A 63,077-nucleotide genomic window follows, 5' to 3' on the forward strand; every position below is an offset into this window, starting at 1 on the left:
TTTCCAAATTGGCCGCACCAATTTGCAGTCCCACCAGCAATGCACAAGTGTACCCTTTTCTCCACATCCTTGCCAGCACTTGTTGTTGTTTGACTCCATAATGGCTGCCAATCTTACTGGAGTGAGATGGTATCTTAGGGTGGTTTTAATTTGCATTTCTCTGACTGCTAGAGATGGTGAGCATTTTTTCATGTACTTGTTGATTGATTGTATATCCTCTTCTGAGAAGTGTCTGTTCAGGTCCTTGGCCCATTTGTTGATTGGGTTATTTGTTATCTTATTGTCTAATTTTTTGAGTTCTTTGTATACTCTGGAAATTAGGGCTCTATCTGAAGTGTGAGGAGTAAAGATTTGTTCCCATGATGTAGACTCCCTGTTTACCTCTCTTATTGTTTCTCTTGCTGAGAAAAAACTTTTTAGTTTGAGTAAGTCCCATTTGTTGATTCTTGTTTTTAACTCTTGTGCTATGGGTGTCCTATTAAGGAGTTTGGAGCCCGACCCCACAATATGTAGATTAGAGCCAACTTTTTCTTCTATCAGACGCAGAGTCTCTGATTTGATATCAAGCTCCTTGGTCCATTTTGAGTTAACTTTTGTGCATGATGAGAGAAAGGATTCAGATTCATTTTGTTGCATATGGATTTCCAGTTTTCCCAGCACCATTTGTTGAAGATGCTATCCTTCCTCCATTGCATGCTTTTAGCACCTTTGTCAAATATAAAATAGTTGTAATTTTGTGGATTGGTCTCTGTGTCCTCTATTCTGTACCATTGGTCCACCCACCTGTTTTGGTACCAGTACCACGCTGTTTTTGTTACTATTGCTCTGTAATATAGTTTGAAATCTGGTATCGTATACCACCTGTTTCACTCTTCCTGCTTAGAATTGCTTTTGCTATTCTGGGTCTTTTATTTTTCCAGAAAACAACATACACTATTATGGCATTATGTAAAAACGTGGATGTGTAACCGATGTGATTCTGCAATCTGTATACGGGGTAAAAATGGGAGTTCATAATCCACTTGAATCAAATGTATGAAATATGATATGTCAAGAGCTTTGTAATGTTTTGAACAACTAATAATAATAATAATAAAAAGAAGGAAATGGGATCCCAGAGTGCTGGGAACCCAGACCTCCCCTCCAGGACCTGGCTAGATGTCAGGGGTTTCATATTTCACACAACATCAGAACCACATGGAAGGGGTGTTAAGATACAGATCACTGCACCTCTCCATGGATTTGGAGTAGGTCAAGAACTTGCCTCTTTAACAAACACCCAGGTGATGCCAGTGTTCCTGGTCCGTGGGCCACACTTGGGGAGCCATGGCTCCCAATGGAACCTCCGTGGGGAAAGGGAGCACCTGACCATCCCCACCTGCCAGTCCTCCTCTGGCGTTTCCCATTGGCAGAACCCAACCTGAGGCCAGCAGGTAGGGGAGTCAGGGAGGTGGAGTCTGTGGAGGTCTGGTGGGGAGAGAAAGGGTCCCAACTCCTCCTTGCTTCTCAGGCCACCAGCTCAGGGAGCAGAGAATCCCACTGTCATTCAAACATCTTCTGCCCAGTGGTTTCTCTGAAAAGACCACCCCACCCCCACCTCCACCCCGCCACCACCCCACCCTCCGCCACCTTGGTGGCACTGAGGATTGAACCCCGAGTGCTCTATCACTGAGCTACTTTTTAGTACTTTTTATTATTTTTTTTCTTCATTCTGAGACAGGACCTTACTGGGTTAATCAGGCCTCACAGCCTCACTTTCCAAGTAGCTGGAATTACAGGCGTGTGCCACCATGCTGGGCTTCTGATTTCCTCCTGAGTGCTGGGACACAGAACACGACTCAGAAGCTTAAAGGAAATTATGCTTCTCTCCGTTTAATGAATAAACTATCCTGTCTCATGCCCTGCAGTGATTTGAAGCGTTTCTGGGATTAAGAAGTACTGAGATTTCCATCAGGAGGAAAGCTATTCCTTCCGGCCACTTCAGTTCCAGCCTTCCCCAGCTGTCTCCTGATTCATGCATGGCATTTTGTTCTCCGAATCTCAGTTTTCTGTTTGGTGTTTACCTAAGCCAAGGATGAAATAGTATTTCTTGAACTAATCATTTCTTTTCTTATATCCCCTGCTCCCAGCTTTGAGGGAGAGTAAATATATCTGTCTGTGGGTGAGCCTGAAGCTCTGAAGATTTGGAATGAGGTAGGACATACGCTTCATTAAATCCCATTTTTTGCTCGTAAATGAAAACATTAACCATTGTTAGTCGTTCTTCAAAAATTCTTTCCACGTCCACAGAAGCTGCCCCTGACAGAGAGGTAATTTGCAGCAGCTTCCAGACCTCAGATGGATTAAAAAGAAAAATCGGGTAGGTATATGCCCAGGTCAGGAGCTGGGGAGGGAGAAACGCATCCCAGCATGACTTAAAGGAAGTCCGTCCTTGGTGGCTTCGTCCTCCCTGCACTGCTGAGCCCCTCTGCCCCTTCCCTGGGTCTCTGAAGATGGGCTCTGAACCCGGTGCCCCTGTTCCCTCAGCCCCTCAGGGCACCTCTGCTTCCCCCCTGAGAAGCCACCTCTCAATTTGAGAGGCCAGTGGGTTTATCCTTGGGTAACTCCTTCACCGATGGTGGCCAGCTGCGGTGCCATGCTGAGAAAGACCTTGGGAACCTTATGGGGATCAGCAGAAAAACAGTCCCATGAGCCATTGTGGCATTTACCACAGACACAGAGGACAGAGCCAAGGACCCCTAGTGCCTAGTAGATGCCCCCTGACCCTGGCTTCCGGAAGTCATGCCTCTGTAGGGTCCTGCACATTGCACCCTCGGAGTCCCTACCAGACATGGGCCCACAGTGCCTGCCCTCCACAGGTTTGGAACACAGAAAGCTCTGAAATGACACACACAAAAAAAAAATTAGTTTTTTACTTTTTTTTTTTTACCCCCAAGGAAAACTCAATCTGAACTGAGTAGTTAAGGTACTTGTTCAAGGTCACCTAATCAGATATGGTAGTAGAACGAAGAAGCCGATATAAGCAGTGTGAACCCAATGCTGACCCTGGGACACACTGTAAATGACCTTTATGCCCTTAGAACCTTACATGTCTCAGGCCCAAATGCATATTCCCAGGAAAGACAATCTGCTTGGCCCAGAAGAGGTCAGAAATTCAAATCCATCTAATCACTAGAGACTAAGGGGACCGCTGGGTCAGCACTGTGGAGGTCCCACAGGGGAATGGCTGGGTAGGTGCCCTCATAAGTGTCTATAACTTGTGGTTTCAAAAATAAACAACCAGGTCAATGAAAGGCAGACCCTTTTTAAGACTGTATGAGTGCTAGTGATGAATGAGGGGTCCTCTCCGAAGATGTTGTCCCTTGTGAAACAGAAGAGCAAAGCAGAGGACCTCCATTATGGTGACCCTGGAAAGAGCAGCTCCAAGAGGAGTATGGAGGTCTCGTATTTTTCTTGGAAGTCTCTCCCTTTCAGAATGGCAGCCTTTATCATCACCACGGTGGCCCAGGTGCAGGCCACCTCCTGGCCTTGACTGCCCTGGGAACACAGATGCAGCCTGCAATACCAACCACACTGAGAACCCAAGTGGAAATGGGCAAAGGACCCAGAAGGAGCATGAGAAAAGTCAGCCTCGCTTAACTGGTGTAGCCGTCTCATTTCCAGAGCTCAGGAGTCTGTCTGCTTTACCTCGGTGTCTCGGTTAGCTCCTGGTTTCCCCCAGGCTGGGCCGTGGAGAGAGCCTTTCACGCACTCAACAAGGGAAGCGGTGTGCTGTTGGAGCCCTCGAGATGAACTTGGCACTGTGCGAAGTGCTGGGGATAAAATAGTAACCAGCAAAATAAGTTCATCTTGCTTTTAGATGTGTCTGGAATTCTTTTCCTTGATGAAGTCAAGAACCCATTCGGACTGAGAGAAGTCTCCTCTTTGGAGGGAACTTGTCAGATCCCTATCCAGTGACACTCTGTCTGAGAGGTGTTGAGGTATGCATATGAAGTATGCCCCCCACAAAGCTCCTGTCAATGCAGGAATCTTCTGAGGTGAAATCATTAAGTCATTAGATTATGAGAGCTGTAACCTAGTGAGTCTATACTAGTTTGAATGGATTGACCGGGTGCTAACTGTGGGGAGGTGGGTCACCCGGTAGCATGCCCTGAAAAAACCTCAATATCTCTTAATCTCTCTCTCTCTCTTCTCTCTCTCTCTTCTCTCTCTCTCTCTCTCTCTCTCTCTCTCTCTCTCTCTCTCTCTCTCTCTCCTTCCTAGCCATGATGAGCTGAGTAGTCTTCCTCTACCAGGCCCTCCCGCCATGATGGGCCTCATATGGGGCTCAGAGCAATGGAGTTGGCCAACCATGAACTGAACCTCTGAATCATCAAACTCAAAGTAAACTTTTCCCTCTCTAAGTTATTCTTGTCAGGTATTTTGGTCACAGCAATGAAAACCTAACAGGAGGAATGGCTAAGTCATGTTGCAAAGGGGCAGACAAAACAGGAAAGGAAGGAATTTGTGGGTAATTTTTGCAATGCACTCTACCCAGGTAAGAAGTTCACATTTCAACCAGAGAGCAGTGGGAAGCCACGGACGGGGTTTTCAAATATAGAAATCAGGTAAATTTGGCTTAGGTTTTTAAAAAAGGTCACTCTGGTGAGTGGGTGAAGTCAGGAAGAGAGCAAGACAAGAATGTAAGCAGAGACTGGTTGGGTGACTTTGGCAGTGGCCCGGGTTGAAGACGAAGAAGCCTGGGCTAGGGTGGAGACAGAGGAGAGGGCAAGAAGTGGTCATCTGAAATCTGTGTAGGAACTGGGGAAGATAGCATTTGCCTAGAGAGGAGTTGGTGACAGAACCGAGCATGACTCTGAAGTTATTTTATTTGAGCCACGGATGGGGAAGGCAGAAGAGCAGGTGGGAGTAGGAACAGATGGGCATCAGAAGTTGGGTTCAGGGACTCATTGGAAGCACGAAATGATCCTATCGGGTAGGCAGTTGGCTATTCAGATCTGAGGCCCAGCAGAGAGACTGGGGTTGGAAATATCAATTTAGGAGTTTACTGGCCCATCTTGTGGGTCATATTCTCTAGGCTGGAGTCCCAGCTATTCAGACAGCCCTAATCCAGGTGACACTCTGAAAATAGTTTACAGATGTGACTAAAGGGAAGATTTCAGGCAAGACACCAGGCTTAGTGAAAGTACAGCAAGGTTCACTAGAAGAAAAAGAAGGAGCAGAGAAGCACCCTCAGGGGAGGAAGTGGGCTCTCTCCGAGAAGCTTCCTTCTCTGTGTCCAGCATGTATTGGGGTAGGAGGGAGAGTGTTAGAAGGTCCTGCCCAAGTATCACTACAGGACACTGGACGGACAGACTACATTAGCCAACAACCTACAGGCAGCTCTGGGTCGCCGTGGCCTGACTGACGAGTCCTAGTTGAAACTGACTTTACAGAATTTATAGTCAGTGGGCTTCAGTCATAACTGTCCTACTGTCCCAGGTCTGGGAGTCTCTGGTCTGTGTTGTTTGCATAGGGTCTAGCTTAAGCTGTATTAGCAATCAGGCCCCTCTGAGCTAAAATATCTTTGTCCTCCCCCAGCTATCTTTGTCCTATTGTAAGAAAAATTGTCTGTAGGCCTGAGATGGGGCCAGGGTCCTGAAAGAGCTCTCTTGTCAGACAGACACCACTGAGGCAGGACTGCTGATTAACTGATTTGTTCTGTTCTAAGCATTTTCTTAAACCCCAGACCCACAGCTCGTGTCTAACTGCTACCTAACAATAAGTCTGTGTGAGATCTCTCCCAGGGAAAGTAAGGCCCAGGACAGTGACTTCAAACATAGGGACGCGAAAAATGGGAATAGCAACGTGAAAGAAAAGCAAACTTCAAAACCCCACAGGATGGGTTTTCTATCGTCCTCACCTCCAGACTTTGTTGACCTGCCCTTACTAATCCATGGGATGGTACTGGACTGTCCATCAGGGAGGATATGCCCCCCTACTCCGCAGGGTAGAGAAGAGACACAAACAGGTCTCCCTTCCTCCTAGGCAAAGATTGGCTCAGAGACAGGGACATAGCCCAAGAGGCCTACTCACAGCCATCTTGGGGAAATTCTGGGTAAAAAGAATCCCTCACTTTAAAATAGCATGGGCCACATGCTATCTTATCAGGATAAAGTGCCCCTGAGGAGCAGAAAGTCAACTACTAATTAGGGTCAGACCTAGGATACTTTTAAAAGCCCTAAAACAGACCAGAAGTGATGGTCCACACCAGTAATTCCAGCAGCTGGGGAGGCTGAGGCAAAAGGATTGCAAGTTCAAAGCCAGCCTCACCAACTTAGTAAGGCCCTGTCTCAAAATTAAAAAAAAAAAAAAAAAAAATGAAAAGGCCTGGGAATGTGGCTCAGTGGTTAAGCACTTCTAGGTTCAATCTCTGGCACCAAATAAATAAATAAAAACCCTAAACCTTCGTGTCCTTTCTTCTAAAATCTCCGTTTCAAAGCTTTCTCTGGTGCGACGCTGTTAGTCCAAGTCTCCCTTTAAGCTTATGCAGAGGGAATTTTTTTTTTTTTTTACTTTAAATGCAGTTTTGAGTCCTTTAGTTATTACCTGTGTAACACTCTAGAGTTTTACTCAAAAGCTACCTTGAGGTGCAGGTCCCTGTCCTGTGTCCCTGTCATTATGTGCTTTGGGAACTTCTGCAAATAGTTGCCCCTGGATGAGTCCAAGCAGCTTTCCACTGAGTCCTGTTGTGTACAGAAAGGTGTGTCTGTGACCATATGTTTGCTTAGTGATGATAGGGGTCACTAAAGTCAGGAAAAACCTAGAAACCGCGGCCTCTAACCTGGTCCCTAAGTGAAAATCAGAACACGGTGTGTATAACCACATGCTTCATGTGCCCACAGGCACAGATATCAAATTTATATAACTAGAAACTCTTTCCTTCTCAGGTAACACAAACCCAAATTGAACTTCTTTCAGCACAAAGGGATATTTGTTTTCTCCACAATGAACCATTGAGGGCAATGTTCAGGCATGATGGATCCAGGTGCTCGCTGACCTGAGCAGAAACCTCTTTCCATTTTAGAAGGTCCTTCCTTGTCTTCTTTTCTCCTGGGGTCACCCCGTTCTGATTCTTGATCAAGTATCTGAACACAGGCCTGGTACTGGGTCAGAGAACCTTGGCGAGGGTGTCCACTCAGGAAGGCACTTTTCAGGCAAGAGATGAACACATGTGAGCAGGGCAAGTGGTGTCTTGCCAACAGCGGGGGGTATCTGCCCCAGGAGAAAGGAGAAATTTACCGCTGACATGGTTTAGTCACCCACACTGATGATGCTAAAAGCTTTTTTTTTTTAAACCATCAATAAAGAGAGTTTTACAATTCTCTAAGCCATCTACAGATGATGCCCCCTGAGTTTCTGCTCCCAGACCAGTGATTCCCACCAACATGCTTTTGGTAAGCAGTGCACGAACGAAGGTCCCTCTCCCTCCAAACGACAGCTCCACCTACTCCTCCTGGATAGAGCTTCGGAGCCTTTCTCTCTCCTTTGTAGGATCCTCCAGCTGCCTTTGGAACACTTCTACCTAAGTGTCCCACTGTCTGAAGCTATTCTCCCTCTCGACCTGCTTAGCTGTCTGTGATCCTGACCTCAGAAAATGCATCTATACAACGAGCACCTACGAGAGCTATTGGGAATGCACAAGACACTACACGTCTCTTATCTTTAAGGCAATCAGGAAGGGCCTCCCTGGAACTGCCCCTCTTGGGGACCTCAAGAGCAAACTCACAGTGTCCAGTGGTGAATCCCTGAGTCTCAGGGAAGGTTGAGGCAGGAGAATCACAAGTTCAAGGCCAGTCTCAGCTACTTAGTGAGACCCTGTCTTGACATTTAAAAAAATAAAAATAGGTCCTGGGGTTGTAGCTCAGTGATAGAGTGCTTGCCTAGCACGTGTGAGGCACCAGGTTCAATCCTCAGCACCCCATAAAAATAAATAAATAAATAAATACAGGTAAATTATTAAAAAATAAAAATAAAAAGGGCTGGGGAATGTAATTCAGTGGTAAAACACTCTTGGGTTCAATCTCTAGTACCAAAAAAAAAAAAAAAGTGACAAGGTGTTGTTTATTAATCTTCACAAATCATCCTTGCAATTGTCTAAGACACATAGAATCTAAGCTTTCCCCAAATGCACCTCTAAAAAAGAGGGGGCAAAGCACGAGTCACATTCCTTGCTTCTAGCCCTTTGACCCCACCTGGATTACTGCTTTCATGACCATATGTGGTGCCCAGGCCTGCAGGGGCCAGTAAAGAGTGCCCATGGAGGTTCTAGATGTGGCCTTCTGTGTACAGCGGGCAGGCCCTGGCCCATCTGTGGTCTAGAGTCAGGGTGTGGGGCTCAGGGAGCCCCAAAGAGTTCAATCATACCTGAAATTTATCTCCAGCCTGACCACTAGATTTTCTTCCACATCTCAACCTCCAATCCCAAATTCTAATAAAGCTAGCCCACACACGCAAGTAATTAAAACATTTGCCAAATTCCCAAAAGCTTTACATTCCCAACGGTTGGGATCCTGGATTCCCAAACTTGGACCTGTGTGCTCCAAGATCCCATGCCATCCTCATGAGCAGGAACAAGTGTGACCACCTGTGCAGAACTCCTCCATTGACCTGTCTCCATAATCAAATTTCCACCCTTGAAAAGTAGTAGCAGAATGGAGTGGTCATGCATCGGCTGGTATGAATTCATTTATCAGACCAGCTCCAGACATTGGGAGCTTGCCGGGAAGAAATGCAAGGGTCAGGTGCAAGGCCCTGTGGGAAGGGGAGGCTTGCAGGGTGGGGGTGGGGGGGCTAATGGGGACTGAGAATCTCAGCACACGGGAATTCTGACAGGTGCACCAGACCAGCAGAAGGACAGTGAAATTGCTTTCTATCATTGTCTGGAATCTCTGTCTTCAAGAGTCAGGATTTAGGTGGTGGTTATGCCCCTCCTCTTTGCAGTTACCCAAAACCCTAAACTGCAATCCTAAACCTGCTATGCTCAGCAGAAGGACAAGCATGATTGAGGACAAAAGAGATTTCCTATGAGGCTGTCACTGACACAGTGTTGTTCCCTAAAGGTGCCGACCTGTCTTGAAAAGACATTCTCTCCAAACATGTACTTTGCCCTTCAACAACAATCCCAGCACACTGACTTCTCAAACACCAAACTTGACCCTAGTTTGAAATTTCTTTGCCTAGGATCTACCAATTCCCGGAAGCAATCAATGGAAGCTTTGGACATTTTCATTTATGAACTAGGAATTTTTCTGGAAACAGCCCCTTCCTTGGCCTCATCAGTTACCCACAAAATGACCCACCACTGAGGTCATCGCCAGAGAGGTACTGCGGTGTGCGTCTTCTCCAGAAGCTTCCAACAACCCATGGTGTGGTACAGGATGGAAATCCTTCAAGCCTCTGCTGACAGGTTCTATATAAGGAATGGGCATAGAGATGAATCCACCCTGCAATTCCACTTCGTAATAAGTTCATTTTTAACTGAGGACTCATTCTATTCACATTTGGTAATCTGACACGAGAGCCGTTGTCACAACATTCATACAAAGCCCTAAAATAGCGCTTGCAGCCAGGCCACCAGATTCCATAAAGCTGATGCCTTAATGGAACCATTCTTCCCTGGTTCCAAAACAGTCTCCACATTGTCAAACATGTTGTCAAGTGTGGCAAAGAAATGTGGGTTGAGGATTTTTTTTCTAAATAGTAACACTGATGCCTTGCGGGAAGTGCTGTTTACATTGTTTTTTCAGATTAATATTAGATTGGTATATTTTAAGCAAAAGTTTGAAGGGTGAGAACCTGTTTTCCTCTGCAGAAGTAAGATTACGCATGCTGTTTTAGAGAAATAAATCCAATCTGGTTTGATAGCTTCCCTGCTGTTTGCTAGCTGCACAGAGGATTTTCTCAGTTAATTTGGCATTCTCCCAAAAAATCACAGAAAGCAAAATACCATACAACATTTTATATTGCAGAAAATTCATGGGTTTTTTTTTTTAATGCTTAGTCATGTTATCCCTCTCTCTTTCCTTTTCTTCCTTCTCTGATGGTTTTCTGAGCTCGGAACAGAGATCTGCTTATGGCCAGCTTCCCAAGAATGCAAGGTATCTTGAAGAAAAAAAAAAGTAATTATTGAGTGACTACTGTATACCCTGGCTTCTTTTGGGCTCTACTAGAGGCACTTCAGGAAAAGACAGTATTTATCTCCAAGAAATCAAAATCTAATTATGAAGTCAGGATGATACACATGAAATAAATAGGAAGCCATGTAAGATGATGAGTAAGTAATTCAATGCTGAATTGTTAAGTGTTGACTGAAACTGCTACTCAAGTTTAGAAAACAAAGATGGCTTGATTGTTTGATAGATTTGAAGTAGAGATAAATGTTAAGTTAGAACTTCAAGGTACATGGTCCTGATAATACTAAAACCAACACAATTACTGGGATAAAAAATAAATGAAGCACCGATTTTTATAAACTACCCCAGGCCAGCAAGTGTTTTGCATGAATTACCTCATTTAATGTTCAGCACAACACATTTCACAGATAAGGAAACCAAAGTTCAGAGAAGTGAAGGACCTTGGCCAGTGATAGAACCAGGTTGGTCTGCAGCCTAAGCATATTCTTTCCACCATATCACGTAGTCCATCGCCCCAGGAGGTGAACAATAGCACGCTTTCTTCTTTTGATTAAAAAAAAAAAGTCTTTTAATATTTTGGAATTGTAAGACTGAAGCCAGAATTAGATGGGCAGATAGGGAAGGGTCAGATCCAGAAAATGGAGGGATTGAAATGTTAATTCCTTCAGAGAATTCTTCCTCCTCTCTTATCAAGAACCTGCCTCGGCTCCAACCTGTGGCTAAGGTAACCAGTGCCAGGAATTGCCCCTCCCTACAGGAGCTATAAGGTTGTTAATCAGTGTGTCCTGGGCTGCTCCATCCTGCCCTTCCCCTGTCCATCTGCTTCTCACCTTTTGGCCATCTCACCTAGTCACATAGGCAGGAAGGAGAAAGATAAGGGGAAGAGAGCAGGAGAACAAAGGAAACCTGGGACATGTAAAAGAGTGGAACACCTTGCTTCTTGGGATACCAGATACCAGTTATAGCCCCCTTCTCCCTCCTGGGAGAAGTCTATATTAACCCCTCCCCCCCCCCCTTTTTTTTAATTGTTTTTAGTTGTTGATGGACTTTTATTTTCACTTATTTGTATGCGGTACTGAGAATCAAACCCAGTGCCTCACACATGCTAGGCAAGTACTCTACCACTGAGCCACAACCCCAGCCCCTATGTTATTAGAAACTGATGTGATTCCATTTTTGAGAAACCAGCTTCTACCTCAAGGCCTGTCCTAAGGAAGGGGGCGTGACCCTTGTCCTTGGAAAGACGCACAGAGCACTCCTAGGCACATACCCACCCTACTGAATTGTTTGTCTGCAAATAACAGGAGAGATCTGCAGCACCAGGTGTCCCTGACTCAGTTAGGCTAGGTGAGAACCCATAGCAACCCCCTAGCAACCTCCAATCAGCATGAGACAGGGAAAATACCTGGGATGTCAGATGACTCCCCAGTAGTTTATGGTGGTTGATAACATGTTGGGAAACCATGTAGTTTAGCACGTACACCCCTCGTGGCCTAAAACAATCAGTTCAAAGGAATCCCCCTCTTGTACTAACCAATCACCCCTACCCAACTTGTTCTCGCCAGCGAATGTGCTAATCAATGTTAAGATTTTCCCGTGGTGTGAAATGATTTGCTGTGTGATGTTGTGACGCATAGAGTATCCCAAAAAAACCTATAATATCTCACTGAACAAAGGACCAGGACTCACTCCCTGGGACCGCTGCATTGGGAACGGTTGTGAGTCCAGGCTCGAGCTTGCAATAGACTCTTGTGTGACTGCATTGGATTCAGCTCCTGGAGGTCTACTGGGGTCCCACGAATCTGGCATTCCATTACCCTTTTTAAATAAACTCTGCTGAATATGCTTGCCTCGACGTGCTTCTCTAATGGTATATTCCAACGTGTGAGGAAGCAGAACTTGTTACCAGTAACAGGAAGTATCAAAACTAAAGTAATTAGATTCAAGAAGAGCCATCCTTTGGCTATACCTAGACTTCCAAAAAGTAGAAATTGTTCATTAGATGACTTGGGGAAGATTCGGCCATTTGTTGGTTCACAGCATGCCCTAAGTCACCCATGGAGTGGAGTAAGAAGGAGGAGTCTCCTACAAACTAGAAATAAAAGGCGGGAGGTCAAAAGGAAAACCCTCACTCCTGAAGCAGGAGGGGCTAGATTTCATGAGACCTGATCCTCTGCTCTGAAGAAGGGCCCCAAAGAAGCCACGTCGCTACATGGAAACCAAGTGTGCACGCTAGGCTTGGATCACCAGCGATGCGATTTGATTTAACTATAGGATCCGTGCTGCTCTTCTCCAAGATGGCCCCAGTGATATCCTGGACTCACATTTCTCTGTAGTCCCCTTCCTTACTGCACCAAAATTGGGCTCTGTGATGTGATGGAAATGATGAGATGTCACTTGAAATGTTAAATTATAAAAGATTTCTGTCTGGGTTTTTTGTTTTTTGTTTTTTTTTTTTTTGGTCTCTTCTCTCTCTTAGTCAGAAGCAAGTTACCAGATTATGAGCAACCTTCTGGAAAGGCCACCTGGTGAGAAACTAAAGCTTGCACCACCACACAAGTGAACTGAGAAGCAGATTCTCTGACCTGAGTCAAATTCTAGGATGATTAGCCTGGGGGCATCTCTCTTTTTTTTTAAGAGAGAGTGAGAGAGGAAAGAGAGAGAGAATTTTTTTTTTTTAAATATTTATCTTTTAGTTCTCGGCGGACACATCTTTGTTGGTATGTGGTGTTGAGGATGGAACCTGGGCCGCACGCATGCCAGGCGAGCACGCTACCGCTTGAGCCACATCCCCAGGCCCGCCTGGGGGCATCTTGACTGAAACCTCAAAGAGAAATCCTGAGCCAGAACCACGCAGCTAAGCTGCCCCTAGGCGCCTGACCTCAGATATTTAGAAGGTGATTGATGAGTGTTTCTTGTTTTAAGCTGCCAGATTTCGTATTAGATCTTTGAGGGGCTGGGGATGTGGCTCAAGTGGTAGCGCGCTCGCCTGGCATGCCTGGGTCCCAGGTTCGATCCTCAGCACCACATATAAAGATGTTGTATCCCCCAATAACTAAAAAGTAAATATTTAAAAATTCTCTCTCTCTCTCTCTCTCTCTCTCTCTCTCTCTCTCTCTCTCTCTCTCTCTTTAAAAAAAATGTAAAAAAAAAAAAGATCTTTGAGAACTATTATATTTAACAATGGAGGAAAATAAGCTGTGTGAGTCTCCTGCCTGTAGGTCCCAATGCTCTCTCCGGTTTCCTACTCCCCTTCTGCTTACCTCTCTGCCTCTCAGGCCTGGGTTTCAAACATAACATAACCTTCTGCAGAAACCTTCCCTGATCTTTTCCTCTGTATTCCAGGATCCCACTATCCTCCCAGCTTCCTTTATCATGCACAGCATTTCTAGAAACAGAGGTTCTTCCAGTGTTCAGGCAAAGTCACATTTCTTTTTTTGACATTTATTTCCTAGCTTTTTTTAGGTGGACACAATATCTTTATTTTACATTTATGTGGTGCTGAGGATCGAACCCAGTGCCCCACGCATGCTAGGTGAGCGCTCTACCACTGAGCCACAATCTCAGCCCCATGCACATCATTTATTAGGACCTATCGACTTCTCTGTCCACCCTAGTTTGCAGGCAGGGCTGATTCCAACATCTAGTTAAATTCTTGTCAAATAGTAGGTATGCAGAAAGGTGAAGAAGCACTTCCTGGAGCTTCAAACCATAGAAAGTTCCAGAGAAAAGAAGCACCTGCAAAGCTAACAGTGAGAGGCCTGGAGAGTAAAGAGAGAATCTTTGGGAGACACAGAAAAGGGATATTTTGGGGGGATACCAGGATACCAGACTTGGATAGATACTTGGCACCTCCACCAAGCCACCTCCCCCGGTATGGAAACTTAATTCCAATTATGCTGAGGAGGGTGACCTAAAGCCCAAAAGTGGGCCTGAGACCAGGAAGCCAGCTCTGGACAGGACCCAGCATCCAATCAGGGCTGGATGTTATCCCGACCCAGCTGACCTTGACCTAGAAGCCAGGCTCTTTATTTAGATCCAGAAAAAAAAAAAAAACTGACACGAGGGGAAGGCACCCGAGCCAGGTGTGTGATGGGCAGGGCCAGCAGGTCTAATCCAGCACTAGGCTTTGGCTAGGTTTCTAGAAGACGCTGGAGCATCAGGCCAGGGAGGAGGGCATCTGTGCACCGGGATTTCCTGTGTGTGTGTGTGTGGTGTGTGTGTGTGTGTGTGTGTGTGTGTGTGTGTGTGTGTGGTTGTAGATGGATGGCATGCCTTCATTTTATTTGTTTATTTTTATGTGGTGCTGAGGATCAAACCCAGGGCCTCTCACGTGCTAGGCAAGCGCTCTGACACTGAGGCCCAGCCCCAGCCCCATTTGTTTCCTTTTCCAGATGTGATTAGGGAGACCTCAATTCAAACTCAGAAGAAAGGAATTTTTCCTACATCTTGATCAAAACACCGGGAGAAGGAAGGAGGGGATAAAAACCATGGATTCCCAGAGTCTCCCTGTTGAATCTGGATCTGCACCATTAGCCTAAATCCAGCATGTGAGGTCAGTGTCACCAGTAGGAGCAGCATGCCAGGGGACACCAAGGTGTGATGAGGAGTTTATTATGGTTGCTCCTCTCAGTCCCAGGTGGGGGGCTGCCCAGAGGGACAGGCCCAGTCACTACCAACCACTGCCTCCAGCATCCAGCCCTCCAGAACAACCCAGCCCAACCGTGGTCACCACCTGCAATCCTCAGGACTCAGGCACCTTACCTCCCTCGTAGGGCTCAGCCTTCAAACAACACAGGTTTGTATTCATACCTAGTTTCAATTGCAGTACTTTAAGAACAAGAAAAACCAAGTTACAAATATTTTCCCAGTTTGTCACCTGTTTTCTTACTTTGCACATATTATTTCTTTCCCATTCGGGAACTTCTCATTTCGGTAATTGCAGGCATCAATCTTTAATGTTGTCCAGACTTTGTGCCATGTTTAGACAAGTCTTCTTCATCCCCAAATTATATATATTAAAGTCTCTCAAGTTTTCTTATAAATTTTTTTGTGGTCTTTCTCTTTCTTTTGGTACTGGGGGTTGAACTCAGGGGCACCTTACCACTGAGCCACATCCCCAGCCCTTTTCATTTTTTGAGACAGGGTCTCACTAAATTGCTTAGGGCCTCCCTAAGTTTCTAAGGTTGGCTTTGAATTTTCGATCCTCCTGCCTCAGCCTCCCAAGTTCCTGGGATTACCAGCATGGGCTATGGTCTCATTTTTTAATAAACTTTTGGAGGTATAATTTACATTATAATAAAATGCACCTATTTCAAGTATACACTTCAATGAGTTTAAAAAAAAAATTTACAGCCAAGTAATTAGCAAGTAATTTCTGTTCCCCTCAATAAGCATCCCTCAGTTTTGATCAATCCCCAGCCTCATCCTCACCTCCAGGTGACCGATATCTGTTTCCCTCCCTTTAGGTTAGTTTTGCCTATTCTAAAATGTGACACTGTACGGTATAACTTTTGTGTTTGGCTATTTCACTGAGCCAAATTTCATTGAGTTTTATCCATTTTGTATCTTCTTTCTTTTCTATTGTTAAGTAGAATTTCAACAGATGCAAAAACCATAATTTATTTATCCTTTCCTTGTTGAATATTTTCCAGCTTTTTTTTTTTTTGCCTATTATGAGTAAACTTGCTTGGTTTTACTTTGTTATGTTTGTTTTCTTATGTTTTAATTTTTGAACAGATTTTTTTTTTTTGGAGCAGTTTCAGATTCACAGTTCAACAGAGAGTACTGAGTTCCCAATGCACCCCCCACCACCACCATCAACATCCCACAGGCAGAGGTATCTTAGTTAAAAAAATTGATGAAGCTGTGTTGAAACATTATTGTCAATCAAAGTCCGGGATGGATGTTAGGGTTCACTCTTGGTGGCATACATTCCATGGTTTTGGACAAGTGTCCAATGACACTTGTTCACGGTTAGAGCTCGCAGAGCAGTTTCACTACCGTGAAAAATCCTACTCTCTTCTTTCTTATTTTTCCTTTCCTAATCACTAATCTTTTTACTGTCTTCATAGTTTTGCTTTTTCTGGAATGTTACAGAGTCGGAATCATAGTGAACTTTTCACATTGGCCTCTTTCTCTTAGTTATACGTATATAAGTTTCCTCATGCGTTTCTGCAAACTGATTATACATTGCTTTTTAGCACTGAGTAATATTTCATCATCAGGAAATACCACAGTGTATCCACTCATCTACTGAAAGGCAGGATGGTTGCTGCCAAGTGTGGGCAATTCCAAATAAAGCTGCTACAAACAGCTGTGTGCAGGTTTTTGTAGGAAACAAATTTGCATTTTATCTGAATAAATACCAAAGAGTGGGATAATACGATAAAATATGGTTAGCTTAGAAGAAACTGCCAATCTGCTTCCAAAGCGGCAACTCTGTGAATCAGAGTTCCCATTGTTCCACATCTTCACCTGCACTTAATGTTGTCTGCTTAGACTTCAGCCACTCTAACAGGCAAGCCAGTGCTATCCCCTTGTTGCTTCAGTTTGCAACTCCCTAATAAAATTTGATGTTGAACATCTTTTCGTATGCTTACCTGCCACATCTGTGTATGTTCTTTGGTGAGGTGTTAGGTCATTTGCTAGTTTTAAAATTGTGTTGTTTGTTGTTGAACTTTAAGAGTTCTTTATATATTTTGGACCACAGTCCTTTATCCGGTATGTGTTTTGTTAGTATCTTCTCCCAGACCATGACTTATCTTCTCATTCTCTAGACTTGGCTTCACCATATCCTGGAGGTCATTGTACACTGTTGTGTATTCATTGGGCTGGAACTTTCCGAAGGACACACTAGGGGGTCCCTGAGAACAGAGACCTTTACTCTGGGAGCTCCTTGAACTTCTCTACCATCTCAAACTGATTCAGTCCTCAAGGTCAGGAATCCAATCACATCCATCAGAAGGCCTTCTCACAAAAAGATGTTGTACCGGAAATCCTGGCACTCAGTGTGCAAGAGCCCCGGAGGCTGCCCATCACGCAGGACCACAGGACACAGGACCATTGTCTGCAGAGGTTGGCACAGAGCTGCGCAGACGCACAGGGGAGGAGAGCATCCAGAAAGCCCCAGGATTGCACCAACTGCCTGAGTATGGGCAGTGTCAGCAGGTCAGCCGGCTCAGGAATCATGGGAGGGAGGGAAGGAGAGGCAGCCAGGACTTCACCAGGAAAGGCTGAAGGCTGGAGTCACAAACTAAGAGACTTGAACTTTCTTCTCTCTCTCTCTCTGTCTTTCTTTCCATTTCCCCTTTGCCTCAAAGAATCAGACAATAAATAAATTCAACCTCAGAGGTTTGTTGGGAAAAGAGAACAAGATAACACGTGAAGGCACCTGCAGCTGATAAAAATTAGTTGAATAAAAATTTAGTTGCATAACTGTCAATACATGTTTCCATTCATTCATTGACCCAAATGAATAGTACACTATGTCTCACCCACACTCACAGTTCCACAAGTTTATCACTTTTCCAGCTATCTACCCCTTACCTATTAGATACATCTAGCAACTTACTCCATTCAGTTTATCCATCAAAATCTTCATCCATATAAGAAATAAAATGTGCCCAAACTTAATTTGGAGGAATCAAATTATATAAGCAATAGATGCACTCAAGGCTGAAACAACTCTATAGTTCAACTATAATTATTATTTCTAATTTAATTCCCTTGTGCTCAAAGGAAATACTTATGACTTAAGTCCTCTTGCATTAGAATACAATCTATCAGGTAAATAGTCTAGTACACTTAGAAAGAATATGTATTCTGCTGTTGTTGAGGGACACATTCTATAAATGGGAGAAGAAGTTGGTTTACAGTATTGTTCAAAGCAAATTTATACTTGCAGATTGTCTTCTCATTCCGTCAATTACTTAGATAATGGTAATGAAATATCTGGCCAGAATTGTGATTTGTCTGTTTCTCTTTTGCAGTTCTATGTTACATACCCTACTGTTAATGGGTAAATAAACATTTAGGATCATTCTTACTCTTGATTAATTGACTCTCCCATAATGAAATGACCTTCTTGGGGCTGGGGTTGTGGCTCAGTGGTAGAGCGCTCGTCTAGCACATGTGAGGCCCTGGGTTAGATCCTCAGCACCACATAAAAATAAATAAACAAAATAAAGGTGTTGTGTACAACTAAAAAATAAATATTAAAAAAAGAAATGATTTTCTTTAAACATGGTAATATTTGCCTTGAAACCTATCTTGTCTCACATTAATAGAGCTGCTTGGCTTTTTTTTTAATAAAAAGAGAGAGAGGAGATTGAGAGAGAGAGAGAGAGAGAGAGAGAGAGAGAGAGAGAGAGAGAATATTTTTAATTTTTATTTTTTAGTTTTCAGCGGACACAACACCTTTGGATGTGGTGCTGAGGATCGAACCCAGGCCGCACGCATGCCAGGCAAGCATGCTACCGCTTGAGCCACATCTCCAGCCCCACTTGGCTTTCTTTTGACCAGTATTAATATGACATATCTTTTTCCATTTTTTTATTCTAATATATTTGTGTCTTAATATTTAGAATTTTTTTAAGGCAACACATAGTTGGATCTTGCTTTTTTTGACCAATTTTACTATTCTCCTCCTTTTAATCAGGGTATTTAGGCAATTTACATTTTTTTTAAGGAAGTTGAATATTTTATTATTTTGTTGCAAGCTGCTGTTTCAGTGTATAAAAATAACACCAGTGAATGCAGTACATTATAAAATTAAGATTGTATTGTTCTCTGACACTGTACAACATACACTTTCCTCTATGTCCAGTTTTTTTCAAGTGGAAGATAATTAAGTATATTGACCCAGATCCAGGGATGGATGTAAGCACGTTACAGTATTATATTAGGCTTATAACAAGATTATCCTTGAATTACATACTTATTTTTATAAGTATTTTTACCACAGATAATTTCATGAATTCTGATATCAACCTAGTGCCTACTCTAAAAATCATAAGGAATTGTAAAAAAGATGCATATTGTGTTTTTCGGCAGTCATTGGGAAGTTAAGGGGTATCTTCTTCCAGTAGCATTGTTAAGAATAGTTTTTAAGTCTTCTATAAGTCAACTGCTGCAGTTATTCCACACTAGTTTATTTAGGGTGCCATTTTCACTCCTCAATAGATTTTACATATTTCTCATATGCTTCTTCGCTCATTAGGTCATCTAGTTCCGAAGGGTCACTCAGTGTCATCTTTGTCAGCCAACCATCTTCATAACAAGATTTGTTCACAAGCCCTGGGTTTTCTGCAAGTGCCTCATTAATTTCAGTTACTTCTCCTGATAGAGGAGAATAGAGTTCACTGGCAGCTTTCACACTTTCCAAAGCACCAAACTCATCTTGTTTTTTCAATTTTGTTCCAACTTCAGGAACACTACAATAAACAACATCTCCCAGAGCTTCCTGTGCAAAATTGCTGATTCCCACTGTTCCAATACCATTTTCTGTAGTTATCCATTCATGTTTCTCTGTGAATTTACGCACGGAGAGCAGAATGGGTCCGGTGCGCAGCGTCCGAACAGCGCCCGCCCTCACCAGCCAGGGCCACGGCGGGCAGAGCGCAACGGGCGCAGGGGCTGTCCGCACGCTGCGGGCCGCAGCTAGCGCTAGGCTATTTACATTTAATATGGCTATTGATGTAGTTAGATTTAAATCTATCATTTTGATATTTATTTTCCATTTGTGTCACCTATTTTTGTGGGCTTTTATGTCTTTTACTTGATTGTTTCTTATGTTTCAATTTACCTCCTTTATTGGCTTATTAGCTATAACTCCACGTTAGTGGTGCTTAGCGTTTATAGTATACAACTTTAACTCATCAGTTTATCCAAGTGATATCATGCTTCACACATATTGTAAGAAACAAGAGAATATTTGGGGGTTATGTTTCCCTGCATCTTTGCATGCTTGGTAATTTTTGATTACTTGCAAAGATTGTTCATTTTACCTTGTTGGGTACTAAATATATTTTTACCCCTGTAATTTTTTTTAAAGAGAGAGAGAATTTTTTAATATTCATTTTTCAGTTTTCGTCCGACACAGCATCTTTATTTTATGTGGTGCTGAGTGAGGATCGAACCTCAAGCATGCCAGGCGAGTGTGCTACCGCTTGAGCCACATCCCCAGACCCTGTAATATTTTTGATCTTTGTTTTGTAATGCATTAAATTGCACACAGATTAATCCTTGCACATTTTACTTTTAATATTTAGGAGGCAGGCCCAGAACATGACTATTTTTTCCTCCACTAGTGAGGCAAGACCCTTCTGAGTACTCTACCCAGTTTCCCCCTGATTTGTGAAATTTTCCATTCTAGCTGATGGGAAGAGGCACTATCCCCAGCCCTGTGTGAATGTCACACACTGGTCCCTCTACTTCTGAAAGAGGTTCTTGTCCTCACATGCATGCTCTGATCAGTACTCAGCCAAAAACTCAAGGTGACAGTATCTTGGGTTCTTGATCCTCTGCCCCACAAACCCTGCTGCCTTGGTCTCCCTGGACCTGTTTGCCCTCATGCCAGGATGTCTGCCAGGTTCTGCCTAGTTTCCATCTTCCTGCACTGTGGCTGGAAACTCTCTCCAGGCCATAAGCCCTGGCATTTGTATGGTTTAATTTGTTTATTTTTCCATCTATCAGGAATCAGACTTTTATTGCTCAATGTTCAGGGCCTTAAAAGCCATAAGTTTATATATTTTGCCAAGTTTTTAATATTATTTCTGATTCTTGTTACTCCATCTCTTTTGGATCTGAAGGTCTTAAACAAAATTATGGGAAAATAATGAAAATCATTTTAAGTATTTCCTAATCAGTGAAAAGATGAAAAGCCAACTGTTTAGTGTGGTGGAGAAATTGGGTGGCAATGATTTCAATGACATCCTGAAGAAGACATTGAGGAATTAATTGAGGGCATGGGGAAACATTAGTACAAAGACATAATTAGTAGCCCATACTCCCAGGAGACATAAAGGCTTTTCTCAGTTAATTCCAACTATAGGTCCTAGACCTTTCTTTTCCCAGCACCAGTCTTTGGTTGTAATTCCAAGTACAAGAGGAGTCTCAGTTCTGTTGTCTGTGCCCTAACAATTCACCCAACTATGTAGCAGGCTAAGAGGTTGGGGTCTAGAGTGGAGGCTAGAAAAGGTAAAAACCTGCTGACCTCATGTCCAAGCCCAGGCCTAAGGGACCTAGTTGCCTATAAAATGAAACTGTTATCACATTATTTTTAATTTATTTATTTTGCTGGGGATTGAACCCAGTAGTGTTCTATCACTAAGCTACATCCCCAACACTTTTTCAACTTTATTTTGAGACAGGGTTTCTTGAAGTTGCCAGCACTGGCCTTAAACTTGCCCTTCATCTTAGCCAAAAGACCGAGAAGCAATTGGCCCCAAACTTGAGATCCTCCTGCTTCAGCCTCCAGAATCACTGGGATTACAGCTATGTGCCACCACACCAAGTCTCAAGTGTCTGTCAGTGCTGCTTCTTGCAGTATTGCTGTCAAACCAGAAGTCTAGCTTTTCCACCAATGGCTCTTGATCCCAGGTGCTGACCCAGTGCTAATATTGTGTCAGGTACTAAGGAGGAAGAAAAATATCAAATATACCTTCCAATTTGGGGAGCTGAGAGACCTAAGCTAGTACACATTTGTAAAACCATGGAAAACAGCCCAAGGGCAATCTCCAGATTTTCATTTCCTGCCAATAAATGAGGCCCACTGGGTATGCAGTATAATAAATGAAGAGACCCCACCCACATCCTGGCATTTTGCCATGGAATTTTCCAAACCAGGGACGAAAGCAAGATCTTAAAGGTTTTGGGAAAGATGGAGCAGGGTAAAGGGGGAGTAGGAAAATGAAGAAAACTTAATCTGCATGCATGATAGCCAGAAATGAGTAGACAATGTCTGAAATCAAGAAAAGCACCATAAACTGCTATTAGTAATAAATATGAAATTAAATAAAAAGCAAAAAGTTTAAAGTAGTTACCTGTAAGAGCAAAAACGAGAAGACAGGAGGTATATAGGGTAGGGACACTGATGTTTTTCCTTATAATTTTTCTAGCACTGTATATTTGCTTTACAACAATCGTGTGATTCCTATGTTATTTTTTATTGTAGCAAAATATACATATCATCAAACAGCCTATTTAACCACTAGTAAGCACAATTTAGTGGCATTAAGTAATTTTATTTATTAATTTTATTTATTGTGCAACTGTCTTGCCACCTTCTCCAGAACTTCTCTGTCATTTTCAGCTGAAACTCTACCCACTGAGCAGTCACATCCTACTCCACTTCCCTGTCCCTGGTATCCACAATGCTTCTTCATTTCTCTATGACTTTGACTACCCTAGGTACTTCCTATAAGCAGGATTGTACAAGGTTTATCTTTTTGTGTCAGGCTTATTCCACTTAATATTTTGTTTTAAAGTGCCCCCCCCACTGTTGTAGCCTGTGTCAGTTTCCTTCTTTTATAAAGGCTGAATAACAGTCTATTGTATGTATAAGTCACATTCTGTTCATCCATTCCTTTGTTGACGGACAGCTTGACAGGATGTTTCGCTCTTCTGGCTGCTGTGCACTCTTTAGCTGTGAGTTTGGCATGCAGAATCTCCTGAGGATTCACTTTCAATTCTTTCGGGTATATGCCCTAAGGTAAAATTGCTGGATCAGACTTCTATGTTTAACTTCTTGAGAAAGGGTTCTAATTTCTCCACGTCCTGGCCAACACTTGATATTTTGAGGGTTTTTCCTTTTTTCTTTCGTCTGTTTGCTTATTACCATCTTAGTGTGTGTGAAGCAGCATTTCACAGTGATCTTGATTTGCATTGCCCTTGATTTGCATTGCATTTGATGAGAAGCATTAAGCGTCTTTTCATGAGCTTATTGACATCTGTATATCTTCTTTGGATAAATGTCATTCAAGTTTTTTTGTCCATTTTTGAATTGGGTAGTTTGTTACTTTCAATAAAAACCAAGAATTAATGTTAGAAGGCAAGATCTAAATGCCAAAAATTAATTGGGTTTCAGAAAAAGGATCCTGGATGAGACCCTTAGATGGGTTCTCAAGCAGGAAAGCAGGGTACTACCTTTTTTTGTGTGGGGGCAGGGTAGTGCTGAGGATTGAACCCCCAGCTTCGTGCATACCAAGGAAGGGCTCTACCACTGACTTAAACCCCCATGCCTAAGGGTATTACTCTCTAGTATCACAGTGTTGAAGTTCCAGGCATGTCTGGGTAAAAGAACATATATTGTACTCTTATCTCAATGAAATCTATGCTTCCCTTTGTAATATCTCCCCAAAGTTCTAATTCTTCTCCAGGAAAGTCGAAAAAATCTCTCTCTCTCTCTTTTTTTTTTTTTTTTTGGATTTTATTCCTGTGGCTCCTGGGACACGCTCTTGGACAGAGAGAGTGTTTTCCACAAGGAAAATGTTGATTCATTATGGGGAAAACCCATTTTTCCAAGTAAAGCTCCTTATCTGTCTCATACTACCTCCATATACTTATCACCAGGGTGTATATCTAAGCACCATTAAACATCACCGAACCTAAATGCTACTGAGTGGCGGATGGGAGTGGCAGCTCAACAGGAGATAAAACCTGCATTAAGGAGCAACTGCACTGTGATTTTCCATCCAGGACTCAGATATAATTGCCCATTTTTTTCTTCTTCAGCACCTTCTCTTCTGATGTTTTTTCCAAACGTTTTTTCTTTTTTCTTTTTTTTTGAAGTTGTGCATGGACAGAATGCGTTTATTTTATTTGTTTATTTTTATTGGTGCTGAGGATTGAACCCAGTGCCTCACACAAGCCAGACAAGCACTCTGAGCTACAGCCCCAGCTCCAGTTTTTGGGTTTTTGTAGGAACTACATCTTATATTCTCAAAAAATACATATATTGAGATAGCAGAGAATAGAGGATAAGAGACCAGACTTTGGAGCCAGAATACTTAGATTTGTATTCCAGCTCAGCTTCTTGCTAGTTGGCTTTTCCAGGCAAATCCCTTAATCTCTCTGCATCTAAGTTTCCTCAACTATAAAATGGTAAATCCTTACAATGGTTTTGAGAGTATTAATTTAAATACTTGGCAAGGGTATGCAACAATGCCTTGTAGATAAGAGGGCTGGAAGCACAGGTCCACACAAAGGCGTGCAAGTCACTATTCATTGCAGCTTTGTTTGTAACAACCAAATACTGCACACAACCTCAATGTCCATCATAAACGAAGAAATGACCTTTTATCTCATGCTTCTGCATAAGTAAATCTCAAAATAATTATACTCAACGAGAAGAAAACAAAACAAAACAAAAGAGACATATTCTGTGGTTTGGTTTAAACAAAATGCTAGGAAAATACAAATGAATCTGTAGCGACATAGCAAGTAGTGAGTAGCGCGTGTCTGGGAGGGTCCATGGCAATTGGAAAGATTACAAAGTAATGGCTACGTTGGTTACCTGGATTACAGGGACGGTTTCCAGGTATACACATATCAAGGCATATCAAATGGTATTCTTTACATATGTGTGCAGCTTACTTAGGTTAATTATAATTCAACAAATTTTTAAAAATCATAAATAGTTAGTGTCTGGTCATAAAAAAATGGTGTAGAAATCTGGAGCTCTTTGAGATGAAGTACCCATGAGAATATTCCCACAGCTGCTAACGATGCTTTGCTTCCGCTGAGTAGACGGATTTCTGAATTTATTGTTTATTGTTAAAAGCAAAATGGAAAAAAATATATATAAAATGATATTTGGCAAAGAGCATACATCCAAGGTTAAACAACAACAGTAGCAAAAGACCAAACATTTAAAACTGACGTTGTCGTTCCAAGGCTTGAAACTTAACAGGAATTTTCGGAACCTGGAGGACTAGCAGAGGGCAAGCGGGCATCAGTCCACCTACGCTCTCTAGCATGCCCCCCACCCCCTCACACACCGAGAGAATCGTTTAGGGTCGTCTCTAAGCCTTTAGCACATAAAATTAGAAAACAGAACCAATCTGCAAAACCAGATCCGCCCTTACTTCACAGGAAGCTTGTTTTGTTTAGAGGAAGGTTTGGGGTTGTGACCACCCTGACCGAGACTAACCTTTTTCCCATAGCCACTTAGAAACTACAACTCCCAGAAGACGTCTGGGCAGGCAGAAACGGGGACGCTCGGAGGTGAAGATGCGTCTGATTGGAGGAGTGCGGTCTCAGCCCCACCCACTTCCCAAAGGTCCTCCTCCTGCACGAGCCTTTAGAGGCTGATGTGTGCCAGGAGCAAGGGCTGATCACGAAGGAATCTCGCCGCGGTGTACTCCAGCCAGGACGAAAAAGGAAGGAAGATTATAAAAGAGCTGCAGGAGGCTTTGCGGAGGAATCGCAGCAAGCATGGGTGACAACGCAACCCTCCAATCCCGGCAAGAAGGAGGCCTGCAGCAACCACACCCACACCTGTGACCTGAACTTGCAAGGGCAGAGTCTGCTTCCACAGTGGCATCTGAACGAGGTTCAAGAGGAAACGGCCACTTACGAATTGTCCTTGCTCAAGGCAATAATCGTTACTGCCTTGAAGAAGAACTTCGACTCCCTTCTAACCAGTTGCAGAAACTTCATAAAAACATTAAACATAATTCTTACGGCAGGTCAAAAAACGTGGACCAACAGCTATTACCTTAAAAGAAATTCACCTGAAATGGTGTTTCGGAAAAGTTTGACAGTTTCTCAAAAGTTTAAATGTTGAATTACCAGATGACCTAAAAGCTGCACTCTTTGGTATATACTCAGGAGAAACTGAAAATGTATGCCTATGGAAAAACTTGTACACAATTATTCGTGGCAGCATTATTTGATAGCTTCGAAGTGGAAATAACCCACAAGTCCATCCATTGCGAATGGACAAACAAAATTGTCATGAAAAGGACTAAAGTACTGATACATGCTACAATATGAATAAACTTAGAAGACATTGTTCACTGAAAGAAACCAGACAAAAAGACCACACAGTGAGTGGAGGATTCATTTAATCATTCATTTTCTATCTCTATAGAAATAGAAAATACATGTGTGGGTTCCAGGGAAGAGAAGGGGAATGGGAGTCACTGCTAACAAGGAACAGGGTTGCTTTTGGGATGAGGAAATTATTCTGGAATTAGGTGGCAGTGATATTTGCACAACCATGAAAATATATTAAAACCCATTAGGTCACGCAGTTTAAAGTGAATTTGATGAGGATTGTATCTCAATAAAGCTTTTATATAAATGTAACTGTTTTTTGGCAATGGCCAGTGGTATCAATTTTTGTTTCTATTTTTCTATTTTTACCCAGATCTCTCCCTCTAATGGGCAGCGATTACATTGCCAACTGAAACTCTGGAATCAGATTTTACAGAATTCAAGTCCAATCTTCTCTGGGATGAACTGATAATCTTGGGCAAGGCACAAAATTATCCTAAAGCCATTTGTTTCCTCATGTGAAACTAGGGTAATTATATTGTTTACCTCATAGATTAGTGAGAGTACAATAAGAGAATGTTATAAAATGTTTCACTTAGAGCCTAGAACTTTTGTGAGTACTAAAGAAATACGAGCTGCTATTTCTGTCACAAAGAATAGAGAGCAGGGAAAGGGGCATACACCTGTAGATCCCATGTCCAGGAAAGGCTGAGGTGGGATGATTCCTGGAGCCCAGGAGTTTGAGGCCAGCCTTGGAAACTTAGACTCTTGTTTCTTAAAAAGCAAACAAAAGAATACAAAGCAGTAAAAGAACACAAACAATAATTCCAGCTAGCACTTACGTAGCACTGTTTTAAGTGCTTTAAATATTTTAACACACTTAATACTTTAAGGTGGTGTAGATGAGCACTTGAGGTCTGAACATTTTGTAGGAATTTAGGAGCCCATAAGGAACACAAATAAAGCCATCAGCTCAGCCTTCATGAATTGACCCTGGAAGAAAAGGAAGGTGGGTCCTGGAGAATTCCAGCGGGTGGCAAAAAGTGAGGCCTTGAAGGTGGAAGGGCAGTTGTATGGGTAAAGAGGTAAAAATATTGAAATGTGTTCAGTCTGGATGATGAGCATTGGGTGTCTGGTATTATTTTCTGGACTTGTCTGCACGTCTCAGAAATAATTACTAACAAAAATTTAAAAATTTTAACCACTGTTCTGGAGAAATAATTGTCTTTCCCACTGATGTTGACCCTCCTATGTATACATATAAGAAACATTTATTGATCCATATAATGAGTAAATGGACAGTTTATTCTTTCTACAACAAACCTTTAATTTATTTGCCTTTTACTTACTACGTCTTCAAGATTTTTTTCTCCATATTTACCCGTCACCATTGCATACTATTCCATAGAAGGAATGTTCCATGATTTCTCTCTCCATTCCCCAAAGATTCCCCCCAAGTTTTCCTACTACAAGGCATGCTTGCAATACTATACCTTTGTGATGCTGTGCATGAGTATCTTTGCACAAGCCTTTTCAAGCATTGTGTGTTATTCTCAAGTAAATGCCTGACAGCGGAATGACTGGGTCATAAAGCCGTTTAATTTTTTTCAAAAGTATATGTACTTGTGGGCTCCGCACCCAGGTTTTTCCTGGCTCCTGGTGGGGGAGAGCGGGCCCCGATCTGCCGGGCGCTCAGCGCAGGCCCAGGAGGCGCGACGCAGCCTTCCGGGTTAGAGGAATAGGTGCGGGGGCGCCGCGACCTACTATCCTCCGGGCACGCGCTCTGGCCCCGCCTCGCGGCCCCTTTCATTGAGGAACCTCTTAGCGATCACGTGAAAGAGGCATGCCGCTCCCGTGACGTCACTCCGCTGGAGCCAATGGGAGTCTCTGTTTATGTAGGGACTCAGGACTTTCCACGCCCCGCTCCGCGCGCCCTAAGAGCGAGCGGCGGCGCAGCTGCAGCGCGGCAGGGAGCGCTGCGCAGGGTTCCTTTTGCAGCTGCGACTCCGCCAGCTCCCCTCGCTGTCCCGGGGGCATCGTGCGGCTCCTTCGGGGACCGAAGCCGCCGGCCATAGCGGGCACCTGGATCCGCGTCCCGCCTCAGCGCCCGGAGGACATGCAGGAGAGAGAATGAGCCAGAGGGACACGCTGGTGCATCTGTTTGCTGGGGGGTAAGGTCCAGACGGGGCGTGCAGCCGGGGGCTGGGAGCGAGGCTGAGGGCCGGGGACGCTCCAGCCCTTGCGCGGGGAGGGAGGCGAGGCCCGGGCGGGGAGGCCCAGGATGGAGCCCGGGCGATGCTCGGGCTGCGGAGCGGCTGAGGCGGGGGCCAGGTCCGCAGGCCTGCGCGGCCGAGGACGACTCAGATCTCGGATCCGGATCCCAGGATCAGACCGGGCCCCTCGGCCTTGGGATGTCCGGGATGTGGCGCCGGTGGGGGCCCAGCCCCGGACCTTGCGGGGGTCGCAGTGCCCAGGGGTACCGGGCGGGCAATGCGGAGGCCGAAGACAAAATGGGCGCCGGGGCCGCCTTGGCCTCGGCCCGGCGGGGCTCGGGCTGAGCCTCCGCACGTCGCGCACGCCCCGCCTCGGACCTCGGGCGGCGGTTTCCGGGCCCCGCCAGGCGGGGGCGGCGCTCGGGGCCGCCGGAGGGGCTGGGGCCGCCGAGGCGCTGGCGTTCTCTAGCCCGTGGGAGCTGTGGGTTATTCCTGAGCTCTTGGAAATTTCCTTCCGAGTTGAGGGACGTCGTGCAAACCGGCGTTGCCCTTGAAGTCAGGTCCCCCCGCCACCCCTGGGCAGACCCGTCCTCTTGCACAAACTCGCTATTTTTCTGCTGCTCAAAGGAGAAAGTGGGGTAGAGAGAGGTCAAATAAAGAGGTCGGTAGTTACAGTGGGTGTGCACAAGATGAGCACTACCTGGTTGCCAGCCCGGGAGCTACAGCCATTTTGCTTAGTTTCCCCGTTAGATATGTTCCTTACAAATTATTTGGAGAATTATAGCCATTTTTGTTTTGTTTTGATTATTTTGGGTCCCGGGAATTGAATCTGGGGGCGCTGTACCATTGAACTACACCCCAGCGCCCCCCTTCCCTTTTATATTGAGACAGGTCTAATTAAATTGTTGAGGCTGGCCTTAAACTTGGGATCCTCCTGCCTCAGCTTCCCAAGTCGCTAGGATCATCGGCGTGCCCCACGCGCTGTCAATTATAGCAATTTTTAGTGCTACTTTTATCTGTAGGATTAATTTTATTAAAAAATCGTTACGGGTGAATTGTGTTAAGACACTTTTTCACTTATGTAACCATGTAAAACATCATATCTTTGAAGACTATCATTTGTTTCCTGATCAGCCACTTTAAGAATATTAAATACGGAGTTCTATTTATGTTGTCTTGCTTCGAGTTGGACATGTGGACTCTATTTACAATGATGGCAGTACTTTCTTAGTTGGCACACATTCATCCAACAAATATTTATTGTACTTCATTTATAGGCCAATCACTATTCTGTCAGAAAAACATTTTCTATTAATTTGTGAGATCCAGTTTGCTTTCCATATTTCTGAAATGTTTTATTGCCCCATAAATCTTTTTATTTATTTTTTAATCCAGTTGTATTATATATGTTCTTTAACAGTAAAGATGTCTTGTCATGCAAGTAATTTTTTGTCATGTAAATAGATGTGATTGTGACACCTGAAGGTTAAGAGATCACAGACCCAATTCTGGCCACTTTTTTTTCCCCTCCCTAATTTGGGTAAAAAATGGACAAACTTTTTGATTTTCATTTCTTCATCTGTAAAATGATATTGTGCTATTTGATATCTAAGACCTTTCTCTAGCTTCTAACATTTCTGTCTCTCTACATTGAGGATTCATATATCAAATATTGTTGTTGTTGTTTTTAATATTTGTTTTAGTTGTAGGTGGACACAATAACCTTTATTTTATTTTTATGTGGTGCCAAGGATCCAACCCAGTGCTTCACACGTGCTAGGCAAGGGCTCTAATGCTGAGCCACAACCCCAGCCCTCAAGTGTGGTTAAAAATAGAGCACATATATTTTAAATAAATATTAGCATTATTGCACTAATTTTCCAGTTTGGATTAGGATCTTCCAAATACTTATATCTCAGTATTTTTCCATATTTTGAAGGGACTGATTCAGATAGTCTTTTTTTTGTAGTTGAACAGAATGCCTTTATTTTACTTATTATGTGGTGCTGGGGCTTGAACCTGGTGCCTCACAGGTTGTGGGCAAGCACTCTGCCACTGAGCCACAACCTCAGCTGTGATCCTTCCTTTTTTATTCCTATATCTCTAAAATGTACTTTTAAATCGGGACATTTGAAGCAGATCAGCACTGGACCTTGGGTCTGGGTGACACACTCACATGCATAACTCGTGCTTTCTTTAAGACACCCTTTGGTCTCATTATGCTTTTGCCAGAGTTAATATTCAGAGTTTGTAAGGTCCTTGGTTAGGTAATTGTAGTTAGTACTATTGCAGATTATCTATTAAATTGTTTATTTTAGTATCAGAATTCTTTTACTTATTAAACACTTAATTTAATAAGAAACTCCTATGTTATGATTTTTGTTAAATTAATTTCATCTACTTCTTTGTATGCTCAAGGCAGAATTAGGGTATTTTAAAGTATAGTTTATATAGATTATTTCCACTATACTTTGTTCATGCTTTTTTTCCCCCTCTTCCCATTTTCTCAATTTTTACTACCTCTCCTTTTCCTGCGTCTTAGTCCGTTTGAGCTGCTGTGATACAGTACTGTAAGTCAGGTCACTTATAAGCAGCAAACATTTCTCATAGTTCTAGAGCCTAGATTAAGGTATGATTCTTATGTCTGGTGAGGGTTTTCTTTCTTACGGACTGTACTTTCTCACTGTGTCCTCATAGTGGAAGGGCCTAGCTAGCTCTCTTCTTTTATAGGGCACCGATCCCAACCTAATCACCTCCCAAGGGCCCAGCCCATCCTGAACTGTTACCTTAATGGGTAGGATTTGAATATGAATTTTGAGGAGACACAAACTTTCAGATATCCCTTTTTTTTCCTTCTAAAAATATTCTTTCATTCTTACCAATAGATTAGAAAACTTGGGGGAATTGCTTATCCTGATATAGAATGTTCTCAAAGAAGCTATTTCCTATAAATGGATTAGTGTAGCGCAGCAGTGTAGGCCTGGGGCTCCTGAGAATTCTCAAGACCCTTTTGGTGGTCTGATAGGTTAAAACTATTTTCATTCAAATACTGGCTGGGGCTGGGGCTGGGCCTGGGGCTGGGGCTGGAGCTGGGGCTGGGCTCCCTGGTATTTTGGTATTTTTAAATCGTTGTAGGTGGACACAATAACCTTTATTTTATGTGCCCCTTGCACATATTAGGCAACCTCAGCCCTACATAAAAATAAGGTAAAAAGTAAAATACTAAGGCCTTGTTTGCCTTTCACAAATGTGTTGAAGTTTGCACTGGTGGTGTAACAGCTATGCTGTGTGAGGGCAGCAGCACATGACTGAACTAGTAGTCATTGTCTTCTTCATCTTGGAGCAGTTGAAATTAAAAAACACAACTGAAAGGCCAGTTTGTGTTCTTGAGGGGGTAATAATTATTAATTTTATTAAATCTTGACCCTGGTATTCACATCTTTATTTAACATTCACTGTGTCAAAATGGGAAATGGGCCTAAAGCCTATTCCTGCATTCCAAAGTGTGGTTCAGTATTTGTCTTCAGTTGAAAGCCGAATTAATCTCTTTTTTTCCTAGAGGAAACAGACTTACTTAAAAGAACTATTGAGGGGCTGGGGATGTGGCTGAAGTGGTAACACACTCGCCTGGTATGCGTGCGGCCCGGGTTCGATCCTCAGCACCACATACAAACAGAGATGATGTGTCTGCCGAGAACTAAAAAATAAATATTAAAAAAAAAAAAAAAAGAACTATTGAGAGACTGTTTTGACTTGACCCTTTTGGCAGATATTTTCTCAAAAGGAAGAGTTTTAAAGAAAAACACTCATATTATTTGTTGTCAATGATTAAACTAGTTTTTAAAACTAGTTTTTAAGTAAAAATTAGATTTTTAAAATCTTGAATTGACCCACCATCTCCAGTGTGACAGCTTCCTAATGCCTAAGGATATTTCTGATGAGATAACAATGTCAATAATATCAATTAAGAAAGTGTAAATAATATTATATTGATAAAATGTATCAACATATGGAGACCTGCTTAATCCACTGAACCAGTATTTTTCAAATGACCAATATATGTTACAGTGGAGTCATAAATAAGTAAAAGATCGATTTGTAGTATTAGATAGACCAATGGATTTTAATATAGCTGTGGAAAATTGACATTTTCCTTTGTAGTTCAGATTCTACATTACAGCTAGCCTCTAAAAACCTGCCAGTTGTCCCATTTTGATGTAGTATTGAAGAATAAACAATTATCCAAAAAGGAGGGTCACCTTGTCAAGTAAATAGTGTTATTCAATACTGTGAGGGAAATGGTGGCAACAAAAAGTGGGACAGTGGGAGTTCACGAAGGTTGAAGTAAGGAAGCGTTTGAATCATACAGAAATTGCCATTTGAGCAGAGGCCTGGAGGGGTGGGAATAAGTTATGCCGAGGGTTTGGGCTGGGAAAGACCTAAGGCATGAGCACCGTAATGAGAGTAATAGAGTCTTAGGCCATTAGAAAACTTTTGGCTTTTTCCTGAAGTAGAAGGAGACATTGCAAGACCTAAAGGCTGACCCTGGCTACTGTGTTAGAAGAGCCAACACCTGGGGCAAGGGTAGAAGTAGGGAGATGATTAGCTTTCAGTAATCCAGATGAGAGATAATGGAGGTTTTTACTGGGTTGGAGGTACTAGACATTGTGCTTGAATTCTTAAATTTTGAAAGCAGAGTTAAAATTTGTGACTTATTGTACATAAAGTTTTAAGGGAAAGAAGATGCAAGAAAAACTTACACGTTCTTAGTTAAGGCACTTGGAAGAATGGAATTGCTGTCAACCAAGATGGGTATAATTGCAGAGGGAACAAACAAGGTTGGGAAAAGGAGAGATTGATTACCTTTAGATGTGGTAAATTTGAGAAGTAGCAAGGTCCAGAAGGCAATTGCTTAGGTGGATGTATTTAGTGTGGAGGCCAGGAAAAAGATCTGAACCTGAGATACATTAAGTAATCATTAGAACATGATGGCGGCATAAGCTTGGATGATGTCATTAAGGGAATGAGTATAGAAGATTTCAGAGGATTAACCTCCGTGGACTCCAGTAAAAGAAGTTCGGAGAGGAGGAACCAGTAAAGTAGAAGAGGTGACCAAGAAAATGTGGAGTTTTGAAGTCCAGATGAAGCATGCTTTCAGTGTCTAGGAAGGTGTGAGTGATGAACTTTCAAATGTCACTGTCATTTCAGGTGATGTCTGAGAACTCTTAGTATTGAATTTGACAATGGGGCACCTTTGGTGATTTTGATTAGCTGTTTCCATGGCAAGTCTGATTGAAGTGAGAGAAATTGGAGACAAAAAGTAGACAATCGAGATTTTTTGCAGTGGAGAGCAAAGAAGCAAGCAGTAGTTACAGAGGAGGTTTACTTTAACACTAATTTTACCACATTCCCTCAGTGGGTTTTGTTTCTGTAGTGGATTTTTTACTCCTCAGTCTGATGGTGGGTTTTGTCCTGAGTGAAGGCTGTATGATAAGATTTCCTTCTGTGCTTCCAATTTTATCAGTGATGGTAACTACTAATACAGTCTTTGATATTAGGTCTTGATTTTGCTGTAACAGTTAAAATAGGAATAGCTTCTTAATTTTTTCTGCATCAGAAATACTGCATGTACCTTTTTAAATAGGCTTTTATTTTCAGCAATTCATGTTAATTTGTCAAATGATAGAAAATGTCCTTCGCCATTTCAAAAATTAGTATTTTCTTGCTGAAACACAAATACTTAAGGGAAAATGCTTTTAGTAAGACTTCCTTAATTTTTACAGGATTTTAGAGACAGACCACATGTTACAAGATCTAAAACTCCTTAAGTTTGGCTAACATTTTAATGAAATCTTTAATGTTATTCCATAGTTTGATAAATGCCTTAGCTAGTAAATTGTAATGGAGTATTAAAAGTCCTTTAAAGACAAAGAGAAGCTGCATCCAGTAGTTCAGTGATTTGGGGCTGTCCAGCAGATAGAATTTTATGTCTGCACACTTAATTTAGGGATTCCTGACTTTTGACATCATGGTTGAAATTGACATTGCTTGTTATTTTGTGTTTAGTGAACGGTTCTCTTGCCTGTCTCCCCACCCCCAGCCGCTGCCCCCTGTGCTGCAGTCACTTGTGTGGGAGAACTCTTTGAGACCTCTAGTATTTTTATTTGTTATGAGATCTATTTGCATAAGGTCTCCCAGGCTCCACTTTCCTACTGGGGATTGAATCTGTGGTTCTCTTCCCTGAATTACATCCTAGATCTCTTTGATTTTTATTTTGAGACAGGGTCTTGCTGCTTGCACTTGCCATCCTCCTGCCTCAATACAGATATGTCACACTGCACCCTGCTGCACAAGGTTACTTGGGGGTTTATGTTTTGTTTGTTTGTTACCAGGGGTTGAACTCAGGGACACTCATTCACTGAACCACAATTCCAGCCCTATTTTGTATTTTATTTGGAGACAGAGTCTCACTGAGTTGCTTAGTGCCTCAACAGTAGGACTGGCTTTGAACTTGAGATCCTCTTGCCTCAGCCTCCCAAGCCGCTGGAATTATAGATGTGTGCTACCTTGCCCAGCCCACACAAGGTTTTTTATGTTTTTTTTTTAAACCATTTCTTGGTTACACTGTGTTTAGTTTAAACAAAAAAAAAAAAAGTTGTTGATGGACCTTGATTTTATTTATTTATAAGTGGTGCTGAGAATGGAATCCAGTGCCTCCCACATGCCAGGCAAGTGCACTACTGCTCAGCCCCAGCCCCTTGGTTACCTCTTTACTCAAGAGGGGCTGAAAGTATTTAAGAAACTAGGCTGCTGGCATGCCTTGATCTCCATTTTATACAATCAGCAATAAGTAGATGAAACACTTGTAAATTCCTACAGAACTAACCACACTCCCAAAACTTTGGTTTAATTAGCTCTACATAAGCTGAAAGTGTATCTATTTTCCAATAATTTACTGAAGTGACATGATTATTTCATGGCACAATTTGGCAACATGAAAGTCTTAATAGTTCTAAAATATCTTATAAATGTTTAGTGATAATCATGTTAAACAGTTCTTTAATAATCTATGGAATCAGTACGTAGTGCTAGCCTGGAGGAAAGCAAGACCAGTTAAAACACGAGAAATGATGAGGGCTGCTTTGTGGCACTTGCAGTGGGGGTGGTGAGAATGGTGAGATGGGCAGAGAACGCGTGGCCAGCACGGCTTCAGGCTGGCGAAACTTGGAGGCTGCTGTGTGCATTGTTGCTCTCACTGGAGACTGTTGGTGATTTTAGGGTTTTTTTGGCCAGTCTTCTTGATTGCAGTTTTTTCCCCTTGATTCTGGATTCCTTTTCAGCCTCACTACGTTCTATGTAGTTCTAACTTGTTTTTTAAAAAATGTTATTGATTATGTGTGAAGAGTTTGCTTATTGTAAACAACATAAAATATTTAAATTAATATTCATTGTTATGAAACTTTCTTTGTCGAAGTGAATAAAACTAATGTTAAATACTATGGGGTTTTTTTTTGATACAGAATTTTTTCTATTTTTATTTCTATTTTTTATTTTTTGCAGTGCTGGAGTTTGAGCCTAGGACCTACCTGTACATGTAGGCAAGTGCCATACCACTGAGCTACATCCTCAGCGCCCCTCCCCCCGCCTTTTAAAAATATTTTTTTAGTTGTCAATGGATCTTTATTTATATGTGTTGCTGATAGTTTAACCCTGGGCCTCACATATGCTAGGCAAGTGCTCTACCACTGAGTCATGACTCTAGTCCCCCTCAGCCCTTTTTAATTTTATTCTGAGACAGGGTCTCTTAGTCCCTGACTGGCCTCCAATTTATAATCTCCTGTGTTAGCCTCCCACATAGCTGAGAGTAGAGGCATCTACTGGAACACCATCTACTGGAACACCAGTTCCAGTCTTTGTCATTACATATTACTTGCTTGGCTTAGAGTAATTGTCCTGTCCTCATCCAATAGATTCATTTAAATAAAAAATATATATTTAATATTTTAGTGGTGTTCTTGTTCATTTAAATGTAAAGTTGAGAATGCATTGTCCTTGCCTTTCAGTTAAGTAGCACGCTGATTTAATCTTTTGCACTAAATTGATCACCCCATAAAAATACCTCTTATAGTTGACACAGTATGTGTGATAAATAACAATACAGGACAGTTTTTTTCCCTGCCCTTCCTAATCAGTAAGATGCCAGGGTGGAAATGGTGAGAAGTGATCCAGATTCTAGATTGTGTTCTGGATCAAACATTATTTACATACTTACTGTACGCAGCACTTTTTCTTAAAATTTCATGTGAGCTTTCATTGAGTCCCAGAAACATCAATCAACTACATATTTTCCAGTTTAAACTCTGTGGTGATTTTAAAAATGGATAGTTATAATTTTGATAAAAAATGTTTTAAAAAATATACATATGCATGAGGTAAGCTGACCAAAGATAATAAAAACTATATTCCCCAGTGCCCCATCCCACTTCTGCTTCCTAGTAGAAATATCTTATAACTCCTAACCTGTTTTGGAATTTTCTTTCATGCGTCTAAATATGCTCTATTGCCCCCCCTCCCTTTCTTTTTTTGATTTCTAGTACTAGGGATTTAACTCAGGTACACTTTACCATTGAACTACAGCCCCAGCCCTCTTTATTTATTTTATTTTATTTTTAACATTTATTTTTTAGGTTAGATGGACACAACACAATGCCTTTATTTTTATGTGGTGCTGAGAATCGAACCCGGGTCCCGCCCATGCTAGGCAAGTACTCTACCACTAAGCCACAATCCCAGCCCCTCTCTTTATTTTTTTGAGACAGGATCTTACTTGGTGAGGCTGGCCTCCTGCCTTAGCTTCCAGAGACTCTGGGATTACAAACATGTGCCACCACCTGGCTCTATTACTTTTTTTTTTTCCCCAATTTATTTGTAACCTATCAACTTTCTATTCTGGTAGATAAGGATTTTCTTAAGTTATATTGCACTACTGACATTTCCCCCTTCTTTCCACCTTTGAATATATAGCTAGTTAAAATGTGATCTGTTTTTTGTTGTTGTTGTTGTTAATTGAAGTCAGTGCTTATTTTAGTTTTGACAGTGCAAATACAACTTAACTCTAGAGCTAAATTATGTTCTGTTGACTTTTTCTTTCTTGAGTAACTTCTTTTCCTTCCCCACCTTCAGAGGTAGTTTCACCTATTTAAAACATTTTCTTAAATGTGGAAGTATTCATTCTCGAATATTTATTTTCATGTGGTTATATGTTAGTTTATCTTCATGAAGATCTTTTTTTTTTTTTTAAAGAGAGAGAGAGAATTTTTTAATATTTATTTTTCAGTTCTTGGCAGACACAGCATCTTTGTTTGTATGTGGTGCTGAGGATCGAACCCGGGCGGCACGCATGCCAGGCGAGCGCGCTACCGCTTGAGCCACATCCCCAGCCCAGTTTATCTTCATGAAGGTCTTTGTCATTCTGAAATATGATATCCCAGGACCATTAGTATTGGCTGTTTCTGAGCCTAGCATTTCACTTCCTTTTGTGGGCACTTTCTCTTGAGCCTGGGTTATTTTTTCTTGAGTCCAATTATGTCCTCTTTTTTAGTTTATTCTCTTAATTTGTTCTTTTAATTAGCTGTATAAGAAAAGGGCACAAGGTAGGCAATTGCTAGAATATATCTTTGTCTGCAGGTATATGCTAAATTGCCAAGGTTGGCCTTGAACTTGCTATCCTCTTGTCACAGCCTCCCGAGTCCTTGGAGTTGGAAGTGTGCACTGCTGCACCTGGCTTAGTGGTTTGGCATTCAATATACTTCTTAATCCTGAGCTTGGAAATTTTTGTGTTCCTGTGTTCTTCAGAGAATTAGGCTTCTGCCCTGGAATATAGTTTTACCCATCAGGTGTGTGTGTATCTGTCTCTGTGTTCCATTTCTGTCTCCTGACCCCACCCGACCCCATCCTGGCCCCTGCCCATATACCTCTCCCTTTCCTCCTCTCCATTCTGTAAAGGAAATGTACACCTAGGCATCCTGCCTTTGTTGTGCAGCTTGTCAGCCTATTCTCTGTTAGTTCTTTGCTTTATCTCTATCTGCAATATGTGGTTCCCTTGATCTGGGATTTTGAGTGGCAAAACTGTTTGCTGCTTTTTGACATTTCCCTCTGCATGCCTTTCTCTTTACTAAGGCCCTTTCCATTGGCCTCACTGAAATCCTGTGTCTGCTGATTTTTTCTGGCATTCTCTGATGTGGGGGCATATTTCTTTAGAAGTTGAGATTTTCAACATGGAAGAGAGATAAATCAAGGAGGTTAATCCTGTTTTCAAAAACCGGAATTTTAAATGAATAGTGAAGTAATTGTTTTGTTTTCTACATCAATTCTGATGATTTTGTTTTATATAATAATTACTTTAAAATAGCAGCATGAGAAATACCAGAATGCCACCCCTAAACTGCACATGGATTGCATTTTATAATGTGGAACTGCTTCAGGACAACCCAAGTGTTACGTACCGATCTCTATACAGTTAAGATCCTCATTATGTGTCTTTTATTTGTGGATGTAAATATTAAGTTTATTAAATGTTTCACATACTAAAAAAAATTCAGCCAGGGCGCAGTGGCACACGCCTCTAATCCCAGAGGCTCCGGAGGCTGAGATAGGAGGATCTCAAGTTCAAAGCCAGCCTCAGCAAAAGCAAAGCTCTAAGCAACTCAGTGAGACCCTGTCTCTAAATAAAATGTAAAATAAATAGGGGATGTGGCTCAGTGGCTGAGGGCCCCTGAGTTCAATCCCTGGAACCCCTCCCACCAAAAAAAAATATATGTATATGTATTCAGCTCCAGGTAGTTCATATGTTAGCAATTCCTATTAGTTTTCACAGAGTTTGGGATTTCTTTTTTAGATTCATCATACTACCATTTACGTGCAATGAAATCCACCCTTTAGATGTACAGTTCATTGAATTTCAGCAAATCTATAAAGTCCTAAAGCTACTACTGTAATAAAAATGTAGAACATGCCAAGAATTCCCTCATTCTTTCTGCGGTCAGTTCCTCCCTCCTCCCCCACCCTGTGGTAACCTCAGATCTCATTTTGTTCCTATAGTTTTGCCTTTTCAAGAATGTCAGAAAATTAAAGCCTTTTTTCAATTTACATGATTCTTTTGAGATCCATCCAGGTTGTTACTTTTGTAGATTAGTATTCCATTGCGTAGATGTACCACAATTTATTTGTCCTTCACCAGTTGATGGACATTTTTTAGCTGTTAAAAGTAAATCTGCTATAAACATTCATGGTCAGGTCTTGGTGTAGAAGTAATCTTCATTTCTTCTAGGTGAGTCCCTAGGAGTGAGATTACAGAGTTGTGTGGCAGTTGTATGTTTTAACTCTGTAGAAAAGTTATTGCATTTTCTAAAATGGGTGTATCATTTTGCTTTCCCACCTGCAGTGTGCAAGATTTCTAGTTGCTCTTTATCAGCACTTGGTATTGTGAGTTTTTTTAATGTTAGCCATCGTGGTTTCATAGCTCTTTATGGATTTGCTTTGCTTTTCCCAGATGACAGCTCTCTTTACTTACATCCATGTGTATCATTGGTAAATGTTAAATCTTTTTTTTATTGAGTTATTATCCAGTTATTCATGTTTCTGAATACAAGCACTTTATCAGGTATATGATTTTATGATTTTCAAATAATTTTCTTTTCATCTTTAGCTTGTCTTTTCATTTTGATGAAGTCCAAATTTGATTTTTTTTAATGATTCGTTTATGCTTTTTTGGTAATTAAGAAAGCTGTTTCTTACCCAAACTGAAAAGATTTTTTCTTCTAAGAGTGTTAATAGTTCCATGTTTTTACATTTAATTCTCGGATTCATTTTGAATTAATTTTTAGATATGGTGTGAAGTGTAAGGTCAAGTTTTATGTTATGAATCCATGTCCTCTAATGTTAGTAGTTTTGTTGTGTAAAGTTTTCACTCTTAGATCAACAGCATACAGTTGGTTTCTATTTTCTTGGTGATGTGTACTGTTACATCATTCTTTATCTCATTTAATGCATTTTTTATTTTAAATTTTATTTGTAGTGCTACTGCTGCCATGCCTGCTTTCCTGGTACACTGCATATCTTATAGGTTTAGATGGGTATTTAGTTCTGGGGGTGGGTTTGTTTAGTGTATTCCTTGCTGCTTCCTTCAATGCCCTCATGGAGGTCCATGGTAACCTCTGGCTCTCAGTGTTTTGTTTGACTGCAGTGAGAACTGTGCTGAGTCACCATCCTCTGTGGTTAGAAAGCAGTTCTCAGCGCTTCACTGGGTAGCTAGTATGATATGTTAAAAGAAAAATGTTAAAGAAAAATATGCTCCATTCTTGTCTTAAAAGGAACACTTAAATGGCTTACCAGTCTTTTTAACATGTTTAATAATTTCTTAAGAGCTTTTATTTGGTGTTTTTTTTTTTTTGACCATCAGTCTTTTTAAAGTGGATTTTTTTTAGCTGAGTGTACGTATCTTCCATAGATTTCCGCATTTTAACCTAACACATACTGATTGTGAAGCTTGCCTGATGGTTTTTGTAGGTGAAATATTTCTGAGTATTTCACTGTAGGAAGAAACACGTATACTTATCCATCAGTGACTTATTTCTTGAGTTTTAAATTCAAGAAAACCATTTCTTTAGTTTTAAAAAAAACATTTGAAAGATAGGATATACTTCAAATAATGGTCTTGGTTTCAAGAGAGCTACAAGTCGTACAAGGGCAAGGAGTTCTAAATCATCAACCCTGAGAAGATATTCAAAGGTGTGATGTGATATGACTTACTGGTGAATTATAGTAAAAGCACCTATGATTTGAAATCTTCTTTAGCTAATTGTGTTTTTGGGTAGTAGTAAGCTCAGTTCCTTGTAGCAGTTTATGGTGTTTATATGCAGTTAAATAAATGAAACTTTAAAACATCATTTAGGGGCTGGGGATGTGGCTCAAGCGGTAGCGCGCTCGCCTGGCATGCGTGCGGCCCGGGTTCGATCCTCAGCACCACATACAAACAAAGATGTTATGTCCGCCAAAATAAATAAATAAATATTAAGAAAAATTCTCTCTCTCTCTTTCTCTCACTCTTTCTTTAAAAAAAAAAAAAAAACATCATTTAGTCTTCTAAAATCATTAAAAATTTTAAAGTTCAGTAGGTTGGCAGAGCTTCGGGCCCTGGGGTACAGCACTGGAGTGTGTCCTGATAAGAGATGGGTTTCCTTCTCCTGTCTTGTAGATGTGGCGGCACAGTGGGAGCCATTCTGACATGTCCACTGGAAGTTGTAAAAACACGGCTACAGTCATCTTCTGTGACACTCTACATCTCTGAAGTTCAGCTGAACACCATGGCTGGAGCTAGCGTCAACCGCATCGTGTCTCCTGGACCCCTCCATTGCCTAAAGTGAGAGCACAGTACTTGTGATGCTTTTAGTCTGTTTTTCTGTGATTCCCATGTTTATATTCTGTCACGTTTTAAAAGATTTTTTTTTACAAACTTAGTGACAGAAATAATTCATTAGAAATAATAATCCCTAATGGAATAGAATAGGTTTTACATAGGTAAAGTTGAGTTTATAACTGAAAACCTTGTGTGTCTCCCTTATCAGCTCACTTGGATTTAATCTGTTTGAACTTAGTTCAGTAGTGTTTATTTTCTAGAAGCAAATAAGCTCATTCATTGTGTTTACTTTTGCTACCAAAAGATTTCATCACACTTAACTTTTTCAAACTTGGTTATTTAAGTGCGTGAATAGGTAGAATAAAATGGTTAACAATTTTGAATTAAAATACCATGTTTACAGATAAATTCTTCTGATCACTAAGTATTTTAATATGACCTTGATAGTTATTATCACTTAATATTAAAATTTTTCCTTGATACATTTTTTTTGTTGTTGTGTTTTTCAATAGTTGTGCTTTCTCTTCTCACAGGAACTTTGGAGAATCCCTCTGGGCTCTGTTTCAGTTTCTCAGTTTTTTAAACCCAAAAGCTCTTTATGTATGATTTTTCAATCCTCATAGTAACCCAATAAAGAGATACTGTTTACCTTTATTTACTGTTGAAAATTTGGATGAATGAGAAAAATACTTTCTGGTCTCACAGTTAGTCATCTGCCACCACTGGGCTCTGAATGAGAAGTCTGGCCTCAGCTCAGGTGCTTGCACTCAGCTGCCTTTGAGAGATCTTTCTTAAGCATAGAGATGTTTGTGAGTCACTTAACTTACCTAGTCTGTTAACTCTGAATTAAAAAAAACTTTCTGCTCTCTGTCTAGTCATTACAACCTCCTTATGTGGGGCATGGTGGTGTGTGCCTGTAATCCCAAAAACTCAGAGGTTGAGGCACGAGGATTGCAAGTTCAAGGCCAGACTTAGTAACTTAGCAAGCAAGACCCTGCCTCTAAGTACAAAGGCCTGGGAATGCAGCTCGGTGGTAGTAAAGTACCCTCATTTCAATCCCAGGACCAAAAAAGTAAATAAAACAATGAGGTCTTTTATACAGTTAGTATTCTGTATAGGAAGTGTTAACTGAGTGGAGGAGAAGTGATAGCAGTCAAAAACTCCAGTCCCCTAAAAGGTGTTAGGATGATAGATTTTTGCCATAATACTTCACTGGAATGGTTGGATACCATCATACTGTAGTACTAAGTGTTTTGTTCAATATTGAGTAAAAGCCTCAAAACCATTTTTTTTTTAGGAATTTACATTTCTAATTAAGAATTGAATATTCTGTTAAAAATAAAAATATTAAAATGAGAAGATTGAGACAAGAGTAGCATAAATATATAAAAATCTTCTTTAGAAAAGAATCTGAATTGAGTTCTTTTTATTATTGCTAGTAAATTGATTGCCAGTCTTCAGCACTTTGTGCTGTTTCTTAAAAAAATAGATTTTTATAAGTAAGGAAAACTAGACAGAAATGCCTAACATAATACAAACAGATTTAGGTTCTAGCTTTGCTATATAAAATAAATGAAGCACCAGACCTAGAATGTTTCTAATGTAATTTTTGTCTTTTTTAGGGTGATCTTGGAAAAAGAAGGGCCTCGCTCCTTGTTCAGAGGACTAGGCCCTAATTTAGTGGGGGTGGCCCCTTCCAGGTAAGAAAAATATAAATTCAGATTAAGTAGAATTATGGCAGTCTTTCTTGTTTCAGGGTATCTGGATTTAAATCATTTATATACAGTTAACTGCAGTTTTTAGTGTTTTGGGGAAATATTATCGATGGTCTTATAGTGGGGAAATAAAGAAGTATGACATAACATACCTAGAATTTTGAGAAACATTGTTTCTAAATAAGAGTTGTAAATTTTTAAATTCCATGAATGGACCTGAGATTTCAGGTGTTGGAGGAGATATTCAAAGTTGAAAATAGGGGAAGATAATATGTATATTTGTTTTGGATTGAATAAGAGATGGTGAATTAGTAATGTTTGTTTAAAAAAAAAATCTATAAATTCCCTTAGAGCTAGTGGCTATGTATTGAGTTCTCCCAGGACAATAATTATACCCTCTTAATGACCTTTGGGAGTCGGAAGAATTTTTTTTCTTGTTGTGGGAAATTGAAAATCTATGCAGAGTTAAGGCCATAAACTACTGATACTTTGTAATAGGTGTTGGTAGTTTTCTGAATTTAACTAAACCCGTTCATAAGCTTTTTAAAAATGCATCCCTTGAACCTAAAATATGTCTTTCAAATTTTTCTGCTTCAGATGCTACCCTATTCTGTACTCCACTTGAAGTTAGTTCTCCTTTCTGATTATACAAATAGAAGTTGAGCTTCAAAGAAACAAGATGGCATCTGTAGAATCAGAGAGCTATAAAGGGTTCAGGGCTTAGAACAGGATTGAAGAAAGGAATAGAAAGTCTAAAACAAGAAAATCTGTGCAGCATTGAAGGTCAGTAAGATGCCTACAGTACCTACCATAGTAAGGAAGGCCCAGTGAAGGGAGATCTGAACACAGTCAAGGTGGTAAGGATATCAGTGTGGGGTAAGAGTGATCATCTGAAAGGTTATGCAGATTGCACCAGGTGGAGGTACAAAAGGACCTCTCAGTGAGATCTTTGTGAAGCAGTCTTTGCACCAAGTTCAAAAGACAACAATTAAAGGAACTTAGCAATAAGAAAAAGAAAATTGGGAATTCTAAAACTAAGCCTTTTTTTGGCTTCACTAACAAGCCAAACAAATAGTTCCATTTCCTATTAAAGAAACCATAAAGATCTGGAATATTACTTTATCATTTCTCTGATGCCATTTTATCTTAGGTTGACTTCTTTCATGATGTAAGACGTCCAAAGTTCCTATTTAGAATGAGCAGGAGCACAACAGCTTTCTGAATCTAAATCTTGAACCAGATTCATGTCTAATTACTTACTGGATTTCAGCTTTTTTTTTTTTTTTTTTTTTTTTAGGAAATTATTCATTTTGCATCCTTCTTGTTTAAAAAAAAAAAAGCATTATAGCATCGAATTTGACTTTCCATCTTAAACATATTGTCTATTACCCTGTTTCCCTTCCCATACACTAATTTTCCTCATAGATAACCATCATTAACAATAGTTTGGTGTATAGCTTCCCAGTAATTTTTCTGGGTTATCATATGCATAAAAACATTTGTAAAATTAAATGTATAATTATCGCCTATATAAAATCGAGCTCATACTATTCAACCTAATTTGTGTTGAAGCTCTTTACGTGTTCTGTGGGTGACATTTTCTTTTTTATTATATAGTATGACTGCCCCCTCATTAATAAGCATTCCCTCAGAGATACACGTTAAAAGATTATTTTTAGATTTTAATATAAAAAACAGTGTTGTGGAGCTGGGTGAAGTATTGCACACCTAAACCAAACTTCTCACGAGGCTAAGGCAGGAAGTTCATATGTTCAAGAATAGCCTAGGCAACTTAGAGCAAGGCTATAGCTCAGTGGTAGAGTCCTTGCCTACCATGTGCAGTTCAGTCCCCAGTGTGGTAGGTGGGGAAAGTGGTATTATAAATGTAGAACCTTTGAGTACTTAAGCAAGTATATTCTTTCAAGATGTTTACCCTGAAGTAGAACTTCTGCATAAAATGGCATATGTACATTTAAAACTAGAGAATACTGTTCATTTGCCTTCTGAAAAGGCATACCATATTTTTATTATCAAATAGTGAATCAGTTTTTCTTTTATCCACAATCTTACCAATTCTGGCTACTGACCATCTTGTTAATACTTGCCAGATGAGCTAAATATGATTTTTTTTCTGTTTTAATATATCCTTGTTTAATTTTTGATGCAGCAGCACTCTCATTCTTTTTTTTTTTAATAGCTACTTTTTTTGAGAGAGAGAGAGAGAGAGAGAGAGGGAGAATTTTTTAATACTTATTTTTTAGTTTTCGGCAGACACAACATCTTTGTTTGTATGTGGTGCTGAGGATCGAACCCGGACCGCACGCACGCCAGGCGAGCGCGCTACCGCTTGAGCCACATCCCCAGCCCTCTCATTCTTAATACTTGACATTTCATAGCTCTACTGTGAATTGCCTGTATGTATTCCATACTTATTTCCTCATTAGGGTCTTTTTTTCCTTATTCATTTCTAGGAATGAGATGTTTGTTCTACTTCACAATTTAGCATCAAGTGTATACTGTTTTTTTTCTTTCTTATAAAGTATAATTTTTTTTAATTGTTAATTTCCCTTTATCCTTAACCACATTTAAAAAGATGTAACAGTGAAACTTTGCATTTGTACTTATCTGTTATTTATCTGTTATTTATTATTAATTAGGACTGTTGAGAAATAGGATATAGGAAATAGAAAGCAAATAATTCTATGCCTGGAAAGTTAAACACTGGGGATGTAAAAAGTCAAAGTATGTTAATGGAAAATATTTACAAATTTAACAGAATGTTCACAAACATTGACAAACACATCCCAATCTGATGGGGTCATTTCACTTGTGGGGCTGGGGTGTAGTTCAATGTAGAGTTCGTGCCTCTCATGCCTGAGGTCCTAGGTTCAGTCCCCAGCACTGAAAATAAAAGAATACTGTGAACTATTCTGTATGTTATAGCTAAGACTATGCTATATTAAAATTTTTAGCAAGTACTTTAGTGATACTCTCCTTTCCCCACCAAAAAGTTACACTCAGTTGATACTCAGCTCAGTTAGGTGACCTTACTTCTTTAGCCTTAGTCTTGCACAAACCTCACAATCATGCACGGGGTTTCCAAGCATAAAAATCTTGTACAAATATTTTTGTTCCAGTTAGTCAATTTCTTTTTCTTTTCTTTTTTTTTTGGTACCAGGGGTAAACCCAGGAGCACTTGACCACTGACTGAGCCACATTCCCAGCCCCATTTGTATTTAGAGACAGGGTCTCACTGAGTTGCTTAGTGTCTCACTATTGCTGAGGCTTGCTTTAAACTCACGATCCTCCTGTCTCAACCTCCTAGCCGCTGGGATTACAGGCATGTGCCATGGTGCCCAGCTCCAGTTAGTCAATTTCTAAGTAGCATCAAAGTACTGGGTAGAGGATTGTTTAAGGATAGAAACTAGGAACTTTGCATTGGAGTTTGTCCTTTTTTTTTTTTTTTTTAATCAATACAGAAAGTATTTAAGGGTATTCACGTAAAACTGTTAATCTGATGTTATATGAGAATATGACTGATACTTGGTGTTTAGATTTTTCCATTCTGAGATTATGAAGGTAAATTTACATTTAGACAATGTGCTTATTGACAAATTTAAATTTTATTTTTAGAGCAATATACTTTGCTGCTTATTCAAACTCCAAGGAAACGTTGAATGGTGTGTTTGATCCTGATTCTACCCAGGTACACATGATTTCGGCTGCTGTGGCAGGTATGAATGTATAATACTAAAAGACTAAAAACTTTCTGAAACCCAGAGACTTAATACTGAATTTTGATGAGTTTATTTTGAAAAGTTAAGATGATTAGTGTGCTTTCACTGACTAGCATGTGCAAAGATGATTTTTATGTTTATTTGTATTAAACAGATTTGATTAGGTACATGGAAAATTTGTTGTAAATTGGCATTTTTGTCTTTAGGACTTTAAGTAATGAGATAGATAATATAATGTTCATATTGTTCTATAATTTACTGAATGTTTAGTATTTACTTTTAACAATTTTAAGACTCCAACCATAATTACGCTATAAGTTACAGAGCTGTAATTTATTCTTCTCTCCTCAATTTCTGTTAGTGCCTTTCCCCTTTTTGCTGCATGTTTTGGCTTCTGTCTGAAATGTGCCGGCAATTCTTGGTAAAGTATTCATTTTGTCCTGTGCTCAAATGCTGAGATTTTTGTGAGTGATGTATATAATCCAAGCAGTTACTATAATGTATGTATTTTTTAAAATATATTTATCATCCCACATAAATGAGACTAGATACTACCAGAAATTTAGACACTGGCTGTGTGGACATGCTTGATATAGAAATGTTTCCAGGAACTCTTCTGTCATCATTGATGAGTATATATGATTCTGAATTAAAACAGTTTGCCCCAGGTCTGTGCACTGCCTTAAAAATAAACTATGGGAGATTGGTTTGACCAGTCTGGTTCTGGAATCATTTGCTGCCATGCATGTTAGACAAAGCCATGAAGTTTGGTTCTAAATAGAAATTTTCTAAGTTTTCTGAGATTTGTTGCATATTTAACAATATTTTATATTTCCAAATTATGCTGTGGCTTTATACAGTGGACTGTAGCCACTTTTGTCAGCTGATGATCAATAAATAGAGTGTCAGTTATGTGCTTAATAATGAGTGCCTTAAACTGTTAACCATTTTCTGTTTAGAAATAAATTGGATCAATTTGAACTACATATTTAATCAACTAAGTGTAAGTTTGAAATACTAATTTCTGAAAGGTTGATAGTCTTTACCATATAATAAATCTAGCATATACCTACAAATTGTTTTCACACATTTCCATATTTAGCTATTGTTGATTGACTGTTGAAGTTTAAAAGTTGGAAGGGACAACAAAGTTAACAATCAAGATAGCGCATACTTTGATTTACCAATAAGGAGATCTTGGGCAAGTTAGGTAGTTTATGTGAGCCTCTTGACCTCATCCATGGAGTGTTGATGTAGACAGACTTGGATTTTGAGAACTAGTTCTTTTATGATAAAGATTATCTAGTTAAAACTAGAATTGTTTTTTAATGTACGTTTTACAGATGTTGAATATATGGATATGATTTTCCCCCTACAAATTTTGAGTATAAGGTAAAAGTAGTGGCAGTGATAAACCTAATAACTATTGGGTTAGGTTCTTTAAGAATATATTTCTGGCTTACCAGTGTATATGATTTTCATTTTTAACCCCAGAAAATTATTTTTAAAAATGTTAAAAATGTTGCCTTTTTGAAAAAATTGAAATCAAGAAAGTAGATAAACATTGCTTTGAATGTTTATAATATCAGTATTACAAATTAAGAGGTTCAGAATATCTTTTTTCACTGAAGCACCTTATTTCATTAAAATAGCTCACCAGAATTTACTATTATATTTGTATTACATTGCAAAGAAATTCAGTAAAATTGTCATTTTGTACTTTTTTCTCAAATGGGTACAAATATTAACTCAGGTTGTTTTTATCTGTACATTGATACTGTTTGCCAATTTGAATTCCTTGCATTTTTGCAAATTGATGGTCATGCTTGTTCAGAGACTATTGCACTATACACTTACTGTGTAATTTTAAGATATATATTATATTTATTTGCAATTACATTGTTCTGAGAATTATGCTTTCAGAGTTTCCTTGCACTATTCATGAGCTTTAACATTTTAGCATTACAATTTTAGGTTTGTTTTTTTTTTTTTTTTTTTTTTAAATAACTACATCCTGAATGGTTCAGTGCAGACTCATAAAGGTAGCCTTTTGCCCCCTTCATTCTTAAAATAATCTAGACCAGAGTGCTCTGAGTTTTCTTCAGGATCATTTTTAGAGTTCTAACTCTGAATGATTTTGGGGTGTGAAATACTTAGAGATATAGTCATGTGAAAAAACAGGTTTTTAAAAATTGGCTATTCAAGGAAAAAAAGCTAACCTTGTCACTTTTCTTATCAAAAATGCACTAAAAATAGGTAATTCAGCATTTTTCCTGGAAATTTTTGCAACACCAATTAGCATTCATGTTAAGGATTTTAGTAAGGTACTGTTTACTTAATTTGTATTCCAAGTAACCTCTGGTTTCATTTTTATCAACTCAAAACATTTAATTTATTTTAGATAACATTTAATTTAGCTACTGAAACAATTAAAAGGTCAATTAAAGTGAATCTTTTCATTTGTTTTAGTGTTACAGGTGAATGCTGTAAGAATTTTTAAGTCTGTAAAATATACCTATAAGTTTTCATGTATTAAATAAAATTTCCAATTATGAGGATATTTAATCACACTAAGTAACGTTGACTTTTCTTAATGTTTTACCTGCTATTTTTCCTCCTACATACGACCTTTGTCAGAGTAAGTTTATTTTAGCTATTAAGGATATCTGTCTTATGTGTGTGTTTTATTAAAATGAGCTTGAACATCCCTCTGTATACACCTAAGCACATATGTGTATACAACAAAATCATTAAATTTCTCCTTTCTTTATGGTAAATTTCTTAAATTACTCAATTTTAATTTTTTTTTAAAAATCTGGCATGAACATATAATAGATAGCCCTATAAATGTAAATGAAATGAATTCAAGATATATTTTTCTGTTTGACTTATAGTTCATTACTAAAGGTTAAATTTTTACTCATTAAATACAACTTTTGTCTTGCATATATAAAATATTTTTAAATAATATTTGTCCGTGGCAAATTATTTAGCCAAATGGATACTTGGACAGATGTTTTGTCTGTTTTTATGTAAATATTTTTCCTGTTTTCTGTTTTGTAGAACACAAGAAATTAAGTACAAAATAATCCAAAATATTCCATAAGTATGGATGTGCAATATTACTGGCTAGAGTGCAAAAAGTGAAAGGTACTATTGTAGCAGCATATACTTTATTTTATTAAAAATATATATATACATATAAACAGTTCTAAAATAAAGTTAGTTGAATATTCTGGTGGGGTTTTATTTTTTTAAAGATTTACTAACTAGGCTGATTGCTAAAAGAATAGAAAATTGTGTTTTCAGCTGTTAATCATGGTAGATAATAATGGTAGGAAAATGGAATGTGATAATCCCCTCTGAATATTTGTTTTTAGATTCCCAATTGACAAGGTTAGCATTTTTTTCTAAGACCAAAATTGGTTTCTTTTAGGTAAGTATTTGGACTCAAACTGCTACAGATGGCAGGATTTTCAGTACTCGGTGCATTTTTATAAATAAAATGGCCCATTTTGATATTTCTTTCTTTCTTTTTTTTAGCTTGACTTTTTCAAAAAGGTTAGCTCTCACAGTAAATATTTCTCAAATCCTTCCAGTGGGATTCAATTTGTACACATGTTTCTGATGAGGTCACTGCTTGTTGTTATGATACAGAAAAGCCTGTGTCTATTTTAGGCATTTACTGTACATTTCTCCCGAGAAAAGAGTGAGATCGTGTCATCTCATGCTCCCCATCCGCAGGTCACTTCCTGTAGAAATATGGACTAACTTAAACCTCGTGAGTACTGATCTGAGCATCTCTTGCAGCCTCTAGTATAAGAAACACACCCTGGGATTTTATAGTAGCTGTGAAATGAATAGAAGGCGGGAAATGAATTTTTATTTCCTGAATTTGTGTATGCATTATTGAGTATTTTATAGAAATTTAATTCAGATCCCTTAATAATCCTTCTAGAAGGAAGAATGGGGTATGTTTCAGTCGTCATGTAATCCTGGGGTCTTTAGCTTGGCTATAACAGCCCTGACTTCCAAAGAATTTGGTAACAGTATATATTCATAGTTGTAAATGATATCATAATGCCCTATAACTTTAGATAAAATAGTTCACTTACTTAGCATAACATATTTAAAAGTGGTTTTCATTCTCTTGTCTGTCAATACTTAGCTTACTATTCTTCTGCCAAAAATAGTGATCTTAATGCCACGACTTTCCAAATAAATGCAGGATACAATATATTAGCTGTTTTAGTTTTAATTACTTAAAAAAAATACTTTTTATAAGGTTCTTTTTAGGACAGTACATGAGTTTTGTTTTTATAGAGTTAATTGAAATAAAATGAATTACTGAAAATGCAATACTACAGGTATCACTCACTTAATGAAATAAACATTTTCAGCAGATTTATTGTATGTGAAATTTGTTTATCTGGTTTTAAGTGGTATACACTATCAAATGGAATCTTACATGAAGCAACATGTTTTTAAAATTGCATTTAAAAACCTTTTTAAGACTATCTAATAAAACACTAATCACCCAGCTAACAGTATGGCAATTGTATTGACACCTTGCTTTAACTAACTGGAGCAGTACTAATCCTTCTTAAACCACAAATGGATCTCTCCTATAGTTTTAAGTCTATTTTAATGTTTTACTAGGTGCTCCACATTAATATAAGTTAGCATAAATTGTCACAAATCTAAAAAGCAAAATAAGAATAGGTAGTTTCTAAATTTCAGGATCACCATACCCAGTAACCTTGTGTGTGCTTATCTTAAAAGTAGTAGGAAGATTGTTTAGCTTTGTCTGGTTGTATGTAATTCTAAGTTAATAGTAAACTTTTGTTTTCTTCCATTTGTTTCATTTTTTTCTAATTAATAGATTTTTTTAGATTTAGTTTAGCCTAGTAATTTCTAATTAGTTCATTATTTTTGGTTAAGAAGAAGTAATAGCATAAGACTCAAATACCATCTAGTTTTAAACTGGTAAAGGATCAGTAACTAAAAGCCTGTGGGTTATGCCTAGATTCTTTATTCAACTCATAGTTTGAATGCTGGAAGTTAGGCTAGTATATTTATTAAGAATTCATTCTAGTTATTGGGAGAATTGAGTTAGAATAATTATAGTAAGTATAGCTTACTAATGTAGTCATTTTAAGGGATCAGATAATATTTTCTCACCTGAATTTTCATATGACCTTTTATATGGGTTTAATTTGTGCCTGGAAATGAGTTTTAGTTAAGTGAGCAATACCTGTTGTTTGCTTTCTGACATTGTCTACTAATATGCACAGATAATAATTTTAAAATAATATTTTGAGCCCCCAAATTTTTAATTTATAGTAATATTTATAAATATTTATGTATATATACATATTTAAATGTTTTTTTTCCCAGTCTAAAATTTGGGGAATTTTGTGTCTTGGAAAAAAAATATTATTGGCAAAAACTTGGGTACTAAGTTTATATTTTTAGAATAGAACTTTTACTTAAAAAACTTTGGTGTTCATCTTTTCAAATGAAATATAATAAATTAAATGAAAATTTTTACCTAGGCTATTGAGTTTTTCTAAATTTGATATAAGAATTCCCAGTTTTAGGCTTTTCAAGTTCAATAAGCAGGTAGTTTTTCTTAACTTAAAATTTTTAAGAATGATCAGTAATTGCCATCTTGAGTAATGTATTCTATTGATTTTTGCTGCTGAACAGCTTTTCACTTAAGGAGCCTTTATCTCACAAACATTTAGCTAATATAAATATTTAAGAAAGAAGAATCAGATTCTTATTTCAGAAGTAAGAATCATTAAATTGTGGTTTGATCAGAATATGGATGTTTGATTGCTTAAAAATTATGGTTCAAATATCTTTAGTTTCACCATTTTAGTTAGAAAAATGAGGTTCAAAGAAGAAGAAAACATTTAATAACTTTGTTTTCAGTTAAGCCAGATCATGCAAGAAAAATATTTAAACTAGTCTGATGCATAGTTTTCTGTTTTTTCCTTTCACCAAGAATATATTCATACAAAGAATCTCTTATTGAAAAATGTGTGTGGCAACAACTGTTCGATTCTAAATTTTTATTAGTTTAATTCTGACTGATGCTTCTAAAATCATTGGTCCCATTCTAGTTTTATGTTCATGTATATAATATTAAAAGCATGTAAGAGAAATAGAGAACTATATAATTCTTATAAATTATTAAAGGAATTATCCAACCAAATTTTATTCCAGTTACCTTCTTTCTTAAATAGATTTAATTGGAACATCCCTTTGTGTAACATCTGCCTATTTATAGTGTTAGAACAGTGTGTTAAGGGAGAAGTAAAATTTGACTTAGCTATTATCTCACATAGACAGGAGAAAAGAATCTTATAAGTCCAAATTTAGCTTTGTAAACAGTTTAGTAAAATTATTTTGCATATGTAGTTACCCATAGTAACTTTGAAAGCCAAGAGCAGTTTATGATTGGTTCCACCTTATATAATATTAATTTTTAAAACAAATCATTCCTAAATATTTTACAGCATTTTTGTTCCTAAAGTGCTTATATTAAGTATGTGAAATATAGTACCATCTTGCTAAAAATAATGTACTTGACCTGCTAGCATTTGATAAAAAATATTAAAACAGTTAAGATCCTTAGATATATTTCTCCATATAAGTGTTCGAATTTAAGGGCCAGTTGAGTAAACGTAGCTTGATGTAAGTAGTTCTGTAATGTTTGTGTATTTGATTTTAAATGTAAACATAAAATGTGAATACCCTATTTTGTGTAGATGAAGCAATCTTTATAAATTCCCATCATCAAAATTGCAGTTTGTGTGCTGCTGTTTTTCCCAAACTAGGAAGATGTCAAAGAAAAGATATACACAAGCCTAGAAACTTACTGCTCCACAAATTGTAATTTTCTACCTAGAATTGAACCACCTTAGGGGCTACCCTTCTGCATGATAGTTCCTACTTAATACTTTAGTGTTAAAGTAACTTAGAGCTACCTTCTACCCTGACTTTATTCAGTATCTCTGAAAGTGAGAGGGAAGTTCCAATTTGTAACTCTGAAGTTTTGAGTTTCGTATGTGTTTAAGTGTATGAAAAGTAATCTGTCCTATTAACCCTAACAGAAACCTTACCTCTGTCATACCATTATTTTAACAGTATTAGTAAGTATGTTTGTAGAAAGTATTCATGGGGCCAAATAAGTCTTTTCTGATAAATGAATAAAAATATTAGTAAATACTGTTTTTATGTAGAACTCATTTTGAACATATTGATCTGTGACAAGAATCACACCCCCAAGTAGCTGTTCTAAGTGCATGCTTCGTAGCCTAGAAAAAAGTTTCTGTGTGTTTGTCTGTAGCATTGGGTTTCTGCATTCAGTTTAGGCAATAGACAGCGCAGGCATTCTGGGTAGGTAGGAGGAGAGCAGTTTACATACAATCAGATTTTACTCTTAAAAGAATCTTTTGTTAAGATCAGAATTTGAGAATTTATGAAGATTGTAAGGTCAGATAGATGTTCATGATTATATGAATTTGTAAAATAAAAGTATAAAACATCAATTATTAGTTTAAATACTTATAGAACATATCAATTAATAGTTTAAATACTTATAGACATTTTCTCTAATTATAGTCATAATTAAAGATCCTTAAAGTTAATCGTGTCTTCATCTTTACTGGAGTTCATTTTAAACGTGTTTGTTTAGGTTTTACTGCAATCACGGCAACCAATCCCATTTGGCTTATAAAGACTCGGTTACAGCTAGATGCAAGGTATGTTAATTCCTTAAAATAAAATTTAAAAGTATTTAATTTTTCCTACAAATTTACGTCAGTAAGATTTCAGTGCCAGCCATTTCATTGGTTTTTTTCCTCCTTATTACCTTTTTCTGTTGAATTTTTTATTTTGTTTTGTTCCACGTTGAAACTTAGTCTGCTGTCAGAAGCAAGTCTTTCCTTCCATTGCATTAAGGAAATTGTGTTGAGAACAGTTCTGAAGAAGTGCTTGATGACTGTATAGGTTCTCATTTACCATTTCCTGGAATACTAATAAGGCCATTGTCTTTAAGTGGTCGTGGGGCATTTGATGCTCACCCACTCACTTCTTGGGGATGGTCTGGGTGGAGATGGAAGAACTACAGATGCACAGAAACTCAATTATATAATTTTCTTTGTAGTGTACTGTCATCATAAATATCTCATCGTTGTCAGATATTTAAGTTACTTAGAACTGGAATTAATACAGTGTGAGGGGTTTGGTTTTGGGGTTTTGGGGGGACTTGTTTTTATCTTGAGCTGCATTCAGAGTATTTGGTTCCTGTTGGAGTTTCTTGGTTATCCTCACTACCTGAACTCTAGTAAGGAGGGTGTGAAACTATAGAATCAATGAAATATATTTTGCATTCAGTAAATTAAGCTATTTACATGTTATGCATCTAATATGACAAATTTGGGACAAAAGATAAGAATTACGAAAGATGAATGTATTTTTAAAATTCTGATTTCCCTTATATGTTAAAGAAGACCATTCTTTATTAGAATGGCATATTTTTACTCTGTTTCATTTACTTTATTTAAAAAACCTATATACAGTGTCAATATTTTTCCTTTCAGGAACCGTGGGGAAAAGCGAATGGGTGCTTTTGAATGTGTTCGTAAAGTGTATCGGACAGATGGACTTAGAGGATTTTATAGAGGCATGTCTGCTTCATACGCTGGCATATCAGAGACTGTTATCCATTTTGTTATTTATGAAAGTATAAAGCAAAAACTACTGGAATGTAAAACTGCTTCTGTGATGGAAAATGGTGAAGAGTCGGTGAAAGAAGCATCAGATTTTGTGGGAATGATGCTAGCTGCTGCCACCTCAAAAACTTGTGCCACAACTATAGCATATCCACATGGTAAGAACAGTTGAGTCTCTGTGAGTAAACTCTGTTAGATCAGAAACAGCTACCCCAGCTCGCAGCATCTTTAGAATCTGTGGGATTTTACTTAATTATAGTACAACAGAATGCAGTTCTTGGAGCTTACAGTGGGACTAAAGCTAAGTAACATGAGGTATAAGCAGGTATGTGCTGTCGGACAGGAGCTGTGAGTCAGTCATGCTCCATCTCCAGAGGCAAATTTCAGCCACACTTAGCCCCAGCGAGGTGTCTTTGTACTGCTTTGTTAAATCTTTTGTTTCTCACTGTATCTTTCCGTATCCATTTAGCTCCATTTCCTATCCTGCTTCTTAACAGTTTTATCCTTATCTCTGTGTCTGTTTATCTAATATACAACTGATAGTCGGTGTACATGATTTTAGCTATGTTAGGAACTTGGTGTTACCGAAATATGACTGGTTTCAGTAAGCTACATGTTAAAAGTCAATATCCTGAGAATGGGAAAAGGAATGTGCTCAGTATTGTGAGAGTGTAAAGATACAATAATATTTAAATAAGATGATTTTCTTTCTTTCCTAAACAGAAGTTGTAAGAACAAGACTACGTGAAGAGGGAACAAAATACAGATCTTTTTTTCAGACACTGTCTTTGGTTGTTCAAGAAGAAGGTTATGGATCTCTCTACCGTGGTCTAACAACCCACCTGGTGAGACAGATTCCAAACACAGCCATTATGATGGCCACCTATGAATTGGTGGTCTACCTACTCAATGGATAGCAGCAAAGGCTGCCACACTACAAAGAGGGAAGACCAAAAAGATTACAGTGGACCATGGAGTAGCAAAGCCAGCATGGTGGACAGAAGGAAAGTAGTTGGGAACATGTAACTGTGCCTCAGCAGCAGTGTGATTGAGGTGGTAACCATGTCACATTACTTAGTCTCTCAGTAATGTGAACAATCCTTGGCTACCCTTGAGGAAATGCCTTTAGAAGCACTCCTTCTCAAAATTGCCATTTTCTCTACCATGTCCACAAGATGCAGTTGTGTTTGTTGAGTAATGGCATTCAGAGTGTAGTGTTGTTCCATCAGCATTTTTTCAGTCTCTAAACAAAGCCATCCCTAATTATATACTGTACTACAACTATCCAAAGATAGTATTTGACAGTCATAATTTCTAACTTCTGGCATTTAATCCCTATAATACTGTAGAATAATAATAATAGATAGATCCTGAGTATTATTTTCCCATTTTCCTGAGAGGACCTGGCACAGTATTTTAAATTTAACTATTTGGCATCAATAGTTAACTGTTATTGACAACCAATGAAATTGTGTCTAAATACCTTGTGTACTTTTAGCATTAAGATGTTTTGGTTTCCACGACTAACCGGTGCTTGATGTTGAGCATAATGTGGACTTTAAATTGTTAGAATATCAAACTCACAGTAGTTTGACAAAATAAACTAGTAAAACATTAATTCTTGGCCATTTCAATGACTTGAATGTGTCTTCAAATCTTACCTAATTTTATGGTACATGAATGAATGCAAATGCCTTTTCAGTAATTTACTTGTTATGGACTTGAATTAAGTATCACTTAGTTAAATAGAAAATTTTACTACTTCTGAATCTTTCTCTACTTGCTATCACTTTAAGAATCTAAACCTTTGAATCATTTCCAGATCTGTATATATTAGATTTATTTGTAGAGAAAATGGTAATTTTCAGTTTTGCCCTTATGAGTTTTTTTTAAAGCTGATATTAATGTGGGACAGTATAAACATTATAGAAGAGGAGCCCTCTGATTCAGAAGGTAATGATCTTAATTGGCTTAGAGTTTATAAATGAACAGTTACTTCTGATGGAAATTTATTCTGTCCTATTTTCTCGAATGGTCTATCATAGAAAGATTCAAGTTAGAGTGAAATATGTTGACAGGATGTAACTTTTAAATTTTGCTATTAAGTAACCTGCACCTTTTAAGACTTTAAATGTGTTCTATATATGGCCCTTATGAGATGTCTGCTATTATACCATGTCAAGGGACTTTGCCTATGGATGTTGCTATACTGGTTTATAAAACTTCTACAGTTGAACTCCAGTGTGGTCCTCAGTTCAGTCTACCTTAACTTGACATTTTGTGCAATGGCTTTATCTTGAGAATAACTCCTTGTGAATGCACTTTGTGGCCTTGGGGGTGGGGCGGGAACAAGAGAGGAGAGAATTTCATGTTAGCTTTTTTTGTTGTTGTTTAAATATTGGTCTTAGGGAGAAACAGTGTTCATAACATTTTTCTGGGTTTTTATTTTGAAGGTCTAATAATGTGTTTAAGCATTCTTCGTACCCTGCAGTGCCACAACATTATGGAAAAGCAGCATGTCATTGCAGGTTTTTTTTTTTTTTTTGCTGTCACCAATGAAGCTCTCTTGAATTCTCCTACCTTAACTTCCTTATAATCAGCAGTAACTGGATGTTTTTGAGGTGCTCAGTTGGAATTTAAAATATTCCAATCTATTTGGAGACCAAAGGCAAATTCAGTTTTGTTACCTTTTGTTATTTAACATTTTTTCATTTTAATTTCTGCTTTGACATTTATAGTGAGGAACATACTAAGCTCTCTCCCCACCAGAAGAATACCCCAGAGGTTCTAACTTAAATCTGTAGAGAAGGTCTCATTCCATAATGTTTGCCTTTTCAGTGCCATTTATACTGCCTAATACAGTGCCATTTGCCTTGTGAAGATCCATAAATAATGTGTTGAATGTAGGACACACTCCCTAGTCTTACTGATCTCAGTGCCCCACAAATGAAGAATGACATGAAAACCAGCAGCTAAGGAACATCTCATTTTGTTATAGCAAATTCATAACAAGTGTCCTTCGAGGATGGTATTCTATTTCTGTTTATATTTAGCAAGCAAAACTTAATTGACCTTTTGTGCATTATATCAGCTTTTAAAGTGCATATTATGTGTGTACTAGAAGGAAAAGCTTTTCAAGTCTTGGGCTGCATTTGTGCAACAACTAGAAAGGAGCAATGAAGTCTGGTTTTTCCCCTGAGTACATTCTGCCATAGTTTACACTAGGACAGATAATTCAAAAAAGAAAACTACATATGAAAATTGCTTTAATGCAATTAAAGTTGATTTTTTAATCTATTCTAATGTTTAAAGACAAAGATGTTAATCAGAGCATTGGACTTTTTGTTGTTGTTGTTGTTGTGTTTTGGTAGGAGATCATCAGCACTCCAGATTGGTCTGTATTTTATTACAGAATCTTCTCAGAAATTGAATTGAACTTCTTCAGGTTCAGGCAGTAGGTACTGAAAGCTTATGCTCATAGAGCAGCCACTCCCAGAAAGAGTTTGCTATGTTTCGCAGTTCAAATCTGAGACCACGGTGCCACCCCTGTGGTTGTGAGTACCATACAATGCTTTCAATTCCGGGGGAAGAATCTACCAGGAAACCTCTGTCTTGGTTCTGGTTACGTAACTTTGTAGAACCAACCTTACTAGAGTAGGCCCAAACTGATTAGTAACTTCGAAACCAAAATAGAATATCATGAGGTTATTTAATCCAACCTTTTGTCTCATACCTAATGTGCACTGTGGAGTAGCATTATTTTAGGACCAGCAGAATCAGGGTTGTAATAAATTAGTCCCTCTTCCAGAATCCCTTGTGCCTGTTTTTGTGGTTTACATGCTCTTCTACCCAAATGTAGTAATTGTAGGGACCCTTTGGGACTGATTCATACTATAGGAGAAAAAGGCTGACTGTACTAATCATGACTTTAACATTCCTAGGAATATAGTCATTTCTGAATGGTGTAAATTGAAAGGAATTTTAATATATGAAGTACAGTATGCTTTCTGTTTTTAACTCTCTATCATGCTCTTATATTTCCCGTTAGTCTGTACATTGATTTTATGCTACTCCTTTTAGGAACTGAAAAATTCTAGTCCTACTCAGTTATATTAAAAAACTTTTGAATGTGTACCCCATTGTATGTGAACAATTAAATTATGACCTATCTGCCACCCCTAACACGTCAACTTTTAAAGAGTTGGTAACTTTTGCCCGTTTATGTGAGTTTTGCTCTTCTTTCATTTATGTACATGGCTGTAAATTATGTGCATATATTCTGTATTTATGTTAACTAGCTTTTACTTGAATTGTTAAAATTTTAAAAAATTAAACTATGCTTATGAAATTGTGGTGACCTTGTTTCTGTTTGGCATGGTGAAACTAGAATCACGTGTTAATAGGACTGTCCTGTGTGTAGAACCAAAGTGCATTGTCAATTTGAAGTGAAACTTGACCATTCAACACACCTTTTTTTGAGGCACCTTCTGTCTGCTAGACCTAATAATATTGTTAGGAATCAACAGGTCAGATAACCCAATTCCCTCATGGTTTGGTAAGAATATCTGTTCTTGCATATTTTCCACAGTCCATTGTTTTTCATGTATCAAAATAGAATCAGTTTACCCAGAACATTTTTAAGAAATTGGAGTCTAGGTTATTGGATTTATAACCCTAGGTTGTAACATTTTTAATTTTTTTGTTTGTTTAATTCTAACTTTTAGGAAAGTTAAAGATATTAAAAATATAAATCTGAGAACTTGTTAGAATAACCAAATGAATCCATGTTAGGTTGAACTATAACACATTTTATCATGATGTTTCTTTTTTCAGTTTCCTTGAATTTACGTAACAAATGTTACTCAGTCTTATAGGCAAGGACACATTTCTTATCTCAAGAGTAATTAAGTTGAAATGTTCATTCTACTAGTGAATGTAATGACACTGACAAGTCATGCTTGGTTGGTGTGGTCTAGCCCCCTCCAAGTTTAAATTTGTATGTATGTTCTTTACTGAATGACCTATGACAGGAATGATCATGGTTTTTTTATAGTTCAAGTGTGACATCTGTACAACTTATAAAACTAAGGCAAGTAAACAAAGTAGTTAAATGATGTCCTTTTTTCCTTTCTTTTTATACCAACCAGCAAGCAGTCTTGATGTGTATTGAATCAATAAAAATGTGTGTGTGTGGAGTGCTGTTTATACAGTGGTTCTGTGTGATTTACTAACAGCCTATAGTTGGTAGGCATATTGGACTTTCAAATTGGAGCTCGAGTCTATCCTGTGCATACTGTTCTCAATGGTGCTTAAGATGACATTAGGACAATATTTTTTAAGACTTCATTTAAAGGAAAGTTCTGTAGGAATTGGCTCAGAGTGAAAGCATATTAGGGAGTAATGAGAAATAGAACTGAAAATGTAAACTGGGACAGTAAGAACTGCCTTTGGACCTGCCCTCTGTAGACCTTCAATGAAGTATTGAAACAACCAGGAACCACTGGAGTTTTCCCCAAAGGGCAAAACATGACATCAGGGAAAGTCAGTCTTAGCAGATATTAGGCTGTTTTGTGGAAGATGAACTAGATCTGTACTTTATAGAAGTACATTCTAGAAGGATCTAGAGAGGTTGCATGGGGAAATAGCATTTTAACCATGCTTTGAAACAGTTTGTATAATAGTCTACAGAGAAGGGCATTTTTTGGCAGGAGAGAGGGGAACGCAGGGTACTGGGGATTGAACTCGGGCACTCAACCACTGAGCCACATCCCCAGCCCTATTTTGTATTTTGTTTAGAGACAGGGTCTCACTGAGTTACTTAGTGCCTCGCTTTTGCTGAGGCTGGCTTTGAACTTACGATCCTCCTGCCTCAGCCTCCGGAGCCTCTACAATTACAAACCTGCGGCACCACACCCAGCTGAGAAGGGCATTCTTGTTGCGGCAAAGATCAATGTGGTGTTTTGTTTTGTTTTTTGATAGGCACACACAATATCTTTAATTTTGTCCTTTCAAACTCTAAAACATGGCACAAATTAAGTATTTGAAAGATTCTTGGTGAGTGGAATCATGAATTCTGGTGTCATAGACACCTAGCCAATAATGGTAGAAGAGTTCTTATACCCCCAGGTAATTGTGAAAAAACAAAAGCTAAGTCGCGTAAGGTCATATAATATATGGAAGTTCTCAGCATGTCTAATGACTATGTTGGAAATCAACTATTAGGTAATGTAACTCCAGTTTTCCTCTGAAGTCTCCAGTGTGGGTGGGAGTGGAAATTATCCATTCTGGAATGTATAGTCAACTCTATTAAATAGAACATGATGTGGAAAATTTCAGAGCCATATATTAAATTCTCCATTTACCATTAACTATGGATAATTGGCCCCTGATTAAATGCTGTTGACCACAAGTTGACAAAGAGGTGGCTTCCTACATGCAGTTAAATAAATGCAAATCCACCCCCAGATCAACATGTTTTAATAGCCCAGGTTGGAAGAAATAACTCATTTTCTTTATTCTTTCCTTTGAACTGACAAACTTGAGATTTTTGAAACTAGAGGTAGACCTAGGATTCTAAACCTAGTGTTAATAAGCTCATCATGTCCAGCTTAACAGTTTAGTTTTGGCCTGTTTCTTCCTTTTCCGATCCCTTGTTCTTCTAAAGCACCTCCTAATTTCTCAAGTCTTCCCTGGTCAAGGATAAATAGCCCATTTTCTTCAGCCACTACTTTTTGAGTATTAGTTTCTTTAGTCTGATACCTTTTGCATGGATTTCATTGAGGTGTGAATCCAGGTTATTTAATCTGTACTTTTTTTTTTTTTAAGTATTTTGTTGTTGTTGTAGATGGACACAATACCTTTATTTTATTTATTTATTTTTATGTGGTGCTGAGGATTGAACCCAGTGCCTCGTTCACACGGGCTAGGCAAGCGCTCTACTCCTGAGCCACAGCCCCAACCTCTGTACTTTGTTAGATTGCGTTCTCACCTTTTTTTTTTCCCCTTCCTTGCCCCAAATGTGCAAGCTAGGGCAAGTGGACATCAATACAAATAAAAATGAAATCACCTCACCCAAAA

At 39.0% G+C, this 63,077-nt stretch overlaps 1 protein-coding gene and 1 pseudogene across 1 annotated transcript; one reads left to right on the forward strand and one right to left on the reverse strand.

The window, feature by feature from the left end:
• Nucleotides 1-19,307: 19,307 nt before the first annotated feature.
• LOC113180199 (glycine cleavage system H protein, mitochondrial pseudogene) lies at nt 19,308-19,896 on the reverse strand (annotated as a pseudogene).
• Nucleotides 19,897-28,106: 8,210 nt separating this feature from the next.
• Slc25a36 (solute carrier family 25 member 36) lies at nt 28,107-60,334 on the forward strand. Its single transcript, XM_026385002.2, has 7 exons — nt 28,107-28,345; nt 41,643-41,807; nt 43,427-43,504; nt 47,153-47,253; nt 54,962-55,028; nt 55,869-56,158; nt 56,724-60,334. The coding sequence occupies exons 1-7, from the start codon at nt 28,305-28,307 to the stop codon at nt 56,915-56,917; spliced, it is 936 nt and encodes a 311-aa protein (XP_026240787.1). The 5' UTR covers nt 28,107-28,304; the 3' UTR covers nt 56,918-60,334.
• The last annotated feature ends 2,743 nt before the right edge of the window (nt 60,335-63,077 follow it).

The sequence above is a fragment of the Urocitellus parryii genome, chromosome 2 (assembly GCF_045843805.1).
Source record: "Urocitellus parryii isolate mUroPar1 chromosome 2, mUroPar1.hap1, whole genome shotgun sequence".
NCBI lineage: Eukaryota > Metazoa > Chordata > Mammalia > Rodentia > Sciuridae > Urocitellus > Urocitellus parryii.

What these genes read in the sequence shown, in the direction of transcription:
- Slc25a36 (XM_026385002.2), top strand. Translation starts at nt 28,305, where the DNA reads ATGAGCCAGAGGGACACGCTGGTGCATCTGTTTGCTGGGGG. An exon ending in GGACCCCTCCATTGCCTAAA is followed by an intron (nt 41,808 to 43,426) that starts GTGAGAGCACAG and finishes TGTCTTTTTTAG; the next exon opens with GGTGATCTTGGAAAAAGAAG. An exon ending in CGGTTACAGCTAGATGCAAG is followed by an intron (nt 55,029 to 55,868) that starts GTATGTTAATTC and finishes TTTTCCTTTCAG; the next exon opens with GAACCGTGGGGAAAAGCGAA.